The sequence below is a fragment of the Salminus brasiliensis genome, chromosome 13, assembly GCF_030463535.1.
Source record: "Salminus brasiliensis chromosome 13, fSalBra1.hap2, whole genome shotgun sequence".
NCBI classification, from domain to species: Eukaryota; Metazoa; Chordata; class Actinopteri; order Characiformes; family Bryconidae; genus Salminus; species Salminus brasiliensis.
In genome coordinates, this window is record NC_132890.1 from 32,510,023 (window position 1) to 32,578,456 (window position 68,434).

A 68,434-nucleotide genomic window follows, 5' to 3' on the forward strand; every position below is an offset into this window, starting at 1 on the left:
CCTTCCAAGAGAACAACATGCAATCCAGAAAGAGGTAATAAAAGAACCCAAGACCTTTAAAACCTTCATGTATCAATTAGCAGAAAAAACAAACAAACAAAAAAATTACTGAACAAGAATTGTGTTATGTGCCACAAAGTATGCTGCTGCTGTCCAAAGTGCAGAAGATGAGGTGTTCTGTCTTCTGTATTCTGTCTCAGGTTAAGATGGTTTACAGCAGGGATACTTTGCTGCTCCTGGAGGCCTTGTGATCTTTGGGCCTTAATTATCTAACATCTTAGAGTAAAAGTACTTTACTCTGTAAAAGTACTCATAAGCACTCTAAATTAAATCACTGTTGAGCAAAGGACTTTCACTGAAACCAGATCAGCACTCCGACTCTAAGCTTGATAGATATGGGCCATTAAGTTCAGAGGTGTATCAAAACATTTTACAGAAGAATGTTAGCGCAGCAGTCCATGATCTCAAGATGAAGAGACATTGAGTGATGAAACAAGACAATGAACTAAATAATCAACTAAAGAATGGTTGAAAAAGAAGAAGATTTTTAATGGTCAAGTCAGAGTCCTGACCTCAAACCTATTGAAATTCTTTGGTATATTTCTTGCAACCGTATATTGTCCATTCTTATCTATGAGTACTGGTACTATGGCATTGTACCTTGACTGCGACCAGATCTAACTGAAACTTACAGCAAGCACTCTGTTCCATGAGGTCATATAGTCCAACCACTCTGATTTGTCCAAACTGACTGGCCATGCCCAGATCAGCTTCATGCATGTCTATAAAAGTATGAATAAAGGGGAAGACAAGTATTCATGCAAAAGAAGCGGAGGACTGTCTTGTGATGTTTTTCCACATAATATTGCTTTCTCTCAGCTTTCTGGCAAAAGGGCAAAAGCCACTTTGCCATATTATGGAAAGTCCGGAGTATCCTCTATTGTCAAAGGATGGAGATGTGACAATTGGAGGAGCTTTTTCAATACACAGCGATGTAACGCTGCCATCAATGTCATTCACAGAACAACCTAAATCTCTGACATGTTCTAGGTTTGTTACTGTATGGAAACTGTTCTCTGGGGCAATTTATTTCATACAAGATTTATATTAAACATATCCTTCTTTCTTTTCTTGCTTTCAAATGGTTCAATATGTTCACAGATTAAACCTCAGAGAACTGCGCTTTGCTCAGGCCATGGTTTTTGTCATTGAGGAAATCAACAGAAGCAGCAGCCTGCTTCCCAATGTCTCAATCGGTTACAGGATTTATGACAACTGTGGATCAAGGTTCTTGTCTATGAAGGCAGCAATGGCTTTGATGAACGGTCAGGAACTAACAGCACCTGAAGTCTGCTCTGGACAGGCAGGGGTGCAAGCTATCATAGGGGAGTCTGAGTCTTCTCCTACTATAGTGCTCACCAAAACCACAGGGCCTTTTTATATCCCGGTGGTAAGACAAATTTAAAATATTTATCCTCCATCAATACCTGTCACTCATTCAAAATCTGTTGACTTCAATTTCTAATCTATGAATAGCCATTATGAATCACTTCTTGATAATTTACTTACTATACTGAACTTACAATGTGCTGTCTATATTAGAAAACATTAACGGTGAAGTGTTTGTCAGATCTCTCATCTTATATGGTACATTTATTCATTGACAATGTTGCATTTTTATTGGAAAGAAATAATTACATTATAGACAACTCAAATCAAGGCCAGGTTGGCATAATAGTGTGTTGGAGTCGCCCAAAAAGTAAGAGAATTAATTTAACTTCTAGCAAGTTTACAAACATTTTGGGAAATGTGTTAATTTCATTATAAAGAATGTTCATTAATCTTGATATACATATGTGCTAAATGAATGTACAATTGAACCTTATATTGGACAACTATGTTCTGGCTTTTTTTACTGTATGCACCACATTGTTTATAGGAAATATTAAGAATGTACCCGGGCTGCAGTTCTTTAGCTAAAACCCCTCTCTCTTCTGCCTTTCTCTCTTCAGATCAGTCATTCTGCCACATGTGAATGTTTGAGCAGCAGGACGGAGTATCCCTCTTTCTTCAGGACTATAGCCAGTGATTACTACCAGAGCAGAGCACTGGCCTATTTGGTCAAACACTTTGGCTGGTTTTGGGTAGGAACCGTGAACAGCGACAGTGACTACGGCAACAATGGAATGGCCATTTTCCTGGAAGCTGCCAAAGAGGAAGGGATATGTGTGGAGTACTCTGAGAAGTTTGACCGGTCAGAACCTGCCAAGTTAATGAAAGTGGTTGACGTTATCAAAAAAGGCACGGCTAAAGTGATTATAGTATTTGTCGCCCACATTGAGATGAACATTCTGGTAGAGCAGCTTATTTTACAGAATGTCACAGGTTTACAGATGATTGGAGTGGAAGTATGGATAACTGCGGTCAATCTTATTACTCCAACAAGCTACAATGTGCTGGGTGGATCCCTTGGATTTGATGTTGGAAAAGCCAATATTATCGGGTTTGCTGATTATGTTCTAAAAGAATTTTGGGACACAGCACTGCCATGTACGCTTTTAGAAGACAATGCTTCTCAAGCTGAAAACGACTGCAGCAAATATAAGGACCTGATTCCATTCAAAAACTACAATGAAGACATCTCTGAATTAAGATATGTAAACAACATCTATAGTGGGGTTTATGCCCTGGCACATTCTCTACACAGAGTACTGAAATGTACAGAAAACAAGGGCTGTGAGAAAAAACAGGCGATACAACCATGGCAGGTAGCATCATAATAAAGAAGACAAGTGATCAATCTAAGTATCGATTTTCACCCCATTTATTCCACTACCTTCTTTTTCCTCTCAAGGTTGTTGAGTCTCTGAAAAAGGTCAATTTCACCACAAAAACAGGAGAGCAGGTGTGGTTTGACAGCACTGGGGCAACAGCTGCAAAGTATGATGTGATCAACTGGCAGCGTGGGCCCAATGGAGAAGTGCTGTTTAAGCAAGTGGGCTATTTTGATGCCTCTTTACCGCCTGGACAGCAGCTCATCATAACCGATAAACATATAGAGTGGGCTGGAGGAAAAACTGAGGTACAGGCAATGCTGTCTAATTCTAATTGTCTTATAAATAAATTCTAAATTTGAGACCTGATTCATAATATAAAGAATTATGCTTTATATAAACGTGTAAGTAGTATTTACAGCAGCCAAAATATATTGATATTGCTCATATTAGAAGACAAGATCTGTGTGCAGTGAGAGCTGTCCTCCAGGCACAAGGAAGGCAGCAAAAAAAGGGAAGCCGGTCTGCTGCTACGACTGCATACCCTGTGCAGAGGGAGAGATCAGTAATATGACAGGTAATTTCAGATTTGCAACGTCTGAAATAACATTAGTTAGTTGCAGATTTTGCATTCGCCCTCTATGTAGGATACATTTACTGAACATCAATCAATGAAACCATAACACTTGAACTAATTTAAAAGGTTTGCTCTGGCAACTAAGGTCACAAAACTTTAAGATTTACAGTAAAGAATGTCTACAATAACAGAATAATGTCTTTCACATATGCACATTTAATTTGCAATTAACATGCAGACTTAATGTAATGCTGTAGTTCAGTTGTATAATTTTAAACTTTAAATTTGGGCCTTATACTAATAGTAGAAGTAATATAGTAATAGTAATATATAGCAATAGTCACTGGTGCAACACCAGCTCATTTAACACATTTTTATTGTTTTACAGATTCAAATAACTGTGAGCAGTGTCCAGGAGAATACTGGTCAAATGCCGAAAGAGATAAATGTGTCTTAAAGGTTGTCGAATTTCTTTCATTTACTGAAGTCATGGGGATAATTCTAGTCCTTTTTTCCCTGTTTGGAGCAGGATTAACGCTGTTAGTGGCCATTCTGTTCCTGATTAAAAAGGACACTCCCATTGTCCGAGCCAACAACTCAGAGCTGAGCTTTCTGCTGCTCTTTGCACTGGCTCTGTGTTTCCTCTGTTCACTTACTTTCATCGGTCAGCCCTCCCAATGGTCCTGTATGCTGCGCCACACAGCGTTTGGGATCACCTTCGTCCTCTGCATCTCCTGTGTTCTGGGGAAAACAATAGTGGTGTTAATGGCCTTCAGGGCGACACTTCCAGGCAGTAATATAATGAAATGGTTTGGGCCTCCACAGCAGAGACTCAGTGTTCTTGCCTTCACTCTTATACAGGTCCTCATCTGTGTGCTTTGGTTAACAATATCCCCTCCATTCCCCTACAACAACATGAAATACTACAAGGAGAAAATCATATTAGAATGTGACTTAGGTTCAGCTATAGGATTCTGGGCAGTGCTGGGTTATATAGGAGTTCTGGCAGGCTTATGTTTTGTGCTGGCGTTTCTAGCCAGAAAACTCCCTGATAATTTTAATGAAGCCAAATTCATCACATTCAGCATACTCATATTCTGTGCAGTCTGGATCACCTTCATTCCAGCTTATGTCAGCTCTCCTGGAAAGTTTACTGTAGCTGTGGAGATATTTGCTATTTTAGCCTCTAGCTTTGGTTTACTGTTCTGTATATTCACTCCCAAATGTTACATCATTCTGTTTAAACCTGAACTAAATACAAAGAAACATATGATGGGGAAAATGGCATCAAAATCACTTTAAGAGGTTAAATAAATATATTCTTATCCACCAAAAGTGTTTGAGTTAGAATGGTGTTTTCACACACAGACCTAAACAAGTTGATCTTTGTAGTTTTTGAGTGAAGCATAAGTAAAACAGTAGTACATAAGTAATGCAGCACAGAACAAAGAAATGTGTCCTGGATAATGTCAATATGGATTAAATGACCTTACAATGCTTTTAAACACATATGATCATACAAGCAAGTCTTTATGCACACTCTTAGCTGATTAACCATCACTATACAAAAAAAACAAAAACACACAGGAGAAGGCAAAAAAATCACATCTTAATGCATGTTATTATTTAGAGTACAATAAAATATGCAATACTATATTGTAATTACATTTTTTATTGTAAGCAATACTGAAGCGTTTTCTATTGGTCAATTTATCATTATATGTTAAGACAATGTAAAGCTGCTTTAATCAATCAGTGTAAAAAACTAAACCATAAAAAAATGTAGTGAATTTTTTTTCTGGATAGCAGTTTGACAGTCAACATCATGGCAAACTGCAGATGCTGAGATGCACTTAACTTTCTTGGGAGGAATTTTAGAGAGCACTAATACACAGTTTAAGTGTTTTAGTTTTTTTTATAACAGTTTTAAAATGCAGCTTAGACAATCAAAATGAAAACATATGTAGATGGAGATAACTTTGCTGGTATTTTATGATTTAAAAGAAAAATTTAAATCATCTCAACTTAGAGCAAGCGTGCAGTTTATTTGAAGCACTGGTACTCCCTCTATACCTGGGTTTATTTGCTCATTTATTTTTTGCTTTGGACAGTGAATGGTAGTCATAGTAACATTTGATCCCACATTGAACATGTTTAGCAAATAATTCATATATTCTTTCAATTATTTATTTCTTTGCAGGATTTTATGAAACAGTGCTAATGCTATTATTTTAGGATTCTAAGATCTGAGATTTGGTCCATTTTGGCACCCGTGCCCTGGGCAATTGTAGTTAATATAGGCATATTAACAAACATTTTGATTGGGTTTTACTAAGGTCATGGGTAAAAATACTGCAGCAGAAAAGAGAGAAAGAAAGAAGTGTAGTGACTTTATCAACACTATGTGGAGCTTTGTGTAACACCGCTACTGCCGGTACCACTGACTTTTCTGAATCTGGCCTTTAAAGTGAAAACACTTATAGGCTGACCAAGAATACATCTGTATTTATGTATGGGATAGCTGGTAAACACCACAAAACTATAGCCTCAAAGTGTACTAAATGATTGGCCAGCAACCCTGCCTGAGTTTTTGAGTGTTTAAGCAAGGACTTGAGCTAATTGCTCATCAAATGTGTTATAGAAAGAAAAAAAGGCATGCACAATCTGAGGTACTCCAGGATCAAGTATTAGAAACACTAGTCTAAGGGGTAGAACACTGGATACCTGAGCTGTGTGGACAGAGGTTGACATTTGTGATGTCTGCTGCAGATTGCATCTCTACGTGGTCTCAAAAAGGAGAGCCAATTGAAATGATCAATCTCACAGTGCAGTGGCTTTATGAACACAAGGACAAAGTCCTTGGCACCTTCTTTTTTTAACTCAATCCTCAAGGAGTACAAAGTGAAAAACATATTTCCTCAAAGTTGATATCTGACAGTAACATCTGGCTGTATGGAAACCAAGACATACAGCCCTTTTAAACACTTTAATGTGCTGAATGTATCTCCACTTGTGATCAGACTTCATAATTGAAGAAAGGGAAAATAACATTGCTAGTATTCTGCCCCATAATGAGGTAATGTAGTCCACCCTCTCTGATTTGTCCAAACTGACTTGCCATGCCCAGAAGAGCTCCATATACGTCTATAAAAGTATGAATACAGGAGAAGACAGGAATTCATGCAGCAGAAGCAGAGGTCTGTCTTTGTAATGTTTTTCCATATAATCCTGCTTTGTCTTAGCCTTCTGACAACATGTCAAAAGCCACTTTGCCATATTATGGAAAGTCCTGAGTATCTTCTGCTGTCGAAGGATGGAGATGTGACAATTGGAGGAGCTTTTTCAATACACACCATTGTAACACTGCCACAAATGTCATTCACAGAAAAACCTACATCTCTGACATGTTCTAGGTTTGTTACCATGTGGAAACAGAACAATGAACATGCACTTAAATACATTATTCATTCATTTCTAGCTTTTAATTGGTCTTTTCTGTTAACAGAATAAACCTCAGAGAACTGCGCTTTGCTCAGGCCATGGTTTTTGTCATTGAGGAAATCAACAGAAGCAGCAGCCTGCTTCCTAATGTCTCAATCGGTTACAGGATTTATGACAGTTGTGGATCAAGGTTCTTGTCTATGAAGGCAGCAATGGCTTTGATGAACGGTCAAGAACTAACAGCAGCTGAAGTCTGCTCTGGACAGGCATGGGTGCAAGCCATCATAGGGGAGTCGGAGTCTTCTCCTACTATAATGCTTGCCAAAACTACAGGGCCTTTCAATATCCCAGTGGTAAGACAAATGTATTATTGCTTTTCATGCCTTATACTTAATAAGAATCAATACTTGATTGAACACCTGTTGCTCACTCACTATCTGTTGATTTTATTTCAGAGTGACTGTAACAATATATAATTTAATTTCTTAATGTAGCAATGTTTTTTACACACTAAGGCATATTATTCAGTATTTACAGGGACTTCTGTACAAACTGGCGGAGCTATTCTTTGGTTATAGAAGTTTGTAATAACACTTACGGCCCATTGACGGAGCATAGGCTTTTTTAAAGAGTTTTTATTTTTTTTTAAACTCAAGCATTTCTCAGGCTTTAAACAATTTGGTTCGCTATAAAGCAATGTGCGTTGTAAATACCCTGTATTTGTTTCTAATACTGACTGTTTTTACAGATAAACACAAATATGACATACTTACACTTGACACTTTGCTTTTGTACGTTCAGCAAGCTGTCTATATGGATATACTTGAATTTTGAAGATGTTATCCAGACCTGTTTTACTGTTTTTGTTAGTAATTTATGATTAATTATTTATTAAGTTTTATAATTTAGGTTTTTCCATGTGCTTAGTACATTATTTTCTTTGCCACATTACTTATACCCAGTACACAGTGCTTTAGCTGAAATCTGCCTTCTAAAATCTGCCTTTCTCTCCTCAGATCAGTCATTCATCCACTTGTGAATGTTTGAGCAGCAGGACGGAGTATCCCTCTTTCTTCAGGACTATAGCTAGTGATTACTACCAGAGCAGAGCGCTGGCCCTTCTGGTCAAACACTTTGGCTGGTTTTGGGTAGGAACTGTGAACGGAGACAATGACTATGGCAACAATGGAATAGCCATATTCCTGGAAGCTGCCAAAGAGGAAGGCATATGTGTGGAGTACTCCGAGAAGTTTGACCGGTCTGAGCCTTCGAAACTCATAAAAGTGGTTGACGTTATCAAAAAAAGCACGGCTAAAGTGGTTATCATATTTCTCGCCGACATTGAGATGAACATTCTTATAGAGCATCTTATTACACAAAATATTACAGGTTTACAGATGATTGGGGCTGAGGGATGGATAACTGCGGTCAACTTTAAAAATCCAAGAAGCTACAATGTGCTGGGTGGATCCCTCGGATTTGATATAGGAAAATCTAACATTATTGGTTTTGCTGATTATGTTCTAAAAGAATTTTGGGATACAGCACTGTCATGCACACTTACAGAGGGAGACACTTCTCAAGCTGAAAATGACTGCAGCAAATATAAGGACCTGATTCCATTCAAAAACTTTAATGAAGACATCTCTGAATTGAGATATGCAAACAACATCTATAATGGAGTGTATGCCGTGGCACATTCTCTACACAGTCTACTGAAATGTACAGAAAACAAGGGCTGTGAGAAAAAACAGGCGATACAACCATGGTAGGTAGCATCATAATAAAGAAGACAAGTGATCAATCTAAGTATCGATTTTCACCCCATTTATTCCACTACCTTCTTTTTCCTCTCAAGGTTGTTGAGTCTCTGAAAAAGGTCAATTTCACCACAAAAACAGGAGAGCAGGTGTGGTTTGACAGCACTGGGGCAACAGCTGCAAAGTATGATGTGATCAACTGGCAGCGTGGGCCCAATGGAGAAGTGCTGTTTAAGCAAGTGGGCTACTACGATGCCTCTCTACCTCCTGGACAGCAGCTCATCATAACTACTAAAAATATAGTATGGGGTGGAAAAAATACTGAGGTACAGGAAAAGCTGGCTAATTATTATTGAAAAATAAAATCATCAAATGCATTAATAGCACTGATGGCAGCCACAATATGTTGCTTATATTAGAAGCCAAGATCTGTGTGCAGTGAGAGCTGTCCTCCGGGCACAAGGAAGGCTGCACAAAAAGGGAAGCCGGTCTGCTGCTACGACTGCATACCATGTGCAGAGGGAGAGATCAGTAATATGACAGGTAATTTCAGATTTGCAGAGTTTCAAAGGAAATTTGTTAGTTGCACATTTTGCTCTCTCCTTCAACTATTTAGGATGCAGTTGCTGAACAATGGCATTAATAAGTCCCAAACTATATTCACATGCACTCACATGATGCAATGTTAGATTTAAACTGATGTACACTCATGTAAACAGCACATGTATATAGTTTGTCATAGTATGCCTTTGACACCAAAACAAACATGAGTCTAAGTTCATTTTAAATGGATGAAAACTAAATGTTTTCATACTAGATATTTACTGACAATGCTAAGATCGCATGCCTGCAGGAGGGAGCAAATGTGAACATTGGCACTGCCCACTCAGGCAACCAAAGGTCATTTAATGTTTGGTCGCAAATGAAAAAATAAATATTTTGATTCAGTCCAGTTTTTAGACCGACTAAATAACTTAGTCAAGCTTTTTTGTGCATGTAAATAATGCTTGTCTTCATTGCTAATAAAGATGTTGTTTTGCAGATTCAAATAACTGTGAGCAGTGTCCAGGAGAATACTGGTCAAATGCCGAAAGAGATAAATGTGTCTTAAAGGTTATCGAATTTCTTTCATTTACTGAAGTCATGGGGATAATTCTAGTCTTTTTTTCCCTGTTTGGAGCAGGATTAACGCTGTTAGTGGCCATTCTGTTCCTGATTAAAAAGGACACTCCCATTGTCCGAGCCAACAACTCAGAGCTGAGCTTTCTGCTGCTCTTTGCACTGGCTCTGTGTTTCCTCTGTTCACTTACTTTCATCGGTCAGCCCTCCCAATGGTCCTGTATGCTGCGCCACACAGCGTTTGGGATCACATTCGTTCTCTGCATCTCCTGTGTTCTGGGGAAAACAATAGTGGTGTTAATGGCCTTCAGGGCAACACTTCCAGGCAGTAATGTGATGAAATGGTTTGGGCCTCCACAGCAGAGACTCAGTGTTCTTGCCTTCACTCTTATACAGGTCCTCATCTGTGTGCTTTGGTTAACAATATCCCCTCCATTCCCCTACAACAACATGAAATACTACAAGGAGAAAATCATATTAGAATGTGACTTAGGTTCAGCTATAGGATTCTGGGCAGTGCTGGGTTATATAGGAGTTCTGGCAGGCTTATGTTTTGTGCTGGCGTTTCTAGCCAGAAAACTCCCTGATAATTTTAATGAAGCCAAATTCATCACATTCAGCATACTCATATTCTGGGCTGTCTGGATCACCTTTATTCCAGCTTATGACAGCTCTCCTGGAAAGTTCACTGTAGCTGTGGAGATATTTGCTATTTTAGCCTCTAGCTTTGGTTTACTGCTTTGTATTTTCACTCCTAAGTGTTACATCATTCTGTTTAAACCTGAACTAAATACAAAGAAACATATGATGGGGAAAATGTCATCAAAATCACCTTGAGAGATTAAATAAATATATTCTTATGTACCAACAGTGGTCATTTGAGTTTGAATGTTGTGTTCACTCACAATCAGACTTAACCAAATCTACCATTGTTTTGTGTAAGTAAAAGTAAAATGGTGTGCATGAAATGTGTCCTGTGTCTCGTGTCATGCTCCCAATTTAGTAAACTTATATTCTGATGATTCAAGCATACAGGCAGAGGTTAAACAGAGCATTCCCTCTTTAATAATTGGAAGATGATTGACAAAGTTGACCATTTTTGCTGTCTCTCATTTGCATGTACCACTAGAGATTAATGACTGAACACCTCAACACAAATAAAAGTAAATTTACTAGTATGAAGCCATAATTGATTAAATTTCCTCATGTTTTCGAACATGTTTAATCATGTAAGTAATTCTTAATGCATGTACACACTCTCATCTGATTAACCAATTTATTATCATAAGAATCTCCCATTCTTATGTTTTAATGCAAGTTAAAATAAAATATTGTAATTATTCTAAGCAGTGTTGAGGCTTTTGTATTGATTGATTTATGACAAAATGTCCACTCAAATGAAAGAACAGATGCTCTGAGCAATTATAATTGTTTTTATTACAGCAATTTGACAAAGCATCATGACAAACTGTAACTGAAATGCACTTGACTTTCTTAAGAAGGGGTTTGGAGAGCACTAATATACAGTTCTGTCATGCTTCTGTCACAGCTTTCCCGATCCTCCTTACCAAAGTTATATTTCAACACACCTGTGGCTCCTCTTGTACATATACCCTGTCTTTTTCAGACTAACTTTGCAAAGCATTTCTAACTCTCCATGTTGTATTTGTGTTTCTCCACATTGTATTTGTGTTACTCTTCTAGTGCATTTTAGTGAGTATGTAAAGGAGGCTTTGGCCTTTTTTAGTGCACTTTTAGCTATTTAATGTTTTGTGAAAGGTTACATTTATCTCATACTTCCTTCCTAGGGTAAGTAATTAGTAATTAGTGCTGAGGGAATAATCATAGATGATCATAAGGTCAATGCAAAGCACAATTGGCTTCTTATGCTCGTAGGCTTTGCAAATTTCTATAGGACATCATGAGTAGGGGTCATTATGAGTATTTAATCATGCCTTTCGAGTTACAGAATGCCTCTTATGCGTTTCAGTCTTTCATCAATGATGTCCTTCGGGACATAATAGGCCGCTTTTTCATTGCATACATTGATGACATTTTGTATGTATAACTATACCAGATTTATCTGAAACTAAAGTTTGGCAGCTGCACCCTTGACTACTCTGCTTAAGGGTGAAGCACAAACCTCAGTTGGACCCCTAAAGCTGATGTTGCTATTAGGAATTTAAATTTAGATTCACCTCTGCTCTTTTGTTAAAACACCCAGATCCATCTGTGCCTTTAGTGGCTGAGGTAGATGCTTCTAATGTTGACTCTGGATTTGTTCTTGGTACCCTGTTCTTTGTACCCTGTATCATGGTACACTGTGTAAAGTACTCCCTGTAGCATATTACTCCCACAAACTTACCCGTGCTGAGAAAATTATGGCATAGGAGTAGGAGGCTAGAGGGTGCTAGACATCCCTTTCTCATGCTCACTGATCATAGAAACCTTAAGTATCTTCATTTGGTTAAGCAACTAAATTACTATCAGGCCCATTGGTCACTGTTCTTTTCACATTTGACCATCATGTACTGTCCAGGATCAATTTTGTTATAGACTAATCTGACTTATAAGGTTACACTGTTATTCTTACTAGTAAGTACTTTTTCCCCACAGCATCAGATTTATATCATTTGCTCAATTACTCACCACATTTCAAACTACTGAAAGTTTGTTCAATTACGTATTTTGCTTTTTGCGTATTTCTGAGAGCATTGTCTTTAAAAGAGGAACCCAGTTTACCTAGTCTGGACTGCCTTTATGGACCTTTATGCATTTCAGCCTGTCTGACCTTGGGGTCTCATCCACAATCAAATGGCCAATGTGAAAGTACCAATCAAGAGTTTGGAAAGACAAAACTTTGTCATTAAAATCAGCAGGGTTGGGCTGAATACTTCCAATGAGTGAGTTTTGTGTCTACTTTGGTTACTATTGTGTTGATGCTCTTACTGACATCTAGTCCTGTCAAACCCAGTATGCTACTGGTTATCAAGCCCCTTTGTATTTTATATCTGCGAGCATCTGGTTTATGCTTCCAACATGACAAGTTCAAATATTTATACAATGTCTGTAAAATATAGCTCAGCTAATCAGAATTAAAACATGTATAGTTTGAGAGATCTTTTTGCTGGTCTGTTAATTTGAAAGAACATTTTTGGACAGTGACTAGAAGCCATAGGGCATTTTCACACTTGTCCCGAATACGTGAGTCCACACCCAAAACCGATTCTGGGTTTCTTTGGGGAAGGGGGTCATTATCACTGGTTTGTTTTCACGCAGAAGAATTTCATACAAACCATGGACCAATTGCATGTTTTTCAATGTTGCTTTTCTGCAGCCATTTCTGTGATATGGTAGGGCCTAGGTTCATCTGTTTATTTTTTTTTATATATTGTCCTTGGAATAAAGGAGGTTTGATAAGTTGAAGCAGTCATGTGAAAAAATGCCTTGCAACCCTACCCACAGCAAAGAGAGCATAGGTTCTGCAGCAAACCCCAGACCACTCATTTCAGGACGACTAGAGATCGGTTGTCTAGAAAGCTCCTGTGCTCAGAAACAGCTTCCAAATGTGCCAAATTGACCATCAGGCATGTTGAAAGAAAAAGAAAATAGGAATGCACTATAAGAAGGCAGGGCTACTCCAGAAACAGGAAAAATAATGTCTAATCTAAAGAGAAGAACAGGATACTACTGTATTAGTTTCATGCACACAAGAACAAAGTCAGACACTTTTTAAAATCTTCCTCAATTGCAACTTTCAAACATTACAATTCATACAATTTTTCTGAGAAAAAAAGGCTTCCTCAAAGCCTCTGTTCATACCTGACAGTATCATCTGATCATGAGTGGACACCAAGACATACAGCCCTTTTAAATCTGACACATTAATGTGTGAAATGTATCTTCACTTGTGATCAGACTTCATAATTGAAGAAAGGGAAAATAACATTGCTCTGCCCCATAATGAGGTAATGTAGTCCACCCACTCTGATTTGTCCAAACTGACTTGCCATGCCCAGAAGAGCTCCATGTACGTCTATAAAAGTATGAATACAGGACAAGACAAGAATTCATGCAGCAGAAGCAGAGGTCTGTCTTTGTAATGTTTTTCCATATAATCCTGCTTTGTCTTAGCCTTCTGACAACATGTCAAAAGCCACTTTGCCATATTATGGAAAGTCCTGAGTATCTTCTGCTGTCGAAAGATGGAGATGTGACAATTGGAGGAGCTTTTTCAATACACAGCGGTGTAACACTGCCACAAATGTCATTCACAGAAAAACCTACATCTCTGACATGTTCTAGGTTTGTGGAAACAGTGGAAACAGAACAATGGAGCAATTTGTTTATATGGTATGCACTTAAATACATTATTCTTTCATTTCTAGCTTTTAACTGTTTCCTTTTGCTCACAGATTTAACCTCAGAGAACTGCGCTTTGCTCAGGCCATGGTTTTTGTCATTGAGGAAATCAACAGAAGCAGCAGCCTGCTTCCCAATGTCTCAATCGGTTACAGGATTTATGACAACTGTGGATCAAGGTTCTTGTCTATGAAGGCAGCAATGGCTTTAATGAACGGTCAGGAACTAACAGCAGCTGAAGTCTGCTCTGGACAGGCATGGGTGCAAGCCATCATAGGGGAGTCGGAGTCTTCTCCTACTATAGTGCTCACCAAAACTACAGGGCCTTTTAATATCCCGGTGGTAAGACAGATTTAATGTTGTTGCTCTTCATTTCTTAAACTTAATTAATACTTGACTGAACACCAATTTTTCACTCATTATTTGTTGACTGTATTTTAACCTGATTGTATAAATGTATCCTTTAATCTTAAGTTTTATAAATATGTTATTACACTGTGTTTGTTTCTATTACTGACTGTTTATGCAGATAAACACAGATATATCAGACAAATATATATTGCATGACTTGATACTTTGATTTTGTACTGCTGTCTATATGGATAAACCTGAATTTTACAAGTGTTATCCAGATCTGTTCCATGTTGTTTGTAATAGTGCACAATGAAGGTTTGTAATCATGTTCTTTTCAAGTCTTCAGTACATTATATATTTGGCATGTTTCTTGTACCCAGTACACAGTGCTTCATCTAAACCATCTACTTTCTGAAATCTGCCTTTCTCTCCTAAGATCAGTCATTCTGCCACGTGTGAATGTTTGAGCAGCAGGACGGAGTATCCCTCTTTCTTCAGGACTATAGCTAGTGATTACTACCAGAGCAGAGCACTGGCCTATTTGGTCAAACACTTTGGCTGGTTTTGGGTAGGAACCGTGAACAGCGACAGTGACTACGGCAACAATGGAATGGCCATTTTCCTGGAAGCTGCCAAAGAGGAAGGGATATGTGTGGAGTACTCTGAAAAATTTGACCGGTCAGAACCTGCAAAGCTCATGAAAGTGGTTGACGTTATCAAAAAAAGCACGGCTAAAGTGGTCATCATATTTGTCGCCCACATTGAGATGAACATTCTTATAGAGCAACTAATTATACAGAATGTTACAGGTTTACAGATGATTGGCGTTGAGGGATGGATAACTGCGGTCAATCTTATTACTCCAACAAGCTACAATGTGCTGGGAGGATCCCTTGGATTTGATGTTGGAAAATCCAACATTATTGGTTTTGCTGATTATGTTATAAAAGAATTTTGGGAAGCAGTGCTGCCATGCACACTTACAGAGGGAGACAATTCTCAAGCTGAAAATGACTGCAGCAAATATAAGGACCTGATTCCATTCAAAAACTACAATGAAGACATCTCTGAATTAAGATATGCAAACAACATCTATAATGGAGTGTATGCCGTGGCACATTCTCTACACAGTCTACTGAAATGTACAGAAAACAAGGGCTGTGAGAAAAAACAGGCGATACAACCATGGCAGGTAGCATCATAATAAAGAAGACAAGTGATCAATCTAAGTATCGATTTTCACCCCATTTATTCCACTACCTTCTTTTTCCTCTCAAGGTTGTTGAGTCTCTGAAAAAGGTCAATTTCACCACAAAAACAGGAGAGCAGGTGTGGTTTGACAGCACTGGGGCAACAGCTGCAAAGTATGATGTGATCAACTGGCAGCGTGGGCCCAATGGAGAAGTGCTGTTTAAGCAAGTGGGCTACTACGATGCCTCTCTACCTTCTGGACAGCAGCTCATCATAACTGCTAAAAATATGGTGTGGGGGGGAGGACACACTGAGGTACAGACAAAGTTGGCTAATTATTATTGGGAAAAATTCTAAATCTGTAAAATGCATTAATAGCACTGATGGCAGCCACAATATGTTGCTTATATTAGAAGCCAAGATCTGTATGCAGTGAGAGCTGTCCTCGGGGTACAAGGAAGGCTGCACAAAAAGGGAAGCCGGTCTGCTGCTACGACTGCATACCATGTGCAGAGGGAGAGATCAGTAATATGACAGGTAATTTCAGATTTGCAGAGTTTCAAAGGAAATTTGTTAGTTTCACATTTTGCTCTCTCCTTCAACTATTTAGGATGCAGTTGCTGAACAATGGCATTAATAAATGAAAACATAAGTCCCAAACTATATTCACATGCACTCACATGATTCAATCAAGGTTTAAGACTCATGTATACTCATTTAGTCCCATAGTCTGTCATACACATACAAATAACACATGGCCCAGGCCAATAGTAACCTGATAATACCAGACAGATTGAGACAGCCTTTTGCCACCTCAATGACAAAATGAGAAAGTGCTGCATTTGTGCAAAGAGGGGGAGACCGCCCTCATTTTAGACATCTGGTTAGAAAAATTATTAATTATATATTCAAATTCAACTGATAAAATATGAACAAAGTGCTCCAATAGGTGACAACTCAGGTTCATGACATCTTAGTCAAGCTTCTTTGTGAATGTAAATGTAACAATGTTTCTCTTCATTCGTAATAAAGATGACCACAATCTTTATCACATATGTACATTTTATTGACAATTAACAAGCATGCTTCATTTACTGTTTTACATTGTAGGACTTAAAAAAAATACATTTGGGCTTTGTGCTGAATGTGGTGACACTGACATCATCAGGCTGTCATTAGACACTGTTCCACTAAAACAGTAATAACCTCTTAGTGTAACACTAGCTTATATAATAATACGCTTGTTTATTGTTTTACAGATTCAAATAACTGTGAGCAGTGTCCAGGAGAATACTGGTCAAATGCCGAAAGAGATAAATGTGTCTTAAAGGTTGTCGAATTTCTTTCATTTACTGAAGTCATGGGGATAATTCTAGTCTTTTTTTCCCTGTTTGGAGCAGGATTAACGCTGTTAGTGGCCATTCTGTTCCTGATTAAAAAGGACACTCCCATTGTCCGAGCCAACAACTCAGAGCTGAGTTTTCTGCTGCTCTTTGCACTGGCTCTGTGTTTCCTCTGTTCACTTACTTTCATCGGTCAGCCCTCCCAATGGTCCTGTATGCTGCGGCACACAGCTTTTGGGATCACCTTCGTCCTCTGCATCTCCTGTGTTCTGGGGAAAACAATAGTGGTGTTAATGGCCTTCAGGGCGACACTTCCAGGCAGTAATGTGATGAAATGGTTTGGGCCTCCACAGCAGAGACTCAGTGTTCTTGCCTTCACTCTTATACAGGTCCTCATCTGTGTGCTATGGTTAACAATATCCCCTCCGTTCCCCTACAACAACATGAAATACTACAAGGAGAAAATCATATTAGAATGTGACTTAGGTTCAGCAATAGGATTCTGGGCAGTGCTGGGTTATATAGGAGTTCTGGCAGGCTTGTGTTTTGTGTTAGCTTTTTTAGCCAGAAAGCTCCCTGATAATTTTAACGAAGCCAAATTCATCACATTCAGCATACTCATATTCTGTGCAGTCTGGCTTACATTTATCCCAGCTTATGTCAGCTCTCCTGGAAAGTTTACTGTAGCTGTAGAGATATTTGCTATTTTAGCCTCTAGCTTTGGTTTACTGTTCTGTATATTCACTCCCAAATGTTACATCATTCTCTTTAAGCCTGAACTAAATACAAAGAAACATATGATGGGGAAAATGGCATCAAAATCACTTTAAAAAAATGTAATAAATATTTCTATCTACAAACAATGATTGTCTCAGTCTTAATGTTGTTGTGGTCAAACAGAGTCAAATCTAATCAACTGTATTATCGCAGTGCTTAAGTGGAGTATAAATCAAATGCTAATACATATTGCCCATAATGAAGAGATGTGTCCTAGACCATAAAAATGGGCTGATCTAGGGAGGGGGGGGGGTCTGCAGTTGTAAATAAAAGAAAATAAGTGTAAAAGTGTAAATCCAGTCTAAATAAAAGCAAAAAGAGTAAAACTGATCAGAATTATACTTGCATGGTGAAGCTGGTACACCGTAGTCATTTCTGCTTATAGTTAGCTTATGCACAAAACTATGTTGATCTGTAATCTCTGACACTTGTCCTTCACCTCTGTCTGTGTAATTCAGCTACTTTCTTTCTATCCTTGTCCATGTTTAATAACACACTGTTTTTAAATTAAACCTATGCTTGCAAGGTTTATGATTGGTATAGATTGGTTAGCCTAACATACATCTAAATCGGGCCATGTGCCAATCTATAGTGACATTATTTTGCCTCCTAATGTTGCCAATAAATAAATAAATAAACTTGCACAATTTGCACTTAAAAGACTAGAGGTCACGTGTTGACAGGCGAATCATAAAACATCTGCAATTTTCTGTCAGATCACCATTTTATTTCTTAGTACCCTTAAGAAATGTTTTTCTTAGCTAAGCAACATAGTTTGGCAGTGATCTACTAAGTACTAGTAATCATCATCTGCAGATTGTGTGATTGAAAAAGAATACATATAGTGCATGTGTATAGGCTGCAACAAACATGTACTGTCAGGGATGAATTGAGGCACAGTCAGCTACAAATGACTACAAAAAATAGCCACATGGATTCCTGACTTCTCTGAAGGTGGTTTAATTTATATGACCCCAATGTGTCTTTGAGACAGAGTAGAGAATTTTCACACCTGTTCCTAGTGCTGTGTGCTTTATTTACTTGAGGCACATTATAAGACCAGGAGTGAACAGGGCCAAAGAAAATCCCACTAACACAAACTTGTATGACAGCATTCCAAAATAAACTGAAGATGTCAACCTTTATTTTTCTGAAAGGTGATGTGGGTTGAATCATTTAAGCATATTATGTGTCACTTTAGCATGCCAGATCTAATCATATTGATCATAGTTTGGCCATTTTTTTCATATCACAACTGTCCAATGAAAAACATTTGTCTCCAAAATGGTGACTTTACAGGAGAATATGAAAAAGAATGAATGTAAATGTAGCATTTCTTTTGATCTATTTATACAGAATTATTTACAAAGTATACAGGGCATCTACACGGTTCAAGCATTGGAGAAAACTAACAATACATGTTTTATAAGACAGCAGCAATATGTTAATTAATTAATTATGACATACTACTATTTTATATGATTATATATAAATATATATAATAATAGTCATTTGACAATTGATTTATTACATATAGATTCTAATATATTGTTATACTTAGCAATGTAATTGCTTATACAAGTATTTTATTTTTATTTTATTTAGATTTTTCCCCATTTTCCCCAATTTGGACTTCTAATTACTCAACCTGTATGTAATCTGACTGGAATCCAAAACAGCAATCCTCTGATCACGGTGACAGTGCCTTAGTCAACTGTACCATCCCAGTCCCTACTCACGCAAGTAATTATTAATACAATATGAACACAAATTAGGTATTAAACATTAACTATAAGACAAATATTACATCAGATAGGCCACATTTAGTCCCACTCAACCTAAATTCAACAACAGAAAACTTTTAAAAATAGTTTACATTTTTTCTCCACAGAAAGACCAACATCATATTTTTTGGCAGTTCAGAGTAATTTCATAACAAAACAATAAATAATTTTAGAATCATGAAAATGAGTAGAGATTGTCTTTAAAGATATGAAAGAAAACATCAAAAACATTTTAATTCAACTGAATTAAAAGAGGAAAATGTGTTCTGGTTTAGTGTCATTGAAACATGCTATATCCAAAACAAAATAAGACTTAAAAGAGCTTTGAATGCTTCAAATCTGTGCTTTATTCTGTAATACAAACACTTAGCATATACATTTCAATGCTTATTCTGGGAGGACACTGTATTAATGGTCAGTTCCTGATTCCAAAGACCAGTAAAGCATCTTTGAAGAGTAAAGGGGCAGGAGGAGGATATTGTAACCCCTTGCATTACATTATATGATCACATGACGTCATATACATGGTCACATGATCTTATACTAGAAGTGTCTGGAATCAAGCCCTATATTAGATCTTTCAGATGCAGTAGGGTAATAGAGTGGTGCCCCAGAGTCTGTGTGATGTTTCTCTATGTATTCCTGCTGCTCTGTGTCTTCAAAGCAAAGGGGGAAAAGGCTAAATGTCAAATCATCGGGAGCCCAGAGCACCCCCTGCTCTCCAAGGACGGAGATGTTATCATTGGAGGTGCCTTTTCAATTCACAGCAAAATTACATTACAGACACTGTCATTTACTGAGAAACCACAACGTCTGACCTGCACCAGGTTTGTCTTTTGTTCTTTCACTCTACAACTACTGAGCTACTTTAATTGAGTTGGGAGGATGAGAACCTGTGTAAATGTAAACTGTACAAACCTAAGACTGTGTATTAGCAAAATTGTGGATGAGGACAATGTCAAAAATAGCTGTACTGTACTGACAAACTGTACCACTGTATTTTCCTTTTTTATAGCCTGAACTTCAGAGAATTCCGGTTTGTTCAGACCTTGATCTTTGCTGTTGAAGAAATAAACAACAGTAGCCTTCTTCCTAATATTTCAATCGGATACAAGATATTTGATAGCTGTGGTTCAACACTAGCCTCTATGAGATCAGCTATGGCTTTGATAAATGGTCAGGAATTTACAGCACAAGAAACCTGCTCTGGTCACTCAGTAGTGCAAGCTATCATAGGAGAGTCAGAGTCTTCCTCAACCATTGTGATGTCGAGAGCAACAGGGCCATTCAAGATTCCAGTGGTAAAACACATGGACATTAAACTGGTTTTGTTAAAACCTGCAAGAGTGGCACTATAATAAGTGTATTTTAATGTGTCATTTACTGTCAACAGATCAGTCACTTTGCTACCTGTGCTTGTCTGAGCAACAGAAAAGAGTATCCCTCCTTCTTCAGAACAATTCCCAGTGATTTCTACCAGAGCAGAGCACTGGCACAGCTGGTAAAGTACTTTGGCTGGACCTGGGTTGGAGCAGTGAGAAGCGATAACGACTATGGCAACAATGGCATGGCCACATTTATGGAGGCAGCAAGAAAAGAGGGAGTGTGCATTGAATATTCTGAGGCCATTCTAAGAACAAGTTCCAAGGAGAGCATTGCTAAAGTTGTGGAAGTGATCAGAAAAGGCACTGCTAAGGTTTTGGTAGCCTTCCTGGCCCAGAGTGAAATGGATGTGTTGTTAGAGGAGGCCCTTGCTCAGAATGTGACAGGGCTACAGTGGATAGGAAGTGAGTCCTGGATAACAGCCAGATATCTGGCAACTGAAAAGACTTCACAAGTTATCAGCAGTGCAATAGGCTTCACAATCAACAAGTCTCAAATTCCAGGCCTGAAGGACTTCCTCGTCAAGGTCCATCCATCTCAAAGTCCCTCAAATGCTCTTCTCATGGAGTTCTGGGAAACAACATTTGGATGTCAGTTTTCTCTTAAGGATGAGAATGTGAAGGTTTGCACTGGCTTTGAGAATCTCAGAGAAATAAATAACACATTCACTGATGTGTCAGAATTAAGGATTTCCAATAACGTCTATAAAGCTGTTTATGCAGTAGCCCATGCCCTGCACAACACATTGGCCTGCAAAGCTAATGGTTTCCCTGAAAATGAAATTTGTGCCCAAAAGGAGGCACTGCTCTCAAGTCAGGTGGGGAAGTATGAACATGTTAAGAAAAATAAGAAAGTAGATAACACAAATGAGTGTGCATAGTTTGTTAGTCTGATAATTGCGAAATTCCTGTGTAATGATTTTTCCAATAAAATTATATTTTAAGTTATAGATATATAAATAGTAAGATAGATGTAAATGTATATTTTGCAGTAAAATGAGATTTCAAATTGTCTAAAATTATATTTCTAAGCAGAAGGAAAAATATTCATAAGTGAAAACACAAAAACAAGCAAAAACTGTTTTCACCAGTTCACAAATAAGACTATTTTTTTCACCTACCTTTGGTAAATAATAACAAAAAAATACAGCACAGTTTCCTATTTGTTTCTACAGGTACTGCATTCTTTACAAACTGTGAACTTCACAATGCCCACAGGTGAGCGTGTGTATTTTAACACTAATGGAGACCCCACCGCAAAGTATGAGCTTGTGAACTGGCAAAAAAATGCAGCTGGAGACACAGCCTTCATTACAGTGGGTCACTACGATGCCTCTCTCCCAAGTGACGAGCAGTTTGTCATGAAACCTGTCAATATAGTTTGGGCTGGTAATAACAATGTGGTAGGTATGATTAGAAAACTTACTGTACATGTATAATATTGATGACTACCACTGAAAGTATAACTGAGTGTATAATTGAATGTGTGCCAGAGGCCCAGATCTGTGTGCAGTGAGAGCTGCCAGCCAGGCTTTAGGCAGGCACAAATCAAAGGGAGGCCGCCCTGCTGCTTTGCTTGTATACAGTGCCCTGTGGGTGAAATCAGCAATCAGACTGGTAATATTTTTTAAATGAATCTCACTGTTGAGAAACAAAACCAGGTTGGCAACAGCATGGATCTTGTAACAATGATGAATCTGTTTCATTTTAGACTCTGCTGAATGCATCAGATGTCCCCTGGAGTACTGGTCCAATAAAAACCACAGTCTCTGTGTTCCGAAGAAAGTTGAATTCCTCTCATTTGATGAAAATATGGGAATTCTCTTGACAGTGTTTTCATTAACTGGGGTTTCTATAACAGTAGCTATAGGACTGGTATTCTTCTACTTTATAGACACACCTCTTGTAAAGGCAAGCAACATTGAGCTGAGTTTCCTGCTGCTCTTCTCACTGACACTGTGTTTCCTCTGTTCACTTACTTTTATTGGCCGGCCCTCTGAGTGGTCCTGTATGCTCCGTCACACAGCGTTTGGGATCACCTTTGCACTTTGCATGTCATGTGTCCTGGCAAAAACGATCGCAGTGGTGATGGCCTTCAGAGCAACAGTACCAGGAAACAGTCTTCCACAGTGTTCAATACCTGTACAGAGAATGGGGGTTTTTAGTTGCACTCTTTTTCAAGTCATCATATGTGTTTTGTGGTTGACACTAGCGCCACCAGTACCTCGCAAAAACATGGCTCACTCCACTGATAAAATAATTCTAGAATGTGATTTAGGCTCCACTGTAGGTTTCTGGGCAGTGCTGGGTTATATCGGACTCTTGGCTCTTTCGTGTTTTGTTTTAGCTTTTCTGGCTCGAAAGCTGCCTGATAACTTTAATGAAGCCAAATTCATCACATTCAGCATGCTCATATTCTGTGCAGTCTGGATCACCTTCATCCCAGCTTATGTCAGCTCTCCTGGAAAGTTCACTGTAGCTGTGGAGATATTTGCTATTTTGGCTTCCAGCTTTGGTTTACTGATCTGTATATTTCTACCAAAATGTTATATTATCATACTTAAGCCCCAGCAGAATACTAAAAAACATATAATGGGAAAAGCACTTTCAAAATCACAATGACTTTTCTTATTGAATAACATTGTATCAAGTGACTTTGTATTCAGTGAAAATACTGAAAAAAATTTAAATAAATAAATAATAATATCATATAAAATCAATTAAAATGTAGCAAAAAACTAAATTATTTTTGTTGCATATCTCATATTTGTGGATCAGTGGACTGAAATTAAATGCTCCAAAATGACTTGTAATATATTATTTTTTACATTGATGTCCATTAAAAGTTTGTTTTCCTTCTCCTACAAATTTTGAAAATACATTTTTTTACATGAGAGTTCTCTATAAAGAATGATCATAATTCTAAAGATAATTCTACACCAGGGATGGGCAATTCCAATCGTCAATGGCCGGATTCCTGCACAGTTTTCTGTTTTTCTTGCTCAAGCACACCTGATACAACACACCTGCTAATTGTCAGGTTTAGTAGGTCTGTTAGAGCAGGGAAATCAGCAAACTGTGCTGGTCTCTGGCCCACGTTGCCCATCCCAGTTCTACACCCTTTTTCTGTCTTTTACAAGGTAGTATAAAACCAGTCACAAGACCAACAAGACTTAATATTTTAAACTTTTCCCAAAACATGTTCAAATAAAATGTGGTATAATGTGGATTTGACCTATGCCCGTATTGGACCAAACACAATCAACAGTTCATTGCTCCATTTTAATGTCAGTCATCACACTGGCTCTCATCATTGGACAGCCATGGTAAACAAATCACTTAGCATCATGTCAAACCCCATGCTCCACAGTTATTAGATGTATATAAACACCAGACAGAGGACTGCTTAACACAGCCAGAAGAACCTGTGAGGCAAATATTTCCTTTACAGAGCCATGCTGCTGCTGGCAGACATACTGATGATCATCATTTTTACTGCTAATTCCAGTGGCCAGCAATGCATAGCATATGGAGCAGATGATTTTCTTCATTTTTCTAAAGATGGTGATGTCTCCATAGGAGGCATTTTTTCCTTCCACCAGTATCCACTTGGTGTGAATCCATCACTGCAAGTTAACCCAGGGAATATGAGGTGTTATGGGTAAGATGGTGACAAGATAATTAATGGGGTGTTATTTTTTTAACTACAAAAAATTGTGTGAATGATATGATTACTCTGTATGACAATGAAATGTGCAACACTTGTGTACTGCAAAGCAAATAGAGGGTATGTATGCATTTATAGATGACTAAGATTAGAAAGTGAAAAAACCAATCAATCAATCAATCAATCAATCTCTTTGTAGGGTTGATCCAGGAGAGCTGCAATATGCCATGACAATGATGTTTGCAATTGAGGAGATTAACAATAGCCCACACATACTTCCTGGCTTTAAACTGGGCTACAGAATATATGGCTCCTGTCCAAGCATTCCTCTCTCGGTGAGGGCATCACTGGTTCTCATGAACGGGCCTGAAGAGGGGAGAGAAAATTGCATCAAACAGTCAACTGTGCATGCTGTCATTGGAGAGACCACTTCCACAGCCACCATAGGAATCGCAAGAACCATGGGCCCATTCCACATACCAGTGGTGAGTCAACAGACATTTAGCATTTAATTAGCAAATTAATGCAAATTGTAATTATAGACAAAACAACAGTACCAACAATTACATATAATAATGTGCCCATGGCTCTAATTACTAACATATTATGCGTGTATTAGGAGATATTTACTGTACATTGAGAAATATTTGTTGCATTGATTCTAATCTCTGTCTTGAGACACAATTACTTAAAGTTTAATTATCTATGTTCAGCAATTAGGCACACATATTATCCAGGCACTGTGAACACTGTGGCTGATGTACAGTTGATACCTAGAGCTTTGACACATACATTTTAAAGAACAGCTAAAATTTTGTGGTTATATCTCTTTTAGCATTTCAATTTATGATTGATTTATGTGTAGTAGCTCTAATGAGTATGAATATTAGTCTGAAAATGGTTCAATCCCACTACCAGATCGCTCTTTTTTTTACAGCTCAGTCACTCAGCCACCTGTGCATGTCTCAGCAACAGAAAAGAGTACCCGTCTTTCTTCAGAACAATTCCCAGTGATTACTACCAGAGCAGAGGACTGGCAAAACTGGTCAAGCACTTCGGCTGGACCTGGGTGGGAGCTATCAGGAGCAGGAGTGACTATGGCAATGACGGAATGGCCAGTTTTCTAGAAGCTTCCAAGAAAGAGGGGATCTGTGTGGAGTATTCAGTGGCTATTTACAGGACTGACTCCAGACAGAAATTTCTAGATGTGGTGGATATTATCAAGACATCCACGTCCAGGGTGATTGTGGCATTTGCAGATGGTAACGACCTGGACATCCTTATCAAAGAGCTTTACCACCAGAATGTAACTGGCTTTCAGTGGGTCGGAAGTGAGGGCTGGATCACGTACAGATACTTAGCCAATGCCATGAACTACGCTGTGGTTGGTGGTGCAGTAGGCTTCGCTGTGCCCAATGCAAACATTCCTGGCTTGAAAGAGTTCATTGTAAGCAGCCGGCCCTCAATGACACCAGGTAACACAGGTCTTGTAGAACTGTGGGAGAACGTGTTTGACTGCAATCTGAGACCTCAATTACACAGTAGTGCCAAATCCTGCACTGGAGAGGAGTCTCTGGAGAATGCTCACACAAGCTTCACAGACGTGACAGATGCCAGCTTGTTAAATAACATTTATAAGGCTGTATATGCTGTAGCTCATGCTGTGGAAGGGCTGTTGGCCTGTGTGGAAGGAAATGGGCCATTCCCCAATGGCAAATGTGCAAATAAAGGACAAATAGAGCCATGGCAAGTTCTCCATTACCTCAACCAGGTAAACTTTACAACCAAAAATGGAGAAAAAGTACTATTTGATGAGCTGGGTGATCCAGTTGCGCGCTATGCCCTGGTCAACTGGCAGATGAACAGTGAAGGAACAATAAACTTTGAAACCATCGGCCTGTATGATGCATCTCAACTAGATGGTCAAGAGTTTGTAATGAATGATGTTACTGCAGTCTGGGCAGGGGGCGAACGTACGGTAAGCCAACTAGAGAGCAAACTTGTATTTACCTTACCTGTCAACACAGAGCACCACATAGAAAAAGCATTATAATCACCAAAGTCTCAAAGCCATTATCTTACTATATAGATGTCTTATCAAACTCTGAATGGCGTTACTTCTGTACATCAGGTTCCTAGGTCAGTATGCAGTGAAAACTGTCACCCAGGAACCAGCAGAGCTTTCATGAAGGGGAAGCCAATCTGCTGCTTTGACTGCATTCGCTGTGCAGATGGAGAGTTCAGCAATACCACAAGTGAGAAGATCAGGCTCCTCTCTTTTACACTGATGCTGATAGTGCTTTTAAGACGTCGGGTAAAAGCTCAAATAGTTTCACGCTATCCTGAAATTTCCTCATTTGCCCTTTTTAATATTTCAGATGCAGTGTCATGTCTTCCATGCCCCATCGAGTACAAGTCAAATGGGAACAAGACTCGATGTGATCTGAAAAGTATTGAGTTTCTGGACTTTAATGAACTCATGGGGATTCTACTGATGACAATTTCTTTCTTTGGTGGATTTCTCACAATCACAATTGGATTGATTTTCTTTCACTACAGACAGACTCCCATTGTTAGGGCTAACAACTCAGAGCTGAGCTTTCTGCTGCTCTTCTCACTGACTCTGTGTTTCCTCTGTTCACTTACTTTCATCGGTCAGCCCTCTGAGTGGTCATGTATGCTGCGTCACACGGCGTTTGGGATCACCTTTGTCCTCTGCATCTCCTGTGTTCTGGGGAAAACAATAGTGGTGTTAATGGCCTTCAGGGCGACACTTCCAGGCAGTAATGTCATGAAATGGTTTGGGCCCCTACAGCAGAGACTCAGTGTTCTTGCCTTCACTGTCATACAGGTCCTCATCTGTGTGCTGTGGTTAACAATATCCCCTCCCTATCCATACAAAAATATGCACCATTACAAAGACAGAATAATCCTAGAATGTCATGTGGGATCAGTTGTAGGTTTTTGGGCTGTGCTGGGTTATATTGGATTTTTAGCTCTCTTGTGTTTTGTTTTAGCTTTTCTGGCTCGGAAGCTTCCTGATAACTTCAATGAAGCTAAATTCATCACTTTTAGCATGCTCATATTCTGTGCAGTCTGGATCACCTTCATCCCAGCTTATGTCAGCTCTCCTGGAAAGTTTATTGTAGCTGTGGAGATATTTGCTATCTTGGCCTCAAGTTCTGGATTACTTTTTTGTATATTTATTCCCAAGTGCTACATAATTTTACTAAGACCACACAAGAACACAAAAAAGCATATGATGGGTAAAAATCCTACAAAAATCTGATTACCAATGTGTCTGTGCTTGTGTTGATTATTTAATGTAATAAAACAGATTTACAATGTGTTGTTCTTTTCTTCTTGGTAACCCTCCCCCCCACACACAAACACACACACACAAAACAATAATGACCAGCTTTTAACAGTTGTCCTTCCAAAAGTCTGTGATGAGAAAGAAATCAAATGTGGGTTTTTACCATAGCATGGCCCAAAGGGAATTAGTGGGCAAGCTATAACGATGAGCCCTGTCTAATTTGCTGAATTACAACACTTTGATAGCTCACATGAGCCACTTAGCATAGCATAGCCTACCATATCCTAGCATACACACATGAACAAAATTGTTGGTACCCCTAACTGTTGGTAACCCTTAATGAAAGAAAGTGGACATCATGGGAGATGGCCAAGGAAGACACCATTGTTGAAAACAAATCATAAAACAGCCAGACTGGAATATATATTGACAAGCCCCAAAGCTTCTGGGAGAATCTCCTATGGACTTTTTGCCAAGGCACATCAGCTCTATGTTCACAGATGGAAAAATGAAGCATTTGTTCACAGAAAAGAACACAGTCCCTACTGTGAAACATGGAGGAGGCTCTGTTATGTTCTAGGGCTGCATTGCTGCATCTGGCACAGGGTGCCTTGAATCTGTGCAGGGTACAATGAAATCTCAAGACTATCAAGGGATTCTAGAGAGAAATGTGCTGCCCAGTGTCAGAAAGCTTGGTCTCAGTCGCAGGTCTTGCAACAGGATAATGACCCAAAACTGCTAAAACACCCCAGAATGGCTAAGAGGAAAACATAGCATGGAACTATTCTGAAGTGGCCTTCTATGAGCCCTGACCTAAATCCTATTGAGCATCTTTGGAAGGAGCTGAAACATACTGTCTGGAAAAGGCAGCCTTCAAACCTGAGACAATTGGAGCAGTGGTGGGCTAAAATAACTCCTGAGAGGTGCAGAAGTCTCATTGACAGTTACAGGAATCATTTAATTGCAGTGATTGCCTCAAAAGGTTGTGCAACAACATATTAAGTTAAGGGTACCATCATTTCTGTCCAGGCCTGTTTTATGAGTTTATTTTTTTAAAATAATTCTGTTGAAGCATGGTTGAAAAGCAATGTCTGACTTTCAGTAGTTCATTTTCATATCATTTTTATTTATTATTATTTTTGTCAGATTCAAGTTATTTCTGTGACCATTGTGGGATTTTCTTCCATTAACCAAGGGGTACTAACAATGTTGTCCACATGTCTATCTTAGGTTCAGTAACAAGAACAAAAAAGCTTTAATTATCCCAACTCTTAACGAATAGTGTTAACCCTCACCATAGGGTTTCCTGATCACCTTCTCTGGTCAGTCTAGTATTCTTTTTAGATGCTCCCCAGCTTCTGCATGCCACAACACCCTAATTCCTAGAACCTGGTGAACTCCTGTTAGCTTTTAGACTTTTTAGATGCTTTTCTGGATGCTCAGGTGGACTATTTTCCTTTCTCCTGCTGTCCAAGCCTGTCCAGGTAGACATTGCATTTAGTCCTAAAAGGCTTTTACTCATGGTATGGGTGTATGTAAATTGTGAGGGCATACATATAATGAATAAAGACTGTCTTGGGCTTTTGAAAGTGGCCTTTTTTCACCTTTATTTTTGGCTGTGCTAGAAAGAAGAGACAACAATGTTTAAGATTCATGGTATGTCACTTCCATGTACCAAACTTTCATTTTTCAACTGTGAAAAGAAAAGTTGTTTTTCATCCTAATGCCCATTTAAAGAATAATCAAATAATTCTTATTATAGTTCAAATAATTCTTATTATACAGCAACATGTGACAAATATAAAGGCCTACATCTTCCAGATTAGTGCTTGTCAGATTTGAAAGTCACACCTCCTTTGATTGTGACCCAGTAGTGTACTATTACCGTAGAGGATTTGCCATTCCATCTGTATATATACCACACATCTTTCTTGTTAAACAAGCTGAAACCACAGACTTCATGAACACACATACAATCACTGTCTATTCTCAACTACTGAATAGGCGAATGGAGCATATCTTTAATATCTTGCATGTGGTAATGGCCCTCATAAATTTTTCCAGAACAAATGGGACTTTCTGTAGCCTGCAGGGTGAGCCTGTATACCCACAACTATCGAAGGATGGTGATATAATAGTTGGAGGAATTTTTCCTTTCCACAGCAGTTGGGAAATCACAGATGTGTCCTATATGGTCAAGCCAGTACCACTGAATTGCATGAGGTAAGCAGCAAGACACTGTGAGATTTTCTAACTCTGAATAAAGTTGTGTGATTACATTATATGGCAGTAAAGAGGCTTCTAAATGTCCTTAAATCTTTATTTGATTTTTTATAATCCAGTCTTGATTTCAGAGCCTTCCAGTTTTCACAGTCCTTGATCTTTGCAATAGAGGAGATCAACAACAGCTCCTCTTTACTACCTGGTGTCTCACTGGGCTACAAGATATATGACACCTGCAGCTCCACAGCAATGGGGGTTAGAATGGCGATGGCTCTTGTTAATGGAAATGAGAACTCAACCTTGCATGAGAGGTGCACAAGACCAGCTCAAGTGCAAGCTATAATTGGTGAGACGTACTCATCAGTGTCAATGGCAATTGCAAAGAGTGTCGGACCTTTTAGCATTCCCTTAGTAAGTATTTAATAAATCATTACCAATATTAAAGCTATTAGGATATTTGTTTAAATTGTTGATTTTATAACCTTATTTTTTCATAATTGTTAATATCTGTAACATCTGCTGCAAAAACATCATGTGTTAATATGTGATTAACAGATTAGTCACTATGCCACTTGCGAGTGTCTTAGTGACAAAAGGAAATATCCCTCATTTCTGCGCACTATTCCCAGTGATTATTACCAGAGCAGAGCACTGGCAGAGATGGTCAAGCACTTTGGCTGGACATGGGTGGGGGCAATAAGAAGAGATGATGACTACGGTAACAGTGGAATGGCTGCATTTACTGAAGCTGCAGAGCAGTTGGGCATATGTTTAGAATACTCCCTTCCATATTTTAGAACCTACTCACAAGAAAAAGTGCTTAGAATTGTTCAACAGATCAAAAGCTCCACTTCTCGAGTTATTGTGGGATTTCTTGCTCATTGGGACTTGGAAATTTTGCTGCATGTGTTTCATGAGCACAACATCACTGGATTCCAGTGGGTGGGAACTGAAGGGTGGATTTCTGATTCCGGACTGGCCACGCTGGATAAGCACAACATACTGCAAGGAGCCATAGGCCTAGCTATCCCCAAAACAACAGTAAGAGGCTTGACAGACTTCATTCTGGATGTACACCCACTGAAATCTGCAGGCAGTGCCATTTTTTCTAAATTCTGGGAGGCTCTGTTTCAGTGTAAATATACAAAGCAGAATGAATCTGAAGATACACCAGTGTGCACAGGCAAAGAGAAACTGTCTGATGTGGAAAACGCATTTACTGACATGTCCCTGATGCCCATTTTCAGTAATGTGTATAAAGGAGTATATGCTGTTGCTCATACCCTGCACAACCTTCTTAGATGCACACAGACATGCCCTGCAAGAACACAGCCTGATCCTCTCACTGTGAGTTAAGGTTTTTTAAGCACAAGTATTGAAATTAGAGGTTCAAAGCTTTAGCACAGGCATATTAAATCAATTCAGAGTAAAATCAAGCAGAATTCTGTACTTAAATGAAGAGCTTCTTATTGCTTGTCCTGTTTCTTCAGTTTCTAGAACATCTCAAAAGGGTGCGTTTCAAAACCAAAGAAGGTGAAGAAGTGTTTTTTGATGAAAATGGTGATCCTGCTGCAAAATATGAAATCATAAACTGGCAGACAACTAAAGAACACCAACATGAGTTTGTCACTGTTGGACTTTATGACTCCTCTTTCTCTGCTCATAATCGACTAGCAGTAAACATGACCTCTATACTGTGGGCACAAAATGCAAATCAGGTATGAATCAAGATATTCTATCATATGCAACATAAGCCTTTTTTGTTTAGGCAATTAAAAATGTATTTTGATCATAGGTGCCGGTATCAGTGTGCAGTGAGAGCTGTCCTCCAGGCACCAGGAAAGCTGTGCAGAAAGGAAAGCCTATCTGCTGCTTTGACTGTATACCATGTGCTGAAGGGGAAATCAGTAATATGACAGGTACAGACATACAGTAAAGGGGTAACATGTATTGTTGGTATTACTAAAGTTACTAAAACAATTTAGATTTACATTTAGATTTACATTTGCTATAATACTGTGTAAAATTCTGACTTTTTTAGTTTTTGTCTTTAAGGAAGCAGAATACAATGACATTATATGTAATGTCATCCTGTATTATTTTCTTCATGCATGCATGTTTTGCTATGCAGTTTTGATTTATTTCTCTCTCTCTCTCTCTCTCTCTGACAGATTCAGTTACATGTGATAAATGCTACCAAGACTTCTGGTCAAATCCACACAGGGATGAGTGTGTAAAGAAGGACATTGAATACCTGTCCTATGAGGAAACTATGGGCATTTTGCTGACAGCTGTTTCAATTATTGGCACATTTATAACAATGATAATAGCAATCATATTCTTTAGACATAAAAATACTCCAATAGTCAAAGCTAATAATTCAGAGCTGAGCTTCCTGCTGCTCTTCTCACTGGCTCTGTGTTTCCTCTGTTCTCTTACTTTCATTGGTCGCCCCTCTGATTGGTCCTGTATGCTACGCCACACAGCGTTTGGGATTATCTTTGTCCTCTGCATCTCCTGTGTTCTGGGGAAAACAATAGTGGTGTTAATGGCCTTCAGGGCGACACTTCCAGGCAGTAATACTATGAAATGGTTTGGGCCTCCACAGCAGAGACTCAGTGTTCTTGCTTTCACTCTGATACAGGTCCTCATCTGTGTGCTTTGGTTAGCAACATCTCCTCCTTTCCCTTTTAAAAATCTAAAGCACTACAAAGAAAAGATCATTCTGGAATGTCATTTAGGATCAAATATAGGTTTCTGGGCTGTGTTGAGTTATATAGGACTTTTGGCCCTTTTGTGTTTTGTGTTAGCTTTTCTGGCTCGGAAGCTTCCTGATAACTTCAATGAAGCCAAATTCATCACATTCAGCATGCTCATATTCTGTGCAGTCTGGATCACCTTCATCCCAGCCTATGTCAGCTCTCCTGGAAAGTTCACTGTAGCTGTAGAGATATTTGCCATCTTGGCCTCAAGTTTTGGTTTACTTTTCTGTATATTTCTTCCAAAGTGTTACATAATCATCCTGAAACCTGAGAAGAACACCAAAAAACAAATGATGAATAAAGTGCCTTTGAAATGAGATACACATTGACTATTAGTTTGACTTTATAGAAAGTGATCCCTGCAACCCAAATCTTAATTTGTTAATATTTTAGAATATTTTAATTCCAATTCCAATTCCAATATAATTATTAATATACTTACATTATTATTGCCATTATTCCAGAACTGGTGTAATGAGCAAATATAAAATGTAACTGTAACAACTAGTAAAAAATAATCTTTTATTTGTGTCTTATTTATTACATCATATATTATATTTTTTAAAACGTTAAAAAACTACCAGTGGGAGTTTTGCATGGCACCACTGTTTGTGCCATTGTATATTTGTGGTTGGGAATTTACATTTACTCATCATAGACATAAATGTCATGGCAATATTAGGCTTTCAATGATTTCATAAATCAACACAGAGTCAGAATGATACAACAGGATCAGAAATGTACTCAAACTTAGATTATTATTTCAGTGGTGCTGGAATTACAAAATGCCTTTTAACGTGCCCAAGACCTCCTAACTCCCTGTAGTGAGCATGATTGATATGGCTGGTGTTTTTCTTGTGCTAAAATAAAAAGGATTTGTTTGACAGCACACACTGAATTGACCAACAGTGACAGTGAAAGGAGCTCAGTGCAGTTCTAAGAAGGATGATTGTTTATGTACACAAGTCAGAAATGTTTCTCTGAACCATTTATGATCAACTGAAGATGAGAACTCCAGTTTAAAAAAAGCCTTCTAAATGAAAGTTTTATAATGAGATGAGAGATGGAGTTGTTTGGCCTCAATGACCAGAGGTATGTTTGGCGGAGTAAGGGTAAGGCAATGAACCACAAGAACATTGTACCTACTGTTAAGCATGGTGGTGGAATCATGCTCTGGGGCTGTTTGACTGCAAGTGGGACTGGTTATATTGAAAAAAGGTCTTTACGTAAATATTCAATTTTGCCAAGTAAAGTGGTTCAAAATCCAGTCAAAATCCTGCTAGAGCTTTGTTGATGATATCAAAAGTATCTGGTCAAGGTGCAACATGCTAAAGTACATTTAACCAAATATTAGGTGTACTGTAGGTAAATATTTGATCATTTATTTTTATAAAATTGCCACAATTATATTTTTTTTGTTCAAAGTTTAGATATGCCTCATAATCAACAGAAACAAACAAACAAAAAAAAACATCAAAAACAATCAGTAAGCCTCCAGAAACCACATGTGAAACAGGTTGCATGACAATGTTGGCTGCAGTTTACCAACCTCTTTAGAAAGTCACACCTCCTTGGATGTTGATGCAGCAGTATATATTTTCCGTAGAGGATTTCCCTTTACAACCATATATATATGACAAATCCTTGCTGTTTAATCAACTGAAACAACAGACCTGACAAACACACTCTTAATCACCATACTCAGCAGTGGAATAGTTCAATGGAGGACCATCTCCCTACTCTCTTACATGTGGTAATGGCCATCATCAATTTTTCCAGAACAAATGGGACTTTTTGTAGCCTGCAAGGAGAACTGGCATATCCACAACTCTCAAAGCACGGTGATATAATAATTGGTGGGATTTTACCCTTTCATAGCAGATGGGATGTCACAAACTTGTCATTTTCATTCAAGCCACCTCCAGTGAAGTGCAAGAGGTAAGATGTGTTGGAAAGATAAGGAGGAACAGACTGAATTAATATGTATGATACTAATGTTACAAAATGGACAGCGATATACAGCAATACTGAAACATCTGTAAGTGTAATTAAGTATTTAATCCTTTAAAAATGTAGTTGAATGACTGTGAATGTTGTTAACCAGTCTTGATTTCAGAGCCTTCCAGTTTTCACAGTCCTTGATCTTTGCAATAGAAGAGATCAACAACAGTTCGTCTTTACTGCCTGGTGTCTCACTGGGCTACAAAATACATGACAGCTGCAGCTCCACAGCAATTGGGGTTAGAATGGCCATGACACTTGTTAATGGAAATGAGAACTCTGACTTGGAAAAATCCTGCACAAAACCAGTTCAGGTGCAAGCCATAGTGGGTGAGACATACTCATCTGTGTCAATGGCTATTGCAAACAGTATCGGACCACTCAGTGTTCCCGTAGTAAGAATGTCTACATTTTGTTTATAAATCAAACCTATTATTATTATTATTATTATTATTATTATTATTGTTGTTGTTGTTGTTGTTATTCAGAGCCAGGGGTTGTTAATTATTCATAACATGTATCTGATTTTTTGTTACAATCTGTTTTGAACAATATACAACATTATCTTACCTGACAATGACCAAACCCTTATAACTAAACATAAAGATTAATATACTTGTAATATGCTTAAATCTCTTTTAGATCAGTCACTATTCTACCTGTGAGTGTCTCAGTGACAAAAGGAAATATCCCTCATTTCTGCGCACTATTCCCAGTGATTACTACCAGAGCAGAGCACTGGCAGAGATGGTCAAGCACTTTGGCTGGACATGGGTGGGGGCAATAAGAAGAGATGATGACTACGGTAACAGTGGGATGTCTGCATTTATTGAAGCTGCAGAAGAGTTGGGCATCTGCTTAGAATACTCCCTTCCATTTTTTAGAACCTACTCACCAGAAAAAGTAGTAAGGATTGTTGAGCAGGTCAAAAGCTCCACTTCTCGAGTTATAGTGGCATTTGTCGACACTTGGGACTTGGATATTTTGGTGCATGCATTTTTTAAAAACAATGTCACTGGATACCAGTGGGTAGGAACAGAGGCCTGGATCTTTGATCTAGAACTGGCCACACTGGATAAGTTCAACATACTGCAAGGAGCCATAGGGCTGGCTATCTCCAAAACAACAGTAACAGGTCTGAAAGACTTCATTCTGGATGTAAACCCACTGAAATCTGCAGGCAGTGCCATATTTACTCAATTCTGGGAGGCTCTATTTCAGTGTAAATATTCAAAGCAGAATGAACCTGAAGATACACCAGTGTGCACAGGCAAAGAGAAACTGTCTGAAGTGGAAAACACATTTACTGACATGTCCCTGATGCCTATTTTCAGTAATGTGTATAAAGGAGTATACGCTGTTGCTCATACCCTGCATAAACTTCTCGGCTGTACACAGACATGCCCTATGAAGAAGCAGCCTGATCCTTTCACTGTGAGTTTAACATTTAATCAACTCATTTATGCAATAACACTTTGCACATATAGAATTATTATAATGACTAGTCCAACATATTTGTACTGTCTAAAGATCACTGATCTATTTTGTAAGTTTCTAGAACATCTGAAAAGGGTACATTTTAAAACCAAAGATGGTGAGGAAGTGTATTTTGATAAGAATGGCGATCCTGCTGCAAAATACGAAATCATAAACTGGCAGAAAACTAAAGAAGATCAATATGAATTTGTCACTGTTGGACTTTATGACTCAACTTTACCTTCTCACAGTCGATTAGCAGTAAATATGGCCTCTGTTGTGTGGAGCAAAAATAGCAATCAGGTGAGTCTAAAAGAGAAAACTGTATGGTCTTACCAAAAACATACCAGATAAATGTTTTGTGCAAGTGAATATTTAATATTTTTCTTGATCACAGCTGCCAAGATCGGTGTGCAGTGAGAGCTGCCTACCAGGCACCAGAAAAGCTGTGCAGAAAGGAAAGCCTATGTGCTGCTTTGACTGTATACCATGTGCTGAAGGAGAGATCAGCAATATGACAGGTATATACTGTATACAAAAGAGAAAGATGTTTTCTATTTTATTCCCTTAAAAATAACTTTCATTTATTTCCTCTGTATATGTAATTCTTTACTTTGTCTTTTTTGTTTTCATTTTCTGACAGATTCGATCACATGTGAACAATGCTATCAAGACTACTGGTCAAATCCACGCAGGGATAAGTGTGTGAAGAAGGAAACTGAATACCTGTCCTATGAGGAAACTATGGGAATATTGTTGACAGTTGTTTCTATCATTGGTGCATTCATGACAATATTAATAGCAATATTGTTCTTTAGATATAAAAATACTCCAATAGTCAAAGCTAATAACTCAGAGCTGAGCTTTCTGCTGCTCTTCTCACTGACTCTGTGTTTCCTCTGTTCACTTACTTTCATTGGTCAGCCTTCTGGGTGGTCCTGTATGCTGCGCCACATTGCGTTTGGTATCACTTTTGTTCTTTGTATTGCTTGCGTTCTGGGTAAAACAATAGTGGTGTTAATGGCCTTCAGGGCGACACTTCCAGGCAGTAATACTATGAAATGGTTTGGGCCTCCACAGCAGAGACTCAGTGTTCTTGCTTTCACTCTTATACAGGTTCTCATCTGTGTGCTTTGGTTAACAACATCCCCTCCTTTCCCCTTCAAAAATCTAAAGCACTACAAGGAAAGGATCATTCTAGAATGTAATTTGGGATCTGCTATAGCCTTTTGGGCAGTGTTGGGATATATAGGACTCCTGTCTTTTTTGTGTTTTGTTTTAGCTTTTCTGGCTCGGAAGCTTCCTGATAACTTTAATGAAGCTAAATTTATCACATTCAGCATGCTCATATTCTGTGCAGTCTGGATCACGTTTATCCCAGCTTATGTCAGCTCTCCTGGAAAGTTCACTGTAGCTGTGGAGATATTTGCCATTTTGGCCTCAAGCTTTGGTTTACTTTTCTGTATATTTCTTCCAAAATGTTACATAATCATCCTGAAACCAGAGAAGAACACCAAAAAGCAAATGATGGGGAAAGTTCCAGTTAAATGAAGTATTGATACATATTGTCACTATTAAAATTACTATTAACATGCTGTTTGTTTGTTTTATGACATGTATCATCAACATTCTAATAAACTGGCAAATCAGTGCCTAGTCAAAGGTTTCGACATACTTGACGGAATGTGTTTTTTTTTTTTACTGCGTCTTAAAACACCAGCCATGTTCTTACAGGCTTTAGATGTGTTACTACAAAGAACATACAATAGAAGATATTTTGATTCTCTCTATTAATTAATTTTCAATGTAAATATTACTAATTTAAATGCAAAAATACATATAAACTGCATGAAAAAACAAATGTGAAGACAAGTAGACTTTATTATCATTTCTTAGTTGTCACATACATAATTAAATGCAGTACTAGCAGTGCAATGTGAAACTAGCAGTGAAATGTCTGCTCACATAAAACAAAATAGATTAGATATATAGAATAGTAGAATATATATATATATATATACACTAAATCTACACAAACTAGAAAAGAAATGTACAGTGCAGACATGAGTTGTCAAGTGGATGTGCGACAAATAGTTGTGCAACTGAGCAGGAAGTAGTATTTATTACAGTAAGTCATGTATTCATTTAATAAGTATGTTCAGCGAAATGTTCTGTGTTGGGGTAGTCAACAGTCTTAATAGCCACAGCTCTGTCCCAATGGCTTATACGAAGAAACACCCCCTTTGCATCCTCTCTGTTTTTGCCTATAGGGAGTGTAGCTCTTCCCTGACTGCAATAGAGAGAACAGCCCATTGGTTGTATGGCTGAGGTCCTTTACAATCTTCCTGGCCTAGGTCCAGTGCTACTTGCTGTAGATGGTCTGTAGGTCAGGGAGCTGAACACACCTCCTTCAGTAGAGCCTGTCTGTTATGTTTAGTGCTGTTCCCAAACCAGGATGTGACATTCTCTTGTCAGGTTGCTTTTGGTAGTGCAAAAGTAGATATTCTGAAGCACCTTGGAGGGCAGTTTGAAGTCCCCAAGGCATCTACACATGTGGACAGAATTATTCGTACCCCTCGGTTAATGAAAGAAAAACCCACAGAAATAACTTGAATCTGACAAAAGCAATACTAAATAAAAAATTCTATGAAAATGAACAAATGAAAATCTGACATTGATTTTGAACCATGCTTCAACAGAATTATTTTAAAAAGTAAACTCATTAAACAGGCCTGGACAAAAATGATGGTACCCCTGAAAATAATGTGACCATAGGGACATGTTAAATCAAGGTGTGTCCGCTAATTAGCATCACAGGTGTCTACAATCTTGTAATCAGTCAGTGGGCCTATATATAGGGCTAAAGGTAGTCACTGTGCTGTTTGGTGACACGGTGTGTACCACACTCAACATAGATCAGAGGAATCGAAGGAAAGAGTTGTCTCAGGAGATAAGAAAGAAAATTATAGACAAGCATGTTAATGGTAAAAGTTGGACCATCTTCAAGCAGCTTGATGTTCCTGTGACTACAGTTGCACATATTATTCAGAAATTTAAGATCCATGGGACTGTAGCCAACCACCCTGGACATGGCCGCAGGAGGAAAATTGATGACAAATCAAAGAGCGGCATCATCAGTGTCAGATCGCACCATCCGTCGTTGTTTGAGCCAAAGTGGACTTCATGGGAGACGACCAAGGAGGACACTATTGTTGAAAACAAATCATAAAAAAGCCAGGCTGGAATTTGCCAAACTACATGTTGACAAGCCTCAAAGCTTCTGGGAGAATGTCCCATGGACAGATGAGACAAAAATTGAACTTTTGCCAAGGCACATCAGCTCTATGTTCACAGACGGAAAAATGAAGCATATCAAGAAAAAAACACTATCCCTACTGTGAAACATTGAGGAGACTCTGTTATGTTCTGGGGCTGCTTTGCTGCATCTTGAATCTGTGCAGGGTACAATGAAATGTCAAGACTATCAAGTGATTCAAGAGAGAAATGTGCTGCCCAGTGTCAGAAAGCTTGGTCTCAGGTGCAGGTCATGGGTCTTGCAACAGGATAATGACCCAAAACACAGCTAAAAACACCCAAGAATGGCTAAGAGGAAAATATTCGACTATTCTGAAGTGGCCTTCTATGAGCCCTGACTTAAATCCTATTGAGGGTTAAGGTTGTGCAACAAAATACTAAGTTAAGGGGACCATCATTTCTGTCCAGGTCTGTTTCATGAGTTTATTTCTTAAAATAATTCTGTTGAAGCATGGTTGAAAAGCAATGTCTGACTTTGATTGGTTAATTTTCATAGCATTTTTATTTATTCTTATTTTTGTCAGATTCAAGTTATTTCTGTGACCATTGTGGGTTTTTCTTCCATTAACCAAGGGATACCAACAATTTTGTCCATGTGTGTAAGATGGTAGAGATGCTGACGGGCCTTCTTCACCATGGAGTTGATATGACACTTCATCACAACTGATTTGAAGGCTACTGGGCAATATTCATTGAGGTAGGCTGGCTGGGGTTCCTTTAGAATGGGGTGATGAGTATTTGAAGCATGTTGGAACTACACTCAGCATTAGGGAGGTATTAACGATGTTTGCAAATACCAGAGCAAGTTGAAAAGTGCAGGCTCTGATACAATCTGGCTCCACTGCCTTCCTGGTATACCCACAACCAATTCTGTAAACATGGTGATGTCCTCAGAGCTACGTTCAAAAATGCCCTAGTCTGTGTCATTCAGAGAATTCTAGAGTATAGCAGTTGTTCAGTGTCCTGTTTGCCGGTGACAGGTAATGTGCTGGTGAAAGGTTGGCACTGTATGTTTAAGATTGTCACTGTTGTCCCCAACCATGATGAGCATAGCATCCCGGTGGTGTGGTATGAGAGTGATAGAAGTGGCCCAGGGACAGGGGAGTTTACTGGTGACTGTGGTGAGCAGTGGTAAGGGAAGCGGTGAGGGACCCAGTAGAACCTTGATAGGCCAAGTGGATGGTGGAAGGTACATGTTAAATGGAAAAGACTAGTTAAACAAGGCCCTGCTGAAGAAAGATGACAGGTCAGGACCTTAAACTAGAGAAAACCAAGTGAGTAAAAGGAATTATAAAGTTGACACAGGCATTGTTCATGGGGAACAAACTCTATTCCATTCCCTGGAAGATCCTAAAGGCAAGCATTGAGACATGCAAAGATGAAATGAAAAAGGAAATGGGATAAAATAATAAGGGATGATGGGGATGATGAAAGGAAGATTGGGGATGATAAATGAAATTAGGAAAGATGAACAAAGAGGCATATGATAAGTAAGGAGAGATGAGTAATTAGGCAACTGTGGAACGAAAGTCAAGAAAAGAGATGAAAACTGCAAAAGGAGATGTAGGAACAATAGAATGGAGAACAAGAGGGGAAGAAAAACAGTAGAAGTGAGAAAGACTTGGGCAGGCTGCTGAGGCGTAACACATACTTCTAAATGAAAAGCTTGAAAAGCTTGAAAAGCGCCTGGGCTATCCAGGGAACTTGGCCAAAACTAATGAAGCCAGTAGTAGTTGGGGTGACATTACGAACGAATGGATTGTCTTTCAAAGTCAGTGGGAAGGAGTACACAAACAGATTGAGAGTCAGCAGATGAGAGTTCCATGCAGATGTGGGGTCACAGGAGGAGGGAAGCCGAGTAGGCAGATCCAGTTAAGGCAGTAGTAGGAGGGTAACTGCAGAAATGGAAAGAACAGACCTTGGTTTAGATGTTGGGTAGAATGAATTTGCTGATACTGCAGGCAGATGAACAGGTGAGTTCAAGAGAGCCAATATGGAGAGGAGAGTGGGAGAAACTGGTGTCTCATAAAAGACAAAGGGTTTCCTCAATTGTTCAATCCCCTTCAAGACAAGTGTCTTTAGCACTTAATAGAATATGCTGTTGCTGTTATTACCTACTGCAAATCGTAGCCCATTCCTCATGGGAAATGGCCTCCACTTTACTAAAAATGTGTGTGCGTGTGCTGTTACCACTTTGTTCAAATCTCACCAAAGCTTTTCTATGGGGTTCAAGTCTGGCTTGGCTATGATGATCACTCCAGGATCTTTCAGGACTTCTTTTGAAATCAAACTTTGGTGGACTATGAGGTATGCTAAAGATCATTGCCCTGTTGGAGAGTCTCATGATTTCACAAGCTTCAGCTTCCTTACAGCATCAGGTTTCCTCCTAGTATTTCCTCATACTCAGTTGATTCCCTTCACACAATGCATGTTTCCACTTGCAGAGGAAGTAAAACTGCCCAGAGCATCACCAAGCCACTACCATGATTTACGACAGGCAGGGTGTTCTTTTCGGCGTATGCGTCAATGTTCCTTCTCCAGACATACTGTTGATCCATAGGCTCAAAATTTTCCACTGTTTAATCTCTTCACAGAACAGAACCCTAAAACTTCTGGGCCTTATTCATATGGTTTTGAGCATAGCAGAGGTGTACAGGCATACAAACTTTCAGCATTTTGTATGCACCTTACTGTGCAAACTAAAACATTAGTGCATGTGGCCACTAATACATTGAACTTGCAAACTATGCTTACAACTGCATCTTTATGGATATTTAGCACCTTTGCTATCTTTTGGTATCCTTTACAGCAATTAGTCTTCTCTAAATGTTTTTAAAACACTCTTGACTTATGTGCCATATTTCTAATATGCAACCAAAAATCAGTAAACAAACCTTTAGCCAGTACAGGTATTTGATGTGTTTTATCTCAAGCACACCCGATGCAACTAACAAAGTCCTTGATTTGCCAAGTGGTTTGCAAATGTGGAGGGAGTCTAATCATCAAGGGGTTGATTTAAAGTTTAATTTGTTCTCTTGTTATAATATACATGTGTTGAGATTGCTATTTTGTTTTTGTTTGATTGCAAACAGCTAAAATTTTGTAAAGTTAGCAAATCATTTTTCAATGAGGTAGTTTTAATACAGAATATTAATACAATTAATGTAATACAATTCTGTAATACAGTTAAAATAGTACCCTAGAACCTGATTTGAAAACAAATATATTTTTCCAGGTGTCTTGATTGAACAGGTTAATAACTAAACAAGACAGAAGGCCATGTACACCCCCTTGGCAGTTCCAAAAGTGGTCATTATGTGTTTGGAAAAGTTGATTTTGTTCATACAAAATACATGTGGAACCTACAATTGTGACTCTAGTGAGTGATTGTAAAAGAATAGAATTGGTCTCCAATAAACAGTGGTATCCTGATGCTTGTAAAAAGAATATGTTTAGTGTAACAGGAGGAATTGCAATCATGTTTAAAAATATCATTTAGTATAACATGAGACATGCCGCATAAGACAACGTGGATAGATAATTTAAGAAAGTCACGCCTCTTTTGAATGTGGTCCAACCGTGTGACTTTTCCATAGAGGATTTGACTTTCCAACTGTATAAATACAAGAAAAATCTTCTTGTTAAACCAACTGAAACAGACCTAATAAACACATTCACTAACCATATTCCAAGTGAATGGGGCATATATATACTCTCTTGCATGTGGTAATGGCCATCATGAATTTTTCCTCAACAAATGGGACTTTCTGTAGCCTGCAGGGAGAGCTTGTATACCCACAACTATCGAAGGATGGAGATATCATAGTTGGAGGAATTTTACCCTTTCACAGCAGATGGGAGATCACAGATTTGTCCTACTCGGGACCACCTCCAGTGAAGTGTATGAGGTAAGTTAAAGGAAAGTCAACATTACGCACATTTAGAAAAATCTCTATATACAAAATGAATGATAAAGTTCTTAATCCTCTAACAATGTTGTTGTATGACTTGTTGTTAATCAGTCTTGATTTCAGAGCCTTCCAGTTTTCACAGTCCCTGATTTATGCAATAGAGGAGATCAACAACAGCTCCTCTTTACTGCCTGGTGTCTCACTGGGCTACAAGATCTATGACACCTGCAGCTCCACAGCAATGGGGGTCAGAGTGGCCATGGCCCTTGTTAATGGAAATGAGAACTCAGACTTGAATGAGCCATGCACAAAGCCATCCCAGGTGCAAGCCATGATCGGCGAGACATACTCATCTGTGTCAATGGCAATTGCAAATAGTATCGGACCTTTCAGCGTTCCCATTGTAAGAATGACGGAATTTCTGAAATGAAAGTTATGAGAATTTTTATTATATTCTTCTTACATTAACAATTTGAAAATGTTGAGCCGGAGTCATTTTATAATGAACTACTGTTATACTGTCTTGTGGATGCTGACAGTGCACAAAGTGAACAAAATGACTAAAATAGGTGTGAATCTGTTGTAGATCAGCCACTATGCTACCTGTGAGTGTCTCAGTGACAAAACAAAATATCCCTCATTTCTGCGCACTATTCCTAGTGATTACTACCAGAGCAGAGCACTGGCGGAGATGGTCAAGCACTTTGGCTGGACATGGGTGGGGGCAATAAGAAGAGATGATGATTATGGTAACAGTGGGATGGCTGCATTTACAGAAGCAGCAGAACAATTAGGCATTTGCCTTGAATACTCCCTTCCATTTTACAGAACCTACTCACAAGAAAAAGTGCTCAGAATAATTCAGCAGATCAAAAGCTCCACTTCTCGAGTGATTGTGGGATTTCTTGACACATGGGACTTGGAGATGTTGGTGCATGTGTTTCAAGAACACAATGTCACTGGATACCAGTGGGTGGGAACCGAGGCCTGGATTTTTGACCCAGAACTGGCCAAACTGGATAGGTTCAACATACTACAAGGAGCCATAGGACTGGCTATCTCCAATACAACGGTAACAGGTCTGAAAGACTTCATTCTGGATGTACACCCACTAAAATCTGCAGGCAGTGCCATATATACAGAATTCTGGGAGGCTCTGTTTCAGTGTAAATATACAAAGCAGAATGAATCTGAAGATACACCAGTGTGCACAGGCAAAGAGAAACTGTCTGAAGTGGAAAACACATTTACTGACATGTCCCTGATGCCTATTTTCAGTAATGTGTATAAAGGAGTATACGCTGTTGCTCATGCCCTGCACAATCTTCTCGGCTGTACACAGACATGCCCTACAAAGAAGCAGCCTGACCCTTTCACAGTGAGTCAAAATCTATTTAAGCAAGAATTTGCACTTAGGTCCTAGACCATTTAAAAAAAAAACAGCAAAAATACTGTACTTTTATGGTGGCATACATTTGTAAAGTCTTAACATCAAGTAATATAGAATATTTGTATTTTATTTTCAGTTTCTGGAGCACCTCAAAATGGTGCGTTTCAAAACCAAAGATGGTGAAGATGTGTATTTTGATAAAAATGGTGATCCTGCTGCAAAATATGAAATCATAAACTGGCAGACAACAAAAGACCATCAATATGAATTTGTCACTATTGGACTTTATGACTCAACTTTACCTTCTCAAAATCGATTAGCAGTAAACATGGCCTCTATCATGTGGGCGCAAAATAGCAAACAGGTAAGAACAAAGGAAAAAAATTGCATGTCTGTGTCAGTAAAACCATACAGCAAGTGAACATAGTGTATTTCTTGACCATAGCTGCCAAGATCAGTGTGCAGTGAGAGCTGTCCTCCAGGCACCAGGAAAGCTGTGCAGAAAGGAAAGCCCATCTGCTGCTTTGACTGTATTCCATGTGCTGAAGGAGAGATCAGCAATATGACAGGTACATACAAAAAACACTGTCTGGTTTAGTTTTATCACAAAAAAGAAAACTATTTAAAATTCAAATGGTTTAAATAGCAGATAAATGCAGGAGATTCATGTAAAAGTAATAGTTTTATCAAATTCTGCTCCTGTATTTTCTGAGGTTATCTTTCCTTATGTGCTGTATCTTTATTGCTTTTTTTTCTCTCATTCTATGACAGACTCGATTGAATGTGAACAATGTTATCAAGACTACTGGTCAAATCCTCACAGGGATGAATGTGTAAAAAAAGAAATTGAATACCTGTCCTATGAGGAAACTATGGGCATTTTGCTGACAGCTGTTTCTATTACTGGGGCTTTCACAACAATAATCATAGCAATTATTTTCTTCAGATACAAAAATACTCCAATAGTCAGAGCTAACAACTCAGAGCTGAGCTTTCTGCTGCTCTTCTCACTGACTCTGTGTTTCCTCTGTTCTCTTACTTTCATCGGTCAGCCCTCTGATTGGTCCTGTGTGCTGCGTCACACAGCGTTTGGGATTATCTTTGTTCTCTGCATCTCCTGTGTTCTGGGGAAAACAATGGTGGTGTTAATGGCCTTCAGGGCGACACTTCCAGGCAGCAATACTATGAAATGGTTTGGGCCTCCACAGCAGAGACTCAGTGTTCTTGGTTTCACTCTTATACAGGTTCTCATCTGTGTGCTTTGGTTAGTTACATCCCCTCCATTCCCCTTCAAAAATCTAAAGCGCTACAAAGAAAAGATCATTCTGGAATGTCATTTAGGATCAAATATAGGTTTCTGGGCAGTGCTGGGCTATATAGGACTATTGGCTCTGTTTTGTTTTGTTTTAGCTTTTCTGGCTCGGAAGCTGCCTGATAACTTCAATGAAGCCAAATTCATCACATTCAGCATGCTCATATTCTGTGCAGTCTGGATCACCTTCATCCCAGCTTATGTCAGTTCTCCTGGAAAGTTCACTGTAGCTGTAGAGATATTTGCCATTTTGGCCTCAAGCTTTGGTTTACTTTTTTGTATATTTTTACCAAAATGTTACATAATCATCCTAAAACCTGAGAAGAACACCAAAAAGCAAATGATGGGTAAAGTGCCTGCTAAGTAAAGTAATTTTAGCCTGACCATAAACACTGTCCTATTCTGGATAATATTGAAAATATATCCTCGACAATGTAGGGATACACTGTCTATGGAGACATAGTACATTCTCTAAATGAATCCTGTATTTAGCAGAGGTTTCTGAACACAAAAGAACTGTTGGTTGGACATGTTTTGGTTTACAGTCTTTTCTCAATGTATGATGGATTTTGAGTACACTCTAAGAGCTAAATATTGGCTAAAATGGGACTTTCATGTTGTTGTTGCTGTTCTGAGAATGGTGCACCACTGAACATTATCCAATCAGTCAAATAATGGGAATGGTACAAGGTGGCTGGCAAATCAGTAATTATATATGCACAAATTGCACCTGTAGGTAAGTCTAACTGATGAAATGCCCAAAGTTTTCTAAAAAAAATGTAAACTCAGTATGAGTACTAGTTAAAGGTTTTTATGTATATAACTTATTTTATATAATCTTACATACGAATGCGCTATTTGGACAAAAGCATAGGCACATCTATTAATAATTGAATTCACTGGTTTCATTCATTCCCATTACCACAGATCTATGAATTCAAGAATGCCATATTAATGCCTATGGGTTTAAAATGTGATGTGTAAATACCTACTGTAGTGGTAATGTATAGGTGACCCAAAACTTTTGTGCATGTATTAAATTATGCTTAGTACCTTCTCTTAAATCATCTAATATGTTATTCAAGTAATGCAAGTAATAAAGTCGATGAAGATTCTTCTTTGATTCTTGATTTCCGAATTTAAAAACACACACTAAGATATATGGAACATATTTAAAGCAAATGTGTTAAATGACACAGCAAAAAAGACATATAAGACCATATAGAACACAATACTAAAATGAATCAACCAGAACCCACAGAGAAAAACTGCACAAGATAATGTGGCTTGTAAAATTCATTTGAGAAAGTCACACCTCCTTTGAATGGGGCCCAACAGTGTGACTTTTCCATAGAGGATTTGACTTTCCAACTGTATAAATACTAAAAAACCTTCCTGTTCAACTGAAACAACAGACCTGAAAAAAAAAAAAACACTCACTAACCATATTCCAAGTGAATGGAGCAGATCTTTACTCTTTTACATGTACTAATGGCCATCGTAATGTTTCCCAGAACATATGGGACATTCTGTAGCCTGCAGGGAGAGCTTGTATACCCACAACTAATGAAGGATGGAGATATCATAGTTGGAGGAATTTTAGCCTTTCATAAGAAATGGGAGATCACAGATTTGTCCTACTCAGTGAGACCACCTCCAGTTAAGTGCATGAGGTAAGTCAAATGAAGGGCAGCATAACACACATTTTGTAAATATATAAACAATCATGTGATTAAGTATTTAATCCTTTAATAATGTTGTTGTATGACTTGTTGTTAACCAGTCTTGATTTCAGAGCCTTCCAGTTTTCACAGTCCCTGATTTATGCAATAGAGGAGATCAACAACAGCTCCTCTTTACTGCCTGGTGTCTCACTGGGCTACAAGATCTATGACACCTGCAGCTCCATAGCAATGGGGGTCAGAGTGGCCATGACACTTGTTAATGGAAATGAGAACTCAGACTTGAATGAGCCATGCACAAAGCCAACCCAGGTGCAAGCCATGATCGGCGAGACATACTCATCTGTGTCAATGGCGATTTCAAATAGTATCGGACCTTTCAGCGTTCCCATTGTAAGAATGACTGAATCTGCGCAGCAATCAAAGTTCTGAGAATTTATGTCATATTCTTCTTACATTACAGTTTTGAAAATGTTAAGCTGGAGTCATTTCTTAATGAACTACTGTTATGCTGTATTATGGATGTTGACAGTGCACTAATGGGAACATAATGACTAAAATAGGTGTGAATCTGTTGTAGATCAGCCACTATGCTACCTGTGAGTGTCTCAGTGACAAAACAAAATATCCCTCATTTCTGCGCACTATTCCTAGTGATTACTACCAGAGCAGAGCACTGGCGGATATGGTCAAGCACTTTGGCTGGACATGGGTGGGAGCTTTGAGGACAGATGATGCTTATGGTAACAGTGGAATGGCTGCATTTACAGAAGCAGCAAAACAATTAGGCATTTGCTTGGAGTATTCTCTTCCATTCTACAGAACTTACTCGCAAGAAAAAGTGCTGAGAATAATTCAGCAGATCAAAAGCTCCACTTCTCGAGTGATTGTGGGATTTCTTAACACATATGACATGGAATTGTTGGTGCATGTGTTTTATGAACACAATGTCACTGGATACCAGTGGGTGGGAACCGAGGCATGGATTTTTAACCCAGGACTGGCCAAACTGGATAAATACAACATATTGCAAGGAGCCATAGGGCTGGCTATCTCCAAAACAACAGTCAGAGGTCTGAAAGACTTCATTCTGGATGTACATCCTCTGAAATCTGCAGGCAGTGCCATATATACAGAATTTTGGGAGGCTCTGTTTCAGTGTAAATTTACAAAGCAGAATGACTCTGAAGATAGACCAGTGTGCACAGGCAAAGAGAAACTGTCTGGAGTAGAAAACACATTTACTGACATGTCCCTGATGCCCATTTTCAGTAATGTGTATAAAGGAGTATACGCTGTTGCTCATACCCTGCACAACCTTCTCGGCTGTACACAGACATGCCCTACGAAGAATCAGCCTGATCCTTTTACAGTGAGTCTGTCCCATCTGATTAAGCAAGCACTTAGGCCATAAAAGTTTCTGAATGCAGTGTTCATACAGGCAATTTTAATTTAGAGCATTTGTTCTATATTGTCAGTTTCTGGAGTATCTCAAAATGGTGCGTTTCAAAACCAAAGATGGTGAAGATGTGTATTTTGATAAAAATGGTGATCCTGCTGCAAAATATGACATCAAAAACTGGCAGACAACTAAAGACCATCAATATGAATTTGTCACTGTTGGACTTTACGACTCAACTTTACCTTCTAAAAGTCGATTAGCAGTAAATATGGCCTCTGTTGTGTGGAGTCAAAATAGCAAGCAGGTAAGGATAAGAAAGAACATGTGTCAATAAATCCATAAATGAAAAAAACCTTTTAAACAAGTGAACATAGTGTATTTCTGGACCATAGCTGCCAAGATCAGTGTGCAGTGAGAGCTGTCCTCCAGGCACCAGGAAAGCTGTGCAGAAAGGAAAGCCCATCTGCTGCTTTGACTGTATACCATGTGCTGAAGGAGAGATCAGCAATATGACAGGTACATACAAGAAACACTGTCTAGTTTAGTCAATCACAAAAAAACTGAAATGAACTGTAACTAATTGCTTATTTTCTCTAATTCTCTGGCAGATTCAATTGAATGTGAACAATGCTATCAAGACTACTGGTCAAATCCTCACAGGGATGAATGTGTAAAAAAAGAAATTGAATACCTGTCCTATGAGGAAACAATGGGCATTTTGCTGACAGCAGTTTCTATTACTGGGGCTTTCACAACAATAATCATAGCAATTATTTTCTTCAGATACAAAAATACTCCAATAGTCAGAGCTAACAACTCAGAGCTGAGCTTCCTGCTGCTCTTCTCACTGACTCTGTGTTTCCTCTGTTCTCTTACTTTCATCGGTCAGCCCTCTGATTGGTCCTGTATGCTGCGTCACACAGCGTTTGGGATTATCTTTGTTCTCTGCATCTCCTGTGTTCTGGGGAAAACAATAGTGGTGTTAATGGCCTTCAGAGCGACACTTCCAGGCAGCAATACTATGAAATGGTTTGGGCCTTCACAGCAGAAACTCAGTGTTCTTGGTTTCACTCTTATACAGGTCCTCATCTGTGTGCTTTGGTTAGTTACATCCCCTCCTTTCCCCTTCAAAAATCTAAAGCACTACAAAGAAAAGATCATTCTGGAATGTCATTTAGGATCAAATATAGGTTTCTGGGCAGTGCTGGGTTATATAGGACTCTTGGCTCTGTTTTGTTTTGTTTTAGCTTTTCTGGCTCGGAAGCTGCCTGATAACTTCAATGAAGCCAAATTCATCACATTCAGCATGCTCATATTCTGTGCTGTCTGGATCACCTTCATACCGGCTTATTTTAGCTCTCCTGGAAAGTTCACTGTTTCAGTAGAGATATTTGCTATTTTGGCCTCAAGCTTTGGTTTACTTTTATGTATATTTTTACCAAAATGTTACATAATCATCCTAAAACCAGAGAAGAACACAAAAAAGCAAATGATGGGTAAAGTACCAGCTTAGTGAAGTAATTGTTTGCATAATGACTATACACTGTTCTATGCTGGTGAATATTGAAAATAAATCCTAAACAGTTTAAAGATACAGATCATTTTGTACTTGGATTTTATCCTGCATTTAGCAGAGGTTTCTGAATGAAGGGCCACTGTTTGGATGTTTTTGTTTTGCAAACCCTTCTAAATGGATTTTTATTACACTCATGGAGCACAATAGTGGGACATGAGACCATGTTAATGTTGCTGCATTGATAATGGTCCACCCCTGAACAATATACAGTCAGCAGTTGTTTGATCTTTCATTTTTTTTATTGATGGTAAGGTTAATAGGTGGTTGGCAAATCCATAATTATACAGAAAAAGTGTTAAAGTTTAACACTTACTGTTAATTTAACTCCATCAGCGTTGATTTAACACGGGCAAATTTGTTGTGTATATGGTACATCTAACTGATAGTTAGATGTACAATGTTTCAATGCAAAACTAATAAACTAGTTCAATGCAAAACTAATAAAATGGAAACTTGGTACTAGTACTAGTTAAACATTTGTTTTTTTTTTTTATCATTTTAAGTACAAACATTCCATATTAACAAAAGTATGGGGGACACAGATCTTCTGAATTCTGAATTCAGGTGTTTCATTCAGTCCTATTATCACAGTTGTATAAAATGACGCACCTCATTTTGCAGTCTGGCTTTACAAACATGTGTAAAATAATGCATCCTTCTAATGAGCTGACTGAATTTCAGCATAAAACTGGAATAGAACGCCTTTGTAGCAATTCACTGAGATTTCTTCCCTCCTTGACTTTCCACAATCAGTGGAAGCATTTAGGATCCACAGCAACCCAGCTACGAAGTGGCAGACCATGTAAAGTTACAGAACGGGGTCACCAGTGCTGAGGAGCATAGTGCATAAATGTTGCAAATGCTGTACTAAGTAAGTAACTGCAGAGCCCCAAACCTGCTGTTAGAGCTGCAAAGAGGGTCCAACTCCATATTAATGCCATTGGATTCAGAATGAGTTGCCAGAAAAGTGCCTGTAGGTGTAATGTGTAGGTGTCCTTTTTTGTCTATATAGTGTGTTATGCTTAAATGTTTATATATATTTCCAAGACAAATACAAGCAATAAAGTCAATGATGATTCTTATGTTTGGAATCATTTTCTAATTCAAAAACAACAACAAAATAAATGCAATATATGTTAGAGTAAATGTTTTAAGTCAGACACAGGTGTAGACAATAACAACAAAGAAGAAGGTAGAGGTGGTATGGGAAGCAGTGAGGAACCATGTGGCACCTCGGGAGGCCAAGCAAGTGGTAAAAGGTGCCTGCTGAACGGAAAGGCTAGTTAAACAAGGCCCTGCTGAATGAAGATAACAGGTCAGACCCTGAAACTGAATTGATCCCAGAAGCTTCTTATGCTGGGGACACTTATAAGGTGTGACCAGAAGGAGAGTAATATAGCTGACAGAGGCATTGATGGGTAACAAACTCTATTCCATGCTCATGTCCATAGACATGACAAGACGCAGGGTATGTTCTGAAGCATGGCCAGAGAGGGAGGGAGTGGCCTGGATCACATAGAGAGTGAAGTGGCTAAGGAGACCAGGATTGATGTGAAAGATGGGAGAAGAGACTAGAACTAGGCCAAAATACAGAAGCAATGTGTGAAAAATTAAGTACACCCTCATTGCTTCCATAGGAATTATGTGTGCCTTAAAAAAATTGTAATGCCCTTAAATAATTAATAACATTACCTCAATTAATTGGTCATCAGCAAGTGTGACCACCTATATAAAAGCAGATGTTTTGGGTTCAGGTGTACGTTTGCACAACACCAAGGGGACAGGTCCTCGCCTATGATCTTGGAAAAGCAAATTTGCTAGTTTAGACCATGTCGTCAGCATATGATGACTTCAGAAGAGACTAATGAGAGAGGAGGAAACTGAGAACTTTGGGTTGCAGTTCTAGCGGCTTCTGCTTTTGGTTGGAAGCCAGTCCCCTTCTCTAGTAAGTGAAGACAGGGATGAGAGATGATAGAGGTGAAAGGGGGGTGACAAGGTAACGGAAAGTGTTGTAAAATGTTTCTTATTTTATAACATAAATTGTTGCTACACATCAATCTCGGCAGGGTTATAGGGCCATTTTGAAGCTATATGAAATCTTTCTACAGCAAGAAAAACAATTCACAAAGTGAAAGAGCAAAGCGAAGATGTTTGTTTGTTTGAAGATGGGTTTGTTTTGCAGTCACAGGACCTGGGCACCTTGCAGTCATAGAGTCGATCTCTGTATACCAAAGTAATCTAAAGTCAAATGTTAGGCCATCTATCAAGCAGCTACAGTTTGCCCGAAGTTGGGCTATTCAACAGGACAATGATACCAAGCACACCAACAAATCTACAACAGAATGGCTCAAAAAAAATATAATCAAAGTGTTGCAATGGTCCAGTCACATTCCAGACATCATCCAAACTGAAATGCAGTGGAGGGACCTTAAGAGAGATGTCAATAAATGAATGCTCATGAACTTCAATAGCATGAAGCAACAATGTAAAGAAGAGTGAACTAAAATTTCTCTAGAACGATGTGAGATACTGACATTTTTCATACAGAAAACAATTACAATGTTATTGCTGCCGAGGGTTCAGGCCACAAGAGTTCAGGAGAGCCAAAATGGAGAAAAGAGCCAAAGGTAAGGAGTGCAAGAAAGCAAATGAGCTAAGTTGCACACAATGTGGAAGAAACTGGTATCTCAAAAAATAGGATTTAATAACTATTTGATGTAATCTGTAGCACATGTGAAGGTCCTGTGGCTGAAAAAAATACAGCATAAAAGAAAAAAAGAAAATTACTAAAATTAATAATTAAGCCATCCGAAAGTACAGGTGAAGCTTCTATTGTTGCAGTTCATTTGATAAAGTCACACCTCCTTTGAATGTAGCCCAATAGTGGGACTCTTCCATAGAGGATTTGACTTTGCAACTGTATAAATACTACAAAACATTCCTGGTCAACAAACTGAAACAACAGACCTGACAAACACATTCACTAACCATACTCCAAGTGAATGGAGCATATCTTTACTCTCTTACATGTGGTAATGGCCATCATAAATTTTTCCTCAACAAATGGGACTTTCTGTAGCCTGCAGGGAGAGCTTGTCTACCCACAACTGTCGAAGGATGGGGATATAATGATTGGAGGAATTTTACCCTTCCACAGCAGATGGGAGATCACAGATTTGTCCTACTTAGTCAGGCCACCTCCCGTGAAGTGTATGAGGTAAGTCAAAGGAAAGTAAGCCTTACACACTTACACACAATAAATGCAAAATCATGTGGTGAAGTATTTAACCCTTTAATAATGCTGTTGTGCGACTTTATGTTGACCAGTCTTGATTTCAGAGCCTTCCAGTTTTCACAGTCCCTGATTTATGCAATAGAGGAGATCAACAACAGCTCCTCTTTACTGCCTGGTGTCTCACTGGGCTACAAGATCTATGACACCTGCAGCTCCATAGCAATGGGGGTCAGAGTGGCAATGACACTTGTTAATGGAAATGAAAACTCAGACTTGAATGAGCCATGCACAAAGCCATCCCAGGTGCAAGCCATGATCGGCGAGACATACTCATCAGCGTCAATGGCAATTGCAAATAGTATCGGACCTTTCAGTGTTCCCATTGTAAGAATGACGGAATTTCTGTAGCAATGAGAATTTTTGTCATATTCTTATTACAATACAATTTTGAAAATGTTAAGCCAGAGTCATTTCATGATGAACTATTGTTATGCTGTATTGTGGATGCTGACAGTGCACAAAGTGAACATAATGACTAAAATAGGTGTGAATCTGTTGTAGATCAGCCACTATGCTACCTGTGAGTGTCTCAGTGACAAAACAAAATATCCCTCATTTCTGCGCACTATTCCTAGTGATTACTACCAGAGCAGAGCACTGGCGGAGATGGTCAAGCACTTTGGCTGGACATGGGTGGGAGCTTTGAGGACAGATGATGCTTATGGTAACAGTGGAATGGCTGCATTTACAGAAGCAGCAAAACAATTAGGCATTTGCTTGGAGTATTCTCTTCCATTCTACAGAACCTACTCACAAGAAAAACTGCTGAGAATAATTCAGCAGATCAAAAGCTCCACTTCTCGAGTGATTGTGGGATTTCTTGACACATGGGAATTAGAAATGTTGGTGCATGTGTTTTATGAACACAATGTCACTGGATACCAGTGGGTGGGAACCGAGGCCTGGATAATTAACCCAATACTGGCCAAACTGGATAAGTACAACATATTGCAAGGAGCCATAGGACTGGCTATCGCCAATACAACTGTAACAGGTCTAAAAGACTTCATTCTGGATGTACATCCTCTGAAATCTGCAGGCAGTGCCATATATACAGAATTCTGGGAGGCTCTGTTTCAGTGTAAATATTCAAAGCAGAATGAATCTGAAGATACACCAGTGTGCACAGGCAAAGAGAAACTGTCTGAAGTGGAAAATACATTTACTGACATGTCCCTGATGCCCATTTTCAGTAATGTGTATAAAGGAGTATACGCTGTTGCTCATACTCTGCACAACCTTCTCGACTGTACACAGACATGCCCTACAAAGAATCAGCCAGATCCTCTCAGTGTGAGTTTGTCTGGTGTGATTAAGCAAGGATCAGTACCTAGACCATGAAACTTTCTGAATGCAGTGTTCATACAGGATATTTTATGAAGATGTAACATTTCTTAATATGAAGTATTTTTTCTTTATTGTCAGTTTCTGGAGCACATCAAAATGGTGCATTTCAAAACTAAAGATGGTGAAGATGTGTATTTTGATAAAAATGGTGATCCTGCTGCAAAATATGACATAAAAAACTGGCACACAACTAAAGACCATCAATATGAATTTGTCACTGTTGGACTTTATGACTCAACTTTACCTTCTAAAAGTCGATTAGCAGTAAATATGACCTCTATCGTGTGGAGTCAAAATAGCAAACAGGTGAGGATTAGGGAAGAAAACTGCATATCTTTGTCTTTTAAACAAGTGAACATAGTGTATTTCTTGACCATAGCTGCCAAGATCAGTGTGCAGTGAGAGCTGTCCTCCAGGCACCAGGAAAGCTGTGCAGAAAGGAAAGCCCATCTGCTGCTTTGACTGTATACCATGTGCTGAAGGAGAGATCAGCAATATGACAGGTACATACAAGAAATACTGTCTGGTTTAGTTTTATCACAAAAAAGAAAACAGGTTAACTGGTGAACTCAAATGGTTAAAATAGCAGATAAATGCAGGAGACTCTTGTGGTAGTAACATTTTCTTAAATTCTGCACCTGAATTTTCAGAGGTTATCTTTCCTTGTACTGTATCTAATGTAATGTACTGTCTAATTGTTTTTTTTTCTCTCATTCTCTGACAGACTCGATTGAATGTGAACAATGCTATCAAGACTACTGGTCAAATCCTCACAGGGATGAATGTGTAAAAAAAGAAATTGAATACCTGTCCTATGAGGAAACTATGGGCATTTTGCTGACAGCTGTTTCTATTACTGGGGCTTTTACAACAGTAATCATAGCAATTATTTTCTTCAGATACAAAAATACTCCAATAGTCAGAGCTAACAACTCAGAGTTGAGCTTTCTGCTGCTCTTCTCACTGACTCTGTGTTTCCTCTGTTCTCTTACTTTCATCGGTCAGCCCTCTGATTGGTCCTGTGTGCTGCGTCACACAGCGTTTGGGATTATCTTTGTTCTCTGCATCTCCTGTGTTCTGGGGAAAACAATGGTGGTGTTAATGGCCTTCAGGGCGACACTTCCAGGCAGTAATACTATGAAATGGTTTGGGCCTCCACAGCAGAGACTCAGTGTTCTTGGTTTCACTCTTATACAGGTCCTCATCTGTGTGCTTTGGTTAGCTACATCCCCTCCATTCCCCTTCAAAAATCTAAAGCACTACAAGGAAAAGATCATTCTGGAGTGTCATTTAGGATCAAATATAGGTTTCTGGGCTGTTCTGGGTTATATAGGACTCTTGGCTCTGTTTTGTTTTGTTTTAGCTTTTCTGGCTCGGAAGCTTCCTGATAACTTCAATGAAGCCAAATTCATCACATTTAGCATGCTCATATTCTGTGCAGTCTGGATCACCTTCATCCCAGCTTATGTCAGTTCTCCTGGAAAGTTCACTGTAGCCGTAGAGATATTTGCCATTTTGGCCTCAAGTTTTGCTATACTTTTCTGTATATTTTTACCAAAATGTTACATAATCATCCTGAAACCAGAGAAAAACACCAAAAAGCAAATGATGGGAAAGGTGCCTGCTAAGTGAAGTAATGACTAACACTGCCCTATGTTCATTAAGTTCAAAACAATGTAGAGACTTTATGTGGCATAGGTGTCTGACCACAAGAGAACTGTGGGTTGAATGTTTTCAGTTAACAAACTTTTCTCAGTGCAGGAAGGTTTGTTAACTCTTTTAGAGCACAATGCTGACTAACATGAAACCATTTTTTGGTGTTGCTATGCTGAAAAAGGTCTACCTCCAAACAATATGCAGTCAGAAGTTATCGAATCATTATTTTACCATTGATCAGAAGGATATAAGGTGGCTGACAATTCCATAATAATATTCTTACCAAGTGCACCTATATGGTAGGTCTAAGTGATAAAATGTCCAAAGTAACATAATCTAATAAAATGGATACTCAATGAATAATGCTAGTTAAATGTTTGAATGTATGTAACATAACATGTTTTTCAAACATGTTTTAAAGCTTCTATTACTTCTATTATTTCTAAGTCAAATATGAGCAATAAAGTCAATGTAGAGTCTTATGTGTGAATCCATTGATCATTCATGAATTTAAAAATTCACCTAAACACATTAAAAAACACACAAAATATTAAGCTACAGCAGCCCAGTCTGGTTATGTCAAAAGGCCTGAACCAATACCTGTGTGGCCCTCTAGAATGAAAAGACTTGAATCCTGTAAATGTTGGAGCAAAGAAATCTGCATAAATGAGAATGATAACTGGTCATTTTTAATTGCACTAGGGGCGTGGTTATTTTACGACAGAAAGTACAGGTTTTTAAAGGAGATCATAAAGTAAACATACACTGGTGAGCCAACATCATTTTACATTTGTTTCCAAAACAGTTCTGACCCATCAAGACATGGACTGTTCCAGAACTCTCCAGAACTCTCAGCTTGGTATCTTGCACCAAGCTGTCCATTAAGTACTGTAAGTTAAGAAAGACAGCTATTGTGGGTCAGACTTATTGTATTCCAGTACACCCTAAAAATGCTTAGTCAAACTAAAATCTTGTGAATTTGGAGAACAGGGCAAGACTTGGAATGTTTTGTCTTGTGAATTCACAGAGAGTGAATTGTGAATTGCTGCAGGGTGATTAATTTGGTGAAAGAGTCCACTGGTATCAGAGAACACCATGCCAAAGAAACAAGGTATTGTTGAGTGGCACATGTCAAATTGACTTCCGCACGAATGCTGGGAGCTATGATATCACACATTATTTAGGATTGGTTTCGGGGACAGGACAAAGCATTCAAAGTCTTGCCCTGGCAATCAAATTATGTTGCCAAACAAATGCCAAACACCTTGCTGTAAGGATGGCAGTTATCATTCTTAGATATGCAGGTTTTCCAGCCTCAACATTCAGAAGATTCTGCCCTTTCCGTCTAGACAGGGTATCCAAGTACTTACCCACAGACAGTCTCTTGTTACCACCAACCTGGACTGCTGTAGCTTGCCCCTGAGTAAACTTTCTATGCATGCCATTAGACCCTTCCACCGATCCAGAAAGCTGCATCTAAACCACTGGGCAGCATCCAGATTCAGCCCTGCTGTTGTGGTGAGTCGGAGCATGTGGTGCCACTCAAGTCAGTTCTACTGGTTTGACCATAGTTTCTAGGGATCTGTGAATTCTTGGCAGCTTAAGACTAATTACCAGCCACTGCCAGTCAAAATTTAATCATCATAACAGTCAGTTCAGACCCCTAATCCTCTGTTGATATAACCATACACACAAAATATTAATCTATCACTATATAGAATACTATTATAGGGAACAGAATTGTTCTATGCTTTAGTTTTTGGAAAACAATGAAAAAACTATATTCCCAATTCATACAATTCATACAATGGATTTTGGTCACAGTGAAATGAAAGCACACTACATTTTGGGACATCACTACAAAATCATGGTACCCCAAAGACACACTATATAGTGCATAGGGTGTAGACTCAGTCTAACTGTTGCATATTTTCTGACTTCTTTCAGTTTCAAAGCTACTTGTTTTTCTTGCCCTGGTCACCCTCCTTCTTTCTAAACTGTGCCTAGAACTGTGCTAGGGCACTATTTAGTGCACTACTTTGGGGTTCTGCCATTATTAGTGGTGTCTGGAAATAGATAGATAGATTTTTCAGTGCACTATAACAATCCCCGATGCACGACAATAAGTAGTTTACACATGATGTTCTGAAGCAGACATGAAAGCTGTAATTTACCGCCTTGTTTGGTTTGAAGCAACATATCTTTGCTGAGGAAGAGAGATATAGTTTGCTATCACACAGCACTAAGTTCACATAAATAATAAGGTGTCTAACATTTTTCAATACTCTGTTAAATTCTGTTACTTATTATAGTGTTCTAGCTTTTCACACGTAGGGGATGGTGATAGAGCACAGTTTCAGACAACATTAGTCTTAGCTCATTGTCCACACATGTGCCTAATTTCTAACATTTACGCTGATATGTCAGATATATCGGTTTTAGTTTATTGTAATAGCTTTATGTTTTTTCACCAAAAAATGAATTCATACATAAGCATCAACATTGACTTTATTGCTTATATTCAGAAACACATTAGAAGCTTCTAAGCATAATGTTTGTGTTTATGATTATGAAAAACAAATTCAGTTACATGCATCCAAGCCATTATCAAGTACTATGTTTCCATTTTATTAGATAATCATACTATGGAACCACTGATGACTGGGTATTCATTTTCAGCACAACATTAATATGGTAGTCCCATGTTAATCAGTACTGTGCTGGTGTAAGTATATCATTATTTACTCTATACAATGAGAAAAAAATGCAAACCAAAACATACTACATGTAGTATTCATGTGGTCAGATACATCTGATAAAAACAGTAAAATATAAATACAAAATTAATATATTATCTAGACTATTTGAAAATGTAGGATACTTTTATAATATTAAAAAGTGATAGACAATTATTTCACTTAGCTGACACTTTTCCCATCATTTGCTTTTTGGTGTTCTTCTCAGGTTTCAGGATGATTATGTAACATTTAGGTAGAAATATACAGAAAAGTAAACCAAAGCTAGAAGCCAAAATGGCAAATATCTCTACAGCTACAGTGAACTTTCCAGGAGAGCTGACATAAGCTGGGATGAAGGTGATCCAGACTGCACAGAATATGAGCATGCTGAATGTGATGAATTTGGCTTCATTGAAGTTATCAGGCAGCTTCCGAGCCAGAAAAGCTAAAACAAAACACAAAAGAGCTAAAAATCCTATATAACCCAGCACAGCCCAGAAACCTATATTTGATCCTAAATGACATTCCAGAATGATCTTTTCTTTGTAGTGCTTTAGATTTTTGAAGGGGAATGGAGGAGATATAATCAACCAAAGCACACAGATGAGGACCTGTATGAGAGTGACAGCAAGGACACTGAGTCTCTGCTGTGGAGGCCCAAACCATTTCATAGTATTACTGCCTGGAAGTGTCGCTCTGAAGGCCATTAACACCACTAATGTTTTCCCCAGAACACAGGAGATGCAGAGAACAAAGATAATCCCAAACGCTGTGTGACGCAGCATACAGGACCAATCAGAGGGCTGACCAATGAAAGTAAGTGAACAGAGGAAACACAGAGTCAGTGAGAAGAGCAGCAGGAAGCTCAGCTCTGAGTTATTAGCTCTGACTATTGGAGTATTTTTATATCTGAAGAATATGACTGTTGTTGTTACTGTCATGAATGCACCAGTAATAGAAACCACTGTCAGCAAAATTCCCAAAGTTTCCTCAAAGGAAAGGTATTCAATATCCTTCTTTACACATGCATCCCTGGGTGGATTTGACCAGTAGTCTTTGTTGCATTGTTCACATTTAATCGAATCTGTCAGAAAATGAAAGAGAAAAAATAGTGTTGGAAGTCAAAAACTGTAAGATATTATAGATGCATATAAAATATAGTGAAGCTTCTTTCTTACATTTAAATTAACCATTTCTACATGCACCTTAAAACATTCGGATTCCTGTGTTTTCACCTGTCATATTGCTGATCTCTCCTTCAGCACATGGTATACAGTCAAAGCAGCAGATTGGCTTTCCTTTCAGCACAGCTTTCCTGGTGCCTGGAGGGCAGCTCTCACTGCACACTGATACCAGCACCTATGATCAATAAAAATATAAAGAAAATTACTTGCACAAACTTTTCATGTGGTATTTCTTTGTTTAGATCATGGTGCAACCTTCTGCTTTAGACTGACCTCTTTGCTATTTTGTGCCCACACAACAGAGGCCATGTTCACTGCTAATCGATTGTGAAAAGGTAAGGAGGAATCATAAAATCCAACAGTGACAAATTTGTGTTGGTGTTCTTTACTTGTGTGCCAGTTTATGATCTCATATCTTGCAGCAGGATCACCATTTTCATCAAAAAACACTTCTTCACCTTCTTTGGTTTTGAAACGCACCGTTTTGAGATGTTCTAGGAACTAGAGCAAATACCCATTGAGCATGAGTTAAAAAGTGTTTTCTTAGCACATTCACCAAGACAGTTGTTAGACAATAAACTCACTGTAAAAGGATCAGGCTGCTTCTTCGTAGGGCATGTTTCAGTACAGCCGAGAAGATTGTGTAGGGCATGAGCAACAGCATATACTCCTTTATACACATTACTGAAAATAGGCATCAGGGACATGTCAGTAAATGTGTTTTCCACGTCAGACAGTTTCTCTTTGCCTGTGCACACTGGTGTATTTTCAGATTCATTCTGCTTTGAATATTTACACTGAAACAGAGCCTCCCAGAATTCTGTATATATGGCACTGCCTGCAGATTTCAGTGGGTGTACATCCAGAATAAAATCTCTTAGATCTGTTACTGTTGTTGTAGGGATAGCCAGCCCTATGGCTCCTTGTAGTATGTTATTTTTATCCTTTGTAGCCAGCACTGGATCAAAGATCCAGGCCTCGGTTCCCACCCATTGATACCCAGTGATGTTGTGTTCAAAAAACACATGCACCAACATTTCCAAGTCCCAGTTGTCAAGAAATCCCACTATCACTCGGGAAGTGGAGCTTTTGACCTGCTGAATTATTCTCAGCACTTTTTCTGGTGAGTAGGTTCTAAAAAATGGAAGGGAGTATTCCAAGCAAATGCCTAACTGTTCTGCAGCTTCAGTAAATGCAGCCATCCCGCTGTTACCATAGTCATCATCTCTTCTTATTGCCCCCACCCATGTCCAGCCAAAGTGCTTGACCATCTCTGCCAGTGCTCTGCTCTGGTAATAATCACTGGGAATAGTGCGCAGAAATGAGGGATATTTCCTTTTGTCACTCAGACACTTGCAGGTAGCATAGTGGCTGATCTACAACAGATTTACACAAATATATCAGTTGTAAATTACACATGCCCATGCATTGTTTAGCTTTACCACCAAATGAATAAAACATGATTTGTTATATATATATTTCAATATTTCATTCATCAAAATGTTCACTTCTTACTATGGAAATGCTGAAAGGTCCGATAGTACTCGCAATAGCCATTGACACTGATGAGTACGTCTCTCCGATTATGGCTTGCACCTGGGCTGGTTTCGAACAGGGCTCATCCAAGAATGTCTGTTCATCTCCATTAATGAGTGCCATGGCCATTCTAACCGCAATTGCTGTGGAGCTGCAGCTGTCATAGATCTTGTAGCCCAGTGAGACTCCAGGCAGTAAAGTGGAGCTGTTGTTGATTTCCTCTATTGCAAAGATCAAGGACTGTGAATACTGGAAGGCTCTGAAATCAAGACTGTACAAAAAAATCATGAAATCATTACAGATATGTACATTCATGTAATGCAATTTTGTATCCATGTATGAAACATGATATTTTCTCTTACTGCTTACCTCCTGCATTTCAGTGGAAGTGGTTTGGCCACATACGACAGGTCTGGAAACTGCCAGTTACTATGGAAGGGGAAAATCCCTCCAACTATGATATCTCCATCCTTTGATAGTTGTGGAGATGCAGATTCTCCTTGGAGGCTACAGGTTGCATTTGCCCCTGAAAAATTAATGATGGCCATCACCACATGCATTAAAGAAAAGAAGAACTCCATTTATCTCTCCAACTATTAAGTACAGATAATTATTCAGTGTGTGCTATGTATGATGTTTCAGAGGAAAAGACAAGAAGAACTTCTGTTATTTGTATTTATATGTAAGAGCGAATTCTCAGTGGTACGATTGTGTTGATGGAATACAGTAAAAGGAGGTGTGACTTGAGTAGCAGTAATCTGAAACAAGGCCTCAGTGTCTTTAATCTTGTGTAATTGTAGTGTTTTCTTTTTGGTAGCTTCAGATTTCTTATTTGTGCTTCCTTTTAAAAATTAATGTTTAAATTTAATATATATATATATATATATATATATATATATATATATATATATATATATATATATTTGTATACTTACACTGAGGTTTTAACCTAATGTTCCACATTCATTATAATCTGTCTTCAAATCTTCTGTCTTCTCTTGTAGATGTTACTATGAAAGTGAAAATTGGTGATCCTTATCTAGAATATAATAATACATTGAGGGTTATTAGTGTTAAAAGCATGATGTAACAAGATTATACATGACCTGTATTGTATTGATACAAAATTGCAATCAGGTCAGGATAAGGGAAAAGCTGCCAAGATCAGTGTGCAATGAGAGCTTTCCTCCAGATATTAGGAAAGCTGTGCACTAAGAAAGACCTGTTGCTTTGTTCTGCTTTAACTGTATACCATGAGAGATCAGCAACATGACAGGAAGATACTGTCTGTTTTCATCACAAAAATAGAAAACTTAATTATATTCAAACATTTTAGAAAGCAGATAAATATATCAGACTCATGTAAGCGTAACAATTTTATAAAATTTTGCACCTGTATTGTCCTTATGTACTGTATTTAATTTGCTGTCAAGATTATGAGTCAAATCCACTCAGACACTCAGGCATTTTGCTGGGAGCGGTTTCTGTTCCGAATACTTTCACAACAATAATAATAGCAATTACATTATTTAGGCACAAAAATGCTCCAAGTCAAAGCACAAAACTCTGCTGACTCTGTGTTTCTTCTGTTCCCCTACTTTTACTTATTGTTTTTTTTTTCTTCCCTTTTTCCCCTTCAAAAATGTAAACTTATAAAAAAATAAAACTAATATAATACTAAAATGTCACTTAGGACTAAATATAGGTTTCTGGTCTGTGCTGGGTTGTGTTGTGTAGGACTCTTGGATCTTTTTTGTTTTATTTTGGCTTTTCTAGATCAGGATCTGCCTGATAACTTCAATTAAGCTAAATTCATTACAATCTGTGGTGTTAAGTTTTGCTATACTTAAAAAAAAAAATTACCAAAATGGTTACATAATCATATTGAAACCAGAGAAGAATTCCAAACATTATGGAAAAGTGTCTGGTACATAAAGTAATGACTATCAACATTAGACATATAACATATAATATGATAATATTTATATAATGACTATACTACTTGTTATGGTGAGGCCAGGTTGACCTTGTGGAGCACTTTTAATGCACCTATGTAACAAGTGGCCAGTTTATGGGACATGACCTGAAGCAGAATGTACTTGGCTGCTTTTTTCAAACCCCAGTAATCAATACAGTGACAAAGGCCCATGTCTTTCTTCCCAAAAATAAATAAACCAACCCCTGTCTGGCATGTGGATGGCTGTAAAAACCCAAAACCAGGGCCTTTTGAATGAATTTTTCTATTGTTCTTTGCTTAGGGTCTGAGAGGGAGAATAGCCATAAATGGCCACATCAAAATAATGAAAGGGTGAGAAGAAAAGGTTCCAGTATGCTTTTGGTATGTAGAACACGTCTGTTTTTTCTGCCAGCCTGGATTAATATGCTTTCCTCTGAGCTAGGGAAACTGCAAGAGGGAAGACTTGCTTTCGGCTGTGAGGGTACAATACTCAATTGCACAGTATGGTTGCGGATGCAGGGCCCGGTCTCCCCTCTGTAGACTGTTGTCTAAGGTCTTGCACAGAGCTGCTATACACTTGACTGCTAGGCACATACCTCTGGCTGGAATTATCACTGCAGGAGAAACCCCTGGCAAGCCCCCAGTTCTTTTGTATACTGTCCTGGGTATGACAAGTGTAGTTCTGCCCGAGAGACAGATCTGCAACAACTAACAATGCTTCTTCCTGCCCTTTGCCCTGGGAGTGTCCAGGCACCTACGGGGTGGCTGAAGTAGCATGAGTGATGGCCTTAGTGAGGGGATTCCTGTGTTTATACTGTTCATACAACCCTAGTAATATCTGCTATTGCTATTACTTTGGACAATTAAACTTAGTTTAATTGTATATATATATATATATATATATATATATATATATATATATGTGTGTGTGTGTGTGTGTGTGTGTGTGTGTGTGTACACTGCTCAAAAAAATAAAGGGAACACTTAAACAACACAATATAACTCCAAGTAACTCAAACTTCTGTGAAATCAAACTGTCCACTGAGGAAGCAACACTGATTGACAATCAATTCCACATGCTGTTGTGCAAATGGAATAGACAACTCCTTTATTGAGTGTGTCTTGCAAATTGCCAATAATGTCCACCTGTTGTGCAAATGGAATAGACAACAGGTGGAAATTATTGGCACATAGCAAGACACACTCAATAAAGGAGTGGTTCTGCAGGTGGGGACCACAGACCACTTCTCAGTACCTATGCTTTCTGGCTGATGTTTTGATCCCTTTTGAATGTTGGTGGTGCTTTCACACTTGTGGTAGCATGAGACGGACTCTACAACCCACACAAGTAGCTCAGGTAGTGCAGCTCATCCAGGATGGCACATCAATGCGAGCTGTGACAAGAAGGTTTGCTGTGTCTGTCAGCGTAGTGTCCAGAGGCTGGAGGCGCCACCAGGAGATGTGGAGGAGGGCATAGGAGGGCAACAACCTAGCAGCAGGACCACTACCTCCACCTTTGTGGAAGGAGGAACAGAAGGGGCACTGCCAGAGCCCTGCTAAATGACCTCGAGCAGGCCACAAATGTGCATGTGTCTGCACAAACGGTTAGAAACCAACTCCATGAGGATGGTATGAGGGCCCGACATCCACAGATGGGGGTTGTGCTCACAGCCCAACACCGTGCTGGACGCTTGGCATTTGCCAGAGAACACCAGGATTGGCAAATTCGCCACTGGCACCCTGTGCTCTTCACAGATGAAAGCAGACCAGACATGAATCCGATTGAGCATATCTGGGACATCATGTCTCGCTCCATCCACCAACGTCACGTTGCACCACAGACTGTCTAGGAGTTGGTGGATGCTTTAGTCCAGGTCTGGGAGGAGATCCCTTAGGAGACCATCCACCACCTCATCAGGAGCATGTCCAGGCATTGTAAGGAGGTCATACAGGCACGTGGAGGCCACTCACAATACTGAGCCTCATTTTGACTTGTTTTAAGGACATTACATCAAAGTTGGATCAGCCTGTAGTGTTTTTCCACTTTAATTTTGTGTGTGACTCTAAATCCAGGCCTCTATTGGTTAATAAATTTGATTTCCATTGATGATTTTTGTGTGATTTTGTTGTCAGCACATTCAACTTTGTACAGAACAAAGTATTCAATGAGAATATTTCATTCATTCAGATCTAGTGTTCCCTTCATTTTTTTGAGCAGTATATATATATATAGAAAAGATGCTTTATGATAAGAGCAATGGGATTTAGGCTGCGCCTGAAACTGTGCTGAATTTATTGTCACCTTAAATACATATTAAGAATAATTGAACATATATATATATATATATATATATATATATTTTTTTTTCCCAGTTTTGTCATTTAGTAGTGGTGTCAATGAAAGAACTGGTGGTGAGGAACTAAGGAAGACTGACATTGTCTCCTATTGCACAGCAATAAGCAGTAACTCCTTAAAGAACAACATGTTCAAAATCATTCTCTACCTTGTTGAATTCTGTTCAATTATTCTTAATATGTATTTAAGGTGATAATAAATTCAGCACAGTTTCAGGCGCAGCCTAAATCCCATTGCTCTTATCATAAAGCATCTTTTCTGAAACTATCCCAGTGTCCAAACTATTTCCTATTTTATTGTCATTGCCTACACATGTACCTTGCTGACATTTAATGTGATATGTTGTTTTTAATGTCTTTATGTGTTTTATTTACTTTGATCTGAATTTATACACAAGCATCAACAATCCATTTATTGCTTATATGTGTTTAAGAACGATCATTTTTCAGCATAATGTTTGTAACATTCACACCACAGCTGATAAGGAATTTTATGGAAGTGGACAATTCACAGCACAGCAACACAAACATGGTACCACTTTACTGGTATGAATATATCAGCAATCTCTACTACATTAAGAAAACAAACAAACAAACAAGAATGCTCCTGTTGTCAGAACCCAAATACAAAATGAATATTATATCCATTGATTTGATTTTTTTTTTTATCTTAACCAGCAAAAGACAATGTTAAAGGGACTATGCAAACAATTATTTTAGGTAACTGGATTTTTTCCCATCATTTGCTTTTTGGTGTTCTTCTCTGGTTTTAGGATGATTATGTAACATTTAGGTAAAAATATACAGAAAAGTAAACCAAAACTTGAGGCCAAAATGGCAAATATCTCTACAGCTACCGTAAACTTTCCAGGAGAGCTGACATAAGCTGGGATGAAGGTGATCCAGACTGCACAGAATATGAGCATGCTGAATGTAATGAATTTGGCTTCATTGAAGTTATCAGGAAGCTTCCGAGCCAGAAAAGCTAAAACAAAACACAAGAGAGCTAAAAATCCTATATAACCCAGCACAGCCCAGAAACCTATATTTGATCCTAAATGACATTCCAGAATGATCTTTTCTTTATAACGCTTTAGATTTTTAAAAGGGAATGGAGGGGATGTAGCTAACCAAAGCACACAGATGAGGACCTGTATAAGAGTGAAACCAAGAACACTGAGTCTCTGCTGTGGAGGCCCAAACCATTTCATAACATTACTGCCTGGGAGTGTCGCTCTGAAGGCCATTAACACTACTATTGTTTTTCCCAGAACACAGGAGATGCAGAGAACAAAGATAATCCCAAACACTGTGTGACGCAGCATACAGGACCAATCAGAGGGCTGACCGATGAAAGTAAGAGAACAGAGGAAACACAGAGTCAGTGAGAAGAGCAGCAGGAAGCTCAGCTCTGAGTTATTAGCTCTGACTATTGGAGTATTTTTATATCTGAAGAATATGATTGCTGT

General features: G+C 38.6%; 12 protein-coding genes across 12 annotated transcripts in view; 10 read left to right on the top strand and 2 right to left on the bottom strand.

The window, feature by feature from the left end:
• The first annotated feature begins 847 nt into the window (after nucleotides 1–847).
• On the top strand, nucleotides 848–4,653 carry LOC140574638 (extracellular calcium-sensing receptor-like). Its single transcript, XM_072694500.1, has 6 exons — nucleotides 848–1,050; nucleotides 1,162–1,450; nucleotides 2,013–2,768; nucleotides 2,855–3,082; nucleotides 3,228–3,351; nucleotides 3,740–4,653. Exons 1-6 carry the CDS (start codon nucleotides 848–850, stop codon nucleotides 4,651–4,653), a joined length of 2,514 nt encoding a protein of 837 aa, XP_072550601.1.
• A 1,769-nt stretch (nucleotides 4,654–6,422) lies between these two features.
• Nucleotides 6,423–10,508, top strand: LOC140575502 (extracellular calcium-sensing receptor-like). Its single transcript, XM_072695850.1, is given in 7 exon segments — nucleotides 6,423–6,427; nucleotides 6,594–6,764; nucleotides 6,857–7,145; nucleotides 7,809–8,564; nucleotides 8,651–8,878; nucleotides 8,975–9,095; nucleotides 9,595–10,508. Coding segments are annotated over 7 exon segments (2,484 nt in total).
• Nucleotides 10,509–13,773: 3,265 nt separating this feature from the next.
• On the top strand, nucleotides 13,774–17,751 carry LOC140574728 (extracellular calcium-sensing receptor-like). The gene is made up of 6 exons (XM_072694659.1): nucleotides 13,774–13,976; nucleotides 14,087–14,375; nucleotides 14,824–15,579; nucleotides 15,666–15,893; nucleotides 15,992–16,115; nucleotides 16,838–17,751. The coding sequence occupies exons 1-6, from the start codon at nucleotides 13,774–13,776 to the stop codon at nucleotides 17,749–17,751; spliced, it is 2,514 nt and encodes an 837-aa protein (XP_072550760.1).
• Nucleotides 17,752–20,085: 2,334 nt separating this feature from the next.
• On the top strand, nucleotides 20,086–23,486 carry olfch1 (olfactory receptor C family, h1). Its single transcript, XM_072694866.1, has 6 exons — nucleotides 20,086–20,309; nucleotides 20,498–20,783; nucleotides 20,876–21,682; nucleotides 22,040–22,267; nucleotides 22,358–22,481; nucleotides 22,576–23,486. Exons 1-6 carry the CDS (start codon nucleotides 20,107–20,109, stop codon nucleotides 23,484–23,486), a joined length of 2,559 nt encoding a protein of 852 aa, XP_072550967.1. The 5' UTR covers nucleotides 20,086–20,106.
• Nucleotides 23,487–24,319: 833 nt separating this feature from the next.
• Nucleotides 24,320–27,820, top strand: olfcj1 (olfactory receptor C family, j1). Its single transcript, XM_072695367.1, has 5 exons — nucleotides 24,320–24,525; nucleotides 24,731–25,016; nucleotides 25,469–26,509; nucleotides 26,663–26,786; nucleotides 26,910–27,820. Exons 1-5 carry the CDS (start codon nucleotides 24,320–24,322, stop codon nucleotides 27,818–27,820), a joined length of 2,568 nt encoding a protein of 855 aa, XP_072551468.1.
• A 2,035-nt stretch (nucleotides 27,821–29,855) lies between these two features.
• LOC140574770 (extracellular calcium-sensing receptor-like) lies at nucleotides 29,856–33,149 on the top strand. The gene is made up of 6 exons (XM_072694727.1): nucleotides 29,856–30,070; nucleotides 30,190–30,481; nucleotides 30,626–31,417; nucleotides 31,561–31,788; nucleotides 31,866–31,989; nucleotides 32,242–33,149. The coding sequence occupies exons 1-6, from the start codon at nucleotides 29,856–29,858 to the stop codon at nucleotides 33,147–33,149; spliced, it is 2,559 nt and encodes an 852-aa protein (XP_072550828.1).
• A 1,403-nt stretch (nucleotides 33,150–34,552) lies between these two features.
• Nucleotides 34,553–37,860, top strand: LOC140575503 (extracellular calcium-sensing receptor-like). Its single transcript, XM_072695851.1, has 6 exons — nucleotides 34,553–34,770; nucleotides 34,937–35,228; nucleotides 35,476–36,267; nucleotides 36,385–36,612; nucleotides 36,707–36,830; nucleotides 36,953–37,860. Exons 1-6 carry the CDS (start codon nucleotides 34,553–34,555, stop codon nucleotides 37,858–37,860), a joined length of 2,562 nt encoding a protein of 853 aa, XP_072551952.1.
• Nucleotides 37,861–43,320: 5,460 nt separating this feature from the next.
• On the top strand, nucleotides 43,321–46,604 carry LOC140574723 (extracellular calcium-sensing receptor-like). The gene is made up of 6 exons (XM_072694649.1): nucleotides 43,321–43,532; nucleotides 43,647–43,938; nucleotides 44,122–44,913; nucleotides 45,062–45,289; nucleotides 45,371–45,494; nucleotides 45,697–46,604. The coding sequence occupies exons 1-6, from the start codon at nucleotides 43,321–43,323 to the stop codon at nucleotides 46,602–46,604; spliced, it is 2,556 nt and encodes an 851-aa protein (XP_072550750.1).
• A 1,091-nt stretch (nucleotides 46,605–47,695) lies between these two features.
• Nucleotides 47,696–50,834, top strand: LOC140574709 (extracellular calcium-sensing receptor-like). Its single transcript, XM_072694631.1, has 6 exons — nucleotides 47,696–47,910; nucleotides 48,021–48,312; nucleotides 48,500–49,291; nucleotides 49,398–49,625; nucleotides 49,714–49,837; nucleotides 49,930–50,834. The coding sequence occupies exons 1-6, from the start codon at nucleotides 47,696–47,698 to the stop codon at nucleotides 50,832–50,834; spliced, it is 2,556 nt and encodes an 851-aa protein (XP_072550732.1).
• Nucleotides 50,835–53,899: 3,065 nt separating this feature from the next.
• On the top strand, nucleotides 53,900–57,171 carry LOC140575443 (extracellular calcium-sensing receptor-like). Its single transcript, XM_072695771.1, has 6 exons — nucleotides 53,900–54,114; nucleotides 54,225–54,516; nucleotides 54,694–55,485; nucleotides 55,618–55,845; nucleotides 55,919–56,042; nucleotides 56,264–57,171. The coding sequence occupies exons 1-6, from the start codon at nucleotides 53,900–53,902 to the stop codon at nucleotides 57,169–57,171; spliced, it is 2,559 nt and encodes an 852-aa protein (XP_072551872.1).
• A 2,938-nt stretch (nucleotides 57,172–60,109) lies between these two features.
• Nucleotides 60,110–63,234, bottom strand: LOC140575444 (extracellular calcium-sensing receptor-like). Its single transcript, XM_072695773.1, has 6 exons — nucleotides 63,023–63,234; nucleotides 62,633–62,924; nucleotides 61,702–62,493; nucleotides 61,391–61,618; nucleotides 61,169–61,292; nucleotides 60,110–61,017 (listed from the first exon to the last, which is right to left on the bottom strand). The coding sequence occupies exons 1-6, from the start codon at nucleotides 63,232–63,234 to the stop codon at nucleotides 60,110–60,112; spliced, it is 2,556 nt and encodes an 851-aa protein (XP_072551874.1).
• Nucleotides 63,235–67,681: 4,447 nt separating this feature from the next.
• The window catches only part of LOC140575504 (uncharacterized), a 13,133-nt gene continuing 12,380 nt past the window's right edge, over nucleotides 67,682–68,434 (bottom strand). The window contains 1 exon segment of the mRNA XM_072695852.1: nucleotides 67,682–68,434. This exon segment is cut by the window's right edge and continues 155 nt beyond it. Coding sequence (XP_072551953.1) covers nucleotides 67,682–68,434 — 753 coding nt within the window.

Excerpts from the sequence above, each read along its gene's own strand:
- LOC140574638 (XM_072694500.1), top strand. The coding sequence starts at position 848 with ATGTTTTTCCACATAATATTGCTTTCTCTCAGCTTTCTGGCAAAAGGG. Across the intron at positions 2,769-2,854 it reads AGGCGATACAACCATGGCAG|GTTGTTGAGTCTCTGAAAAA; the intron begins GTAGCATCATAA and ends TTTCCTCTCAAG. Across the intron at positions 3,083-3,227 it reads GGGCTGGAGGAAAAACTGAG|AAGACAAGATCTGTGTGCAG; the intron begins GTACAGGCAATG and ends TGCTCATATTAG.
- LOC140574728 (XM_072694659.1), top strand. The coding sequence starts at position 13,774 with ATGTTTTTCCATATAATCCTGCTTTGTCTTAGCCTTCTGACAACATGT. Across the intron at positions 14,376-14,823 it reads GGCCTTTTAATATCCCGGTG|ATCAGTCATTCTGCCACGTG; the intron begins GTAAGACAGATT and ends TTCTCTCCTAAG. Across the intron at positions 15,580-15,665 it reads AGGCGATACAACCATGGCAG|GTTGTTGAGTCTCTGAAAAA; the intron begins GTAGCATCATAA and ends TTTCCTCTCAAG.
- olfch1 (XM_072694866.1), top strand. The coding sequence starts at position 20,107 with ATGTTTCTCTATGTATTCCTGCTGCTCTGTGTCTTCAAAGCAAAGGGG. Across the intron at positions 21,683-22,039 it reads AGGCACTGCTCTCAAGTCAG|GTACTGCATTCTTTACAAAC; the intron begins GTGGGGAAGTAT and ends TTGTTTCTACAG. Across the intron at positions 22,482-22,575 it reads TGAAATCAGCAATCAGACTG|ACTCTGCTGAATGCATCAGA; the intron begins GTAATATTTTTT and ends GTTTCATTTTAG.
- olfcj1 (XM_072695367.1), top strand. The coding sequence starts at position 24,320 with ATGCTGCTGCTGGCAGACATACTGATGATCATCATTTTTACTGCTAAT. Across the intron at positions 24,526-24,730 it reads GGGAATATGAGGTGTTATGG|GGTTGATCCAGGAGAGCTGC; the intron begins GTAAGATGGTGA and ends ATCTCTTTGTAG. Across the intron at positions 25,017-25,468 it reads GCCCATTCCACATACCAGTG|CTCAGTCACTCAGCCACCTG; the intron begins GTGAGTCAACAG and ends TTTTTTTTACAG.
- LOC140574770 (XM_072694727.1), top strand. The coding sequence starts at position 29,856 with ATGGAGCATATCTTTAATATCTTGCATGTGGTAATGGCCCTCATAAAT. Across the intron at positions 31,418-31,560 it reads CACAGCCTGATCCTCTCACT|TTTCTAGAACATCTCAAAAG; the intron begins GTGAGTTAAGGT and ends CTGTTTCTTCAG. Across the intron at positions 31,990-32,241 it reads GGAAATCAGTAATATGACAG|ATTCAGTTACATGTGATAAA; the intron begins GTACAGACATAC and ends TCTCTCTGACAG.
- LOC140575503 (XM_072695851.1), top strand. The coding sequence starts at position 34,553 with ATGGAGGACCATCTCCCTACTCTCTTACATGTGGTAATGGCCATCATC. Across the intron at positions 34,771-34,936 it reads CCTCCAGTGAAGTGCAAGAG|TCTTGATTTCAGAGCCTTCC; the intron begins GTAAGATGTGTT and ends GTTGTTAACCAG. Across the intron at positions 35,229-35,475 it reads GACCACTCAGTGTTCCCGTA|ATCAGTCACTATTCTACCTG; the intron begins GTAAGAATGTCT and ends AATCTCTTTTAG.
- LOC140574723 (XM_072694649.1), top strand. The coding sequence starts at position 43,321 with ATGGGGCATATATATACTCTCTTGCATGTGGTAATGGCCATCATGAAT. Across the intron at positions 43,533-43,646 it reads CCTCCAGTGAAGTGTATGAG|TCTTGATTTCAGAGCCTTCC; the intron begins GTAAGTTAAAGG and ends GTTGTTAATCAG. Across the intron at positions 45,290-45,370 it reads GGGCGCAAAATAGCAAACAG|CTGCCAAGATCAGTGTGCAG; the intron begins GTAAGAACAAAG and ends TCTTGACCATAG.
- LOC140574709 (XM_072694631.1), top strand. The coding sequence starts at position 47,696 with ATGGAGCAGATCTTTACTCTTTTACATGTACTAATGGCCATCGTAATG. Across the intron at positions 47,911-48,020 it reads CCTCCAGTTAAGTGCATGAG|TCTTGATTTCAGAGCCTTCC; the intron begins GTAAGTCAAATG and ends GTTGTTAACCAG. Across the intron at positions 49,626-49,713 it reads GGAGTCAAAATAGCAAGCAG|CTGCCAAGATCAGTGTGCAG; the intron begins GTAAGGATAAGA and ends TCTGGACCATAG.
- LOC140575443 (XM_072695771.1), top strand. The coding sequence starts at position 53,900 with ATGGAGCATATCTTTACTCTCTTACATGTGGTAATGGCCATCATAAAT. Across the intron at positions 54,517-54,693 it reads GACCTTTCAGTGTTCCCATT|ATCAGCCACTATGCTACCTG; the intron begins GTAAGAATGACG and ends AATCTGTTGTAG. Across the intron at positions 56,043-56,263 it reads AGAGATCAGCAATATGACAG|ACTCGATTGAATGTGAACAA; the intron begins GTACATACAAGA and ends ATTCTCTGACAG.
- LOC140575444 (XM_072695773.1), bottom strand. The coding sequence starts at position 63,234 with ATGGAGTTCTTCTTTTCTTTAATGCATGTGGTGATGGCCATCATTAAT. Across the intron at positions 61,293-61,390 it reads GGGCACAAAATAGCAAAGAG|GTGCTGGTATCAGTGTGCAG; the intron begins GTCAGTCTAAAG and ends TATTGATCATAG. Across the intron at positions 61,018-61,168 it reads AGAGATCAGCAATATGACAG|ATTCGATTAAATGTGAACAA; the intron begins GTGAAAACACAG and ends ATTTTCTGACAG.